The sequence below is a fragment of the Caretta caretta genome, chromosome 1 (assembly GCF_965140235.1).
Source record: "Caretta caretta isolate rCarCar2 chromosome 1, rCarCar1.hap1, whole genome shotgun sequence".
Classification (NCBI taxonomy): Eukaryota; Metazoa; Chordata; order Testudines; family Cheloniidae; genus Caretta; species Caretta caretta.
The window spans coordinates 273,861,201-273,933,289 of NC_134206.1; the positions used below are offsets into that span (position 1 = coordinate 273,861,201).

Here is a 72,089-nt window from a genome sequence, read left to right on the forward strand (position 1 = left end):
TTTTGAGGTCATTGTTTTATGTTACTTCCACAGTAGTAATCGTGCCCGCTTTTGTATGGCAATATGATACAGATAAATGTCTGAGACTTAACTCTCCTCTGACAATCAGGAAGACCTGAACGTATTTGGTGTGCGGGGACCGGAATAGCTCAGAGGTTTTGGTAAGGTTATGGAACCTTCAACTCTAGGTTGCCAGTTCAAATCTTGTTGATAATGACTGGAAGTTGCTTGATGGCCCATTAAGTGAAATGAGTGGGTGGTGTTAGACCAACTCCTACTGAACAGGTGTCCACGTAGTTAAACCATCACCTGGAATCCCTGTTGTTGTGCCAAAGGTTGGATGAATGGGCATAGAAAATGAGCTATGGTCTTGCCCCTATGGTTGGTCTGTCATGGCTAGGTTGATGCATATTGATGAGGCAGACTGCACCATTATTGCACATGCTATGCTTATTCGGTGGATCAATTAAGGATTTATGTTCTCAGGGCTGTTGATTTAGAACATTTTAAGGCAAAGCCATACACTGAAGTAGTTGTTATACCTTATTAATTATCTGACGTGGTGGTATGTCCCAGATGAGAGGGACACTTCCAAAAAAGTATTTACAAGAGTTGAACATTTACATGGATAAGAACAACCACCCGAGTTACAATACAATAGTAGGGTATTTAAAAAACAGAGTTTTGGAAGGGATAGAACCTCTTGTGCTTCTGGGAATAAGCCAACCTCTGGGTAATGTGAGTAAGAAGGAAAATTTCCCCTCTGGGCAGGTAATTCCATAACTGTCTGTTGAAGGGTCTGCATCTGAGGCTTGCCTACCTGGACCAATGGTTTGGAATTTCCATACTAAATCAATGCTACAGTCCAAGTGCACCACTTCATCTCCTCTTTTAACATTTCCATAGACACTTGCTGGCTGTAGGCAACTCATTACGTGACGAGTAGCTCTGGGAGAGAGACCGTTTAATCAGGATTAAATATCAACAGCTCACCTCCACCATGACAATAGGAATGTCTTGCAACAAGTCATGAGGTGGCCATCAACAGTGAATCAGTGACCAGCATCTGGCTGGTCTTTTCCTCTCTCCCACTCCCAGCATCAGCAAAGGGGTCCACACACAATGGTCCCTCTTGCACTAAGTAAATTGTGAAAATAGGAGCAGTCATGTTTGCAGCATCAGACCAGTTTACAGTTCTCTTTTGTACAAGGTTACAGTTGGATGTTTCTAAAGCATGCTATTTATAGCTGATATATAAAACTTCCAGTTGAAGCTACTTTTACTTTTCTCTAACACAGCAGACAGGACTTCTGATGCTAGCAGTTTTTGTATGGCAATGCTTAGCTGATTCATGTGCTGTAAAGGTGAAATTTGTCAGTGGTGCAAAGCAACTTCTGTCCTTTAAGGTCAAGCAGTCAGTAATGCAAAGAGAGAATATGTACATTACATAGGAAGCACATTGGACCAAATTCTTTTCTCATTTATACTAATGTAAATCTGGACTAATACCACTGAAGTTGGTGGTGGTATGCTGGATTTACACTTGCTTAAGGGAGAGCAGAATCTGATCCATTATCATAAATACTACAATATATCCCTGCATAATAGTACTGATCTAATTTCTTTAGATAATATATTAATAATATATAATATATCTTTTAGAATATTAGGGTTGGAAGAGACCTCAGGAGATCATCTAGTCCAATCCCCCGCTCAAAGCAGGACCGACACCAACAAAATCATCCCAGCCAGGGCTTTGTCAAGCCAGGCCTTGAAAACCTCTAAGGATGGAGATTCCACCACCTCCCTACGTAACCCATTCCAGTGCTTCACCACCGTCCTAGTGAAATAGTGTTTCCTAATAAAATATATTTTCTTTCTTACTAATATGACAGTCATGAATATGAGAAGATGGCAAACTCTCTCTCAACCTCTCTGCTGAAAATTAGGTGAGAGAAAGGAAGTGGTAGCTTTGTTTTTGTTAAACCATGTGAAAAGTAAGTCGTGGTCATAATTGTTCAGAGAAAACATGAGTCAAATGCAAGACTAATTCCACCAATTTATGAGAGATTTTTCTTTCCTTGGCTCCTCCTGATGATATGCTAGGCAAATTTTGGACAGGAAAAGGGAACAGGCAGAATTGTTTTTCTTTTTTATCCCCTGGCCCTGCAAAAATATGCTGCAAAGCTTCCAATGTTCTATTTGCAATGTTTGTCATTTTCAGGAACTTGCAGGGATTGTAAAAGTTTACCTCAGGAACATTTTCTCTCCCTTAATATTTTTTCTTGTTTTTTCTGCTTGGTAAAGAATGAGTGCTGAGGGACTTCCCGTGCTCTGAGGACAGGGGATGTGCAACTTCCAAGTTCAAAAGGGAGACACACCATGTCCCTGATCATATAAGTGCTTATAGAAACAGTTCCAACATTGTCTCATTTACTGGCCTTCATCCAAGCTGATGTTGCAGGTGATTGACTATCAATAGCAACAAACTCACTTGATGCCCAAGTCACTCTGCAGCTGACATCAATTGGGCATCTTTGGCTTGAAATGAAACACACTGTACCATGCTCAATACAAATTAACAGACGCCTATTATGTCATCCAATAATTGTTTTCCAGATTAGCAGGGGGAGACCCATAAAATGAAACCATCACAGTTCAACGAAACTGTATTCTCTCTCCAATCAGGAATAGAGAAAATAAGTCTCTTTATGGTAAGAGTGTGTAATTTAAAAACTTGCAATGTTTGCAACATTTCACCATTAATTATTCAGTAATTTCATAAGATCTCCTCTCAGCAGCTTAGTTGAACCACTAGTTATATTGAATAGTCAAAAAGCATGTTAATAAAGCAGGTCAATTAGAGCCTAGAAGCAAAATTCCACTCTAAGGTAATGGGGAACTGCATTGAATTCAAACCCCAATTACTCTCCATCTGATGGAGTTGGTACATCAGATTACAGGCCACAGAAAGTTACTTTAAACTCAGCATTTCCAACATTTCCAGCACTGACCCATTGTAAATCATGAATAATACATTCTGGGCTAGATCATACCAGTTATGTACAACTTTGAGTCATGGGAAATGCAGAATTGCACTGCCTCAGGAGCAGCTCAGGGACTTCAGTGAGCTGCCTTCCCTTCCTGGTGGGTGTGTGACACTGGGGGCAGGGAGGCTGCACCATCCTTTAGAATGGTGTAATGTGCTCCCATTGCTGCAGCCAACCTGGTTTACAGAATGATTCAGAGTGGAGGTTCAAACCAGGGCCTCACCCCCTCCCTGGCCCTTTTTGAGGTAATATGAATGAACAGAGGGAGCAGTCCTTGGTCCTCGCACTGCGCTCACAAGGGATTGGCGGGGATTGGCTCCTTGTGATTATCCACCCAACATACACAACTTTAAGGGACAGGGACACCCTGGCTTTGCATTTTAACATACCTGTTTCTAATTCTAAGCCAATCATTATCCCACTCTGTACAGCTTGCCATGAACAGGGACACAGTAGATTTCAAATTAGAACTTAAAACTCATGCCCCTGTGTGCTGGGCATGGACATCGACTATCTCATGGCACCTTTTATAAGGTGTGCCCTGGTATCCTTGTCTGGATTTTCACTTCAAAGTTCTACAACAGGTTGTGTCCCAGTTCGATGTCACCCTCCACCCCAGAGATGGCTGGAGAGCAGTGGCTCTAAATGTACTAGGAGGACTTGTGGCACCTTAGACACTAACAAATTTATTTGAGCATAAGCTTTCGTGGGCTAATGCTCAAATAAATTTGTTAGTTTCTAAGGTGCCACGAGTACTCCTTGTTCTTTCTGCTGATACAGACTAACACGGCTACCACTCTGAAACCTGTCTAAATGTACTGTTATATAGTTTGTGATTTGGGATCATTACGCATGAAAGATGTCATATAAATATATAGTAAAATACTGTTGTCCTTATTAATTATCATTGCTCCCCTTTTTTTTTTTTTTGGTCTACTTTTACAGTTTTTAAAGCAGGACATTTAATATGTATACATGCTTCCCATTAGATTAATATTAACATTTTTATATACCAATGGCTTTTCTTAAAAATAATAGAATCGCTTATTGACCAAAATGAGGAAGCAACTACATATTGTTGAATACATGGATTATTCCTGAAATAAAGTCCTGTGCTAGGTATCACCTTTTAAAAAAAAATTAAAAAAAGATTTTATAGAATTGCTTAATTACTTTATTTCTCGGCAATGAGATATATTTAATAACCAAGGGCCACTTTGTGCGTTTAGTTTTTAAGAACTCCCTATTGAATTAAGCACATGGGCAAATTTGTGTGTAATTTTGAACTTAAAAGTTGAAATGTTTCATTATAGAGTTCATGTTCTGATAAAGTGACTCCGAGAAAGTGATCAGAGAAGGGGCAAAGAGGAAAAATCAGACAAAAATAAGGGTGAAAATGTTCAAATGTTGACACATTGAAAAATAAACAAGATTGTGAATAGAGGAAGCAGAGAGGAAAGAAATTGTAATATGAAATAAACATAACATTTACAATAAAAGATAGACAACTGACGCTTGCCAGCATAGCTGTTGGAGAATTCACCTTGTTCTAACATCTAAAAACAGACTACACTTTAGTTAGAGATTTCCTTCCCCACCCCAGTTGATCCAAAAAATCTGGGTTTAGATTACAGGGGAAAGAAATCACAACCTCAAACTTGTTTTGCAAACCTGGTGAAGGCAGAAATTATTACTCAAGGTTTCCAAAATGTTGATCTTCATGAAAAAAGAAAAGGAGGACTTGTGGCACCTTAGAGACTAACCAATTTATTTGAGCATGAGCTTTCGTGAGCTACAGCTCACTTCATCTGATCTTCATGAAGTTCATCTGTCCCAAATAACAGCAGTTCAGCAAAGCAACATTCTTTCCACTAATAGATTTTGCCACTGACAAAAACTCCTTCTGTGTGACTTTGGCTAAGGGCTCTCCCTTTTTCAGGTCCTCATGAAAGTGTCAGATGCTGCTGCAGATATTATCTCTGATGGATGCATGTTTCCTCACTTTTCGAACCTAGTCTCATGCAGGACTGGGTGGCTCAAAGTATTGGCAATGACCTTTGGCAATGACCTATAGAGCCTTTTGTCTCTAGAACATTGGTGTGAATCCAGGTAAGTCAATAGTAACTATAAGTCACTCCCATTTGAGGGCAGTTTGGAGACCTATGAGTGGCCATCTCCATTCAGTTCTCATAATACAGAGGTGCATATTGCAAAATCATTATCACAAATGTTCCTAACTATATCAACAAAAAGGCAAGGATTGAATCAATTAAGAGTTTGAACTACCTTACCATAATCCTTCCAGGTTCAGACTGAGGCACACTGGTCCATTTGAGGAGCTTGCACTGTCTGCCATTTCCTGTGATACGCTTACTCTATGAAGAGGAGTTTGTGGTCTTCAAAAGCCATCAATCCAACACATCTGGCAAGAAATTAATTCCACTGGAAATGTGTTTGTTTGTTTTTTTTAATCTATCATCCAGGTTGTACAGTAGGATCTCATTTTTGTTTTAATTTTCTGTTTTTTAAAAGAATTTATTGCATACTCGATCACCCTGGCAAGTGTGCGCATCAGACAAAAAAAATCAAACATCACTATAAAGTTCAGTCAATAGTGTTTAATATAAAAGCCATGAACAGTGTATTTACTATGTAATAGAATGCTTATTTTCCCTAGTCTCCTGTGGATAGTGTAGCCCATCCCATTTTTGTAGACTATACCATTTTTGCAATGAAGAAAATATATTTTAAAATACATGCTGCTGGCATCTGATTTTTGTGGCTGTTTTTCTTGGGGAATTTTTATTTAGTTTAAACACCATTTAAAAAAGTTGGACACTAAGGAGCACATCTGAGGATACAATAATACTTGGCTATTCAGACAGATGTGGTAAATCACATGTTACAGATCACTAAGTCAATGGTGCAAACATGCTACAATATAGGACTGGTTGCCAATTACATTTCTGAGATACTGACAAATACCGATAAATGAAGGATGGATTAAAACCAGGTCTGAGCAGACATCTTAAGCATGAACTTTGACTCTTGCCAAATGGCAGGCTAGACAGTGCTTTATTGCCTCTGCTGAGATGGAATTAGATACACTGCAGCATACGGGAACATCTAGCAACATCATCAGCCTACAGACCAGTAGAAGGGTTTTTTTGCAGTTGGTCTCTAGACTCCTAAAATGTTTCGGTGCTCAAACAAGCCTAAATTGTTTTCTAGTTTCTCTCTCAAGTATTTTAAAGGTGCTTATCATTCTGGTATCTAAGCAACAAGCTTCAAAGAAAAACATGGGTATTTAAACTATGAGCAACCTGATATGTCTGATCCAGTAAATTATACATCATTTTAGTGATGTGTCAAGGCCATGATTGCTTGACTAATGTTAAAAAGACATTGTTTTACTAAAACATCCACAGACATGATGAGAAACAGTAACATTTTATTTTAAAAGTGGCTTTTGATTCTTTTTTAAAATGGTATTGTTTAATTCCTGTTCACTGTGTTTTACTTAATAAAAAGCAAAACCAATCAAACTATGGTACTGCTGCCAGCACAGAGGCAAGAGGACAGGTAGACCAGCACACTATGGACTGTGTGGTACATTCAAACAGATGCAGAGGCTGAGACATGTTTCCAATTGTAAAAAAAATTGTTTCACTTGTTCTGCTTTTCTAACCAGTTCACTCCAAGATTCTTGGCTGCTCACCAGCATAGAGTGGCCATGTTATCATAGGAAGATACTGCTCTCACAGTGGTAAACAAAACAAAAAAAGAAAAGGACATTTTTATGATTTATTTAAAAATAATGTGGTGACAGCTAATGTATGGACGATGGAACACTGCATATCACAGGAGGGCGACTGACCATGGTAATCCCACAGCTCTCCAGCATTCCCAGACTCAGGGATACTAACACTCTCCCAGAGTTACTAAAAGAATGGAGTCCCAAATCGCCATAGGAAAAGGGTTTGATCCCACCACCTGACACAGAGAAGGGATTTGAATTTGGGTCTCCCGCATTCTGGGTGAGTGCCTTAACCACTCGGCTAAAAATTATGAAAGGGGCACCACCTCCTCCTCTGGCAGTTTTGTGTGGAGTTAGGCATGCTCTGAGCATGGCTCCCAGGCTGGGCCCCACAGGCTGAATTGGTGGGAGAAAGCCTAGTTTGGCAATCCTTGTGGGGCTTAAGTACAAGAGGTGCCCGGTCCCTAGCCAGAAATGGCTGTGCACATGCTCATTGGCAGAAACGTAGGCACCTAGGTGACTTTAAGGGTGGAAATGTAGGAGCCTTGGGACTTTAATCTTCTACAGTGTTAGGTGGCAGCCAGGCAGGGATTTTGAGGATCTCAATGGCACCTCAATGTTGGACTTACATCTAGAGTGGCAGTGAGGCAGTTAAGCAGTTAGGCAGTTAGTAAGGTGGCTCTGGCCCTAAGTGACTTGCCCAAAGTCAGGCAGGAAGTCTAGTCTGTGCTAATCATGATAGTATCTGAGCACCCTCCAACAGAGCATGAAGCAACATGACTGCACATCTGTCACATGTTCTATTAGCCTCTCGCCAGGGAGAGAATGAGGTGCATTGGAGTATGTGGTTTTAGTAGGTGGCTTTTGTTTTAACATACATATTGCTGTGTATTTATATTTGACAAATAGGCCTTGCACTTGGAGCAGAAAGCAGTGAGGTTTGTGAAGATCCTTCATTCCTGGAGGAGTTTATCCCACAGTTTTGAAGCGCCCCTGGAGAAAGTGCAGGGACTTCAGCAGAGCAGGGAATTGAACCCAGGTCTCCAGAATCTCAGGCTAGAAGCTGAACAGTGGACCCCATCCTTCCTTTGTCTGTTCATAGAATAAAGATAACAGATTTTCCAGGGTGAACCTGTATTTGGTACTCCCACATCCCCCAAAAAATAAGCAACTGGGAATATAAGGCTAGCCCTGCTCCAGAACCAGGATTTTTGGTTTCTCACATCTGATTTATTTTTTCTCCAGGCTCTGACAAAATGAACCTTCGTAGCAGTTATTTTTCTGTCATTCGGAATTTAAAGACAAAGCCTCTGGCTATCCTAAAGGCTACAGCACAGCTATAGAAAGCACTCCTTCAGCAATTCCTGAAAGCTTTCAGTTATGTGTAGCAAAGATCAATTTTTGCTATGACGTTTTGGGGCAAAATGCCAGCAGTTTCCTCCCCAAACTGGAATTGGCAAAAAAAAGGTGCAGGTTTTTCCAGCTTTGTTCTGAGTTTAGATGTTTGTGCAACTCTATTTTCCATGCATACAACATGACTAGCAGGGGAATGGGAGAAAATGCCTTGTGCATGATGGTACCCAACTGGTTGCAGATGAGTAATGTTGGCAAATTTGAACTGCCAATTGTTACTTAATGTAACAAAATAAGGCACTGTAAGGTACTGGCTTAGATCACAATTTGCTGTAAAGACTCAAACAATGAAACACATTAAGGGCTAGATTTTCAGCTAGTATAAACTGGGTTATGCTGATTTACATCAGCTGACGAGCTGGCCCTAAAGGAATTCTGAACAATAATGCTTTGTCTTGTTTTTGTTTGGACCAGGTATCTTTCCATTTGCAAATCTATTGCCACTGTACTGGATATAGAAATCAACATAGCACTATGATGTAGGAGCATTTGAGGTCGAGAAGGACCTACTAACTAATCCTATCTTAAGTCACAAACAAGGGATTTTTGTGATGTTTGCCTTAGGCCATACACTTATACTACCACTTATGTTGGCAAAACTTACGTCGCTCATGGGTGTGAAAAAAACACTTCTCCCACCGACATAGCTACCGCTGCTCGTTGAGGTGATTTGATTATGTCGATGGGAGAGCTCTGTCCCATCAGCATAGAGCAGCTACACGAGTGATCTTACACTCCACTTACGCTCCATCGGTACAGCTGTGCCATTGGAAGCTCTCTAGTGTAGACATGGTCTTAATCACTAATGAACATGTGTCAATATCACAAAACCTTCATGTTTAGGTGCAACTGGCAGTTTCTCCTCTCAAGAGTCTACAAACTAGAAAATCAGGAGTTCAGATTCACATTTCTTTGCCAAAGCTTTGTACAGTGGATTTTCTCATGTGGACTTTTTTACAACTGAATTCCATAGATTGCAGTAGCTACCAGTTTCCTTCTAGAGTTAATTTGCAGTGATGACTTTGATCTATAAAATCTTCCTTACTTCAGGTCCTGACTTCCTTGGAGAATTAATCTCTCTCTAAGGCAACCTGACCACTGAGATTTGCTGGGATAGTTCTGATAACAGGCAAGCACTAGAGGTTCCTCAACTCTGGAACTTGCTTCCCATTTTGGCCTGACAAAGCCCCAGTATATTTAATATCAAGTCCATGGTGTGCAGGCTTGAAGGAATAGCTGGGCAAATATCTGATTTGCAATTATGCTAGGGGCTGGTCTTGGGAGTTACGTTCAGATTTTACTTTTGTGAAATTGTTATCTTATAATTATTTCTTTAAGTCACTTAACATGTGCCCAGACAATTACAATGGGTAATTAATGTAAAATATATATACTAATTGTGTGTAATTGGGGAAAGCGTGCAGTAACTTTCAATTTATGTGAGATGATGCTTTACGTGAAAACCATAGTCTCTTGCTATATGCTCTAGTACCAATAAAAGTCAAGTCTGTAGCTGTAAATATGCTGCTCATATTCATACTCCATTGTTGTTAGGGATACTGTATGGTTTGTGGCTCGATGCTCATCTTCAGTAATTTTGGTTTTCATTTGATTTTCTCAAGATTTAGCTGTTTTCTGCTCTCCACGAAAGGGCCCTCTGATTCCATACATAATAGCTCACTGTTTGTAGTTTCATGTTCTGAAGGATGAAGTGATTCACAAATAAGCACAAAAACTGGGTTTGGAAAATCAGAAGTTGTTCCTTGAAAGACAAACAAAAAAGCAAGAAAAAAATCTGAAGTCTTTTTGTTTTGGTGGCACACAGAATGCTGTAATAATACTATGATCAGAAGGAAAAGTGGCTTTTACAAGACTGGATGGAAATTAATTTCCATCAGTTTAACAATGCTGAATAGCTAATAATGGTGAACAGCTGAGAGTGACTCAGCATTGCATCAATTGTGCCCATGCTCTCAGGATGTGTTTGTTTTCAACGTGAAACCAGATTGCAACTTTCTTCTGATTGCCAATGACTAAGACACATGTAAGATGTTAGGGCTTGAGTCATTGTTCCTGTTTTTTCCTCAAACAGATAGCAAAAGAAATAACTCAGTGGGGAAAAATTAAGTCTCACTTAAATATTAAATGTTATCAAGTGCTTAAAGCAGTGGTGGGCAACCTGTGGCCCACAGGCTGCATGTGGCCCATCAGGGTAATCTGATTGCGGGCTGCAAGACATTTTGCTGATGTTGACTGTCCGCAAGCATGGCCCCCCACAGTTCCCAGTGGCTGCAGTTCACCGTTCCCAGCCAATGGGAGCTGTGGGAAGCAGCAGCCAGCATGTCCCTGTGGCCCGCTGCTTCCCGCAGATCCCATTGGCCGGGAACTGTGAACCGTGGCCACTGGGAGCTGCGGGGAGCTATGCCTGTGGACGGTCAACATTGGCAAAATCTCTCACTACCCGCAATCAGATTACCCTGTTGGGCCGCAGCTTGCCCACCACTGGCTTAAAAAACCATAACTCTGTCTCAGCCTGCTGGGTGGAGGAATTTAGCCCTTATCTCAGTCCAAATTTTGAAATTAAACAAATCGTCTTTAAAATGCCTAGTAGTTTAAGAAGTCCTGTATCCCTTTCACTGTCCTTAATCTCCAGCAGGTCTTCTGTCTCTGCTGACATCCATCTTGGAAACTCATTAACAGGCATGAAAGCCTCTGCTGGGCCAGCTGCTGTCTGTAAATTTGCAAGGCTTGGAGCTTCCTTAGGGTACGGTGACCATGAGTCCTTGAAAATTGTTGATTTCCCACTTTTCAGCCCCTGTTGCTTGTGCAAATGATGGTGTTTTGTCAATCCTTGAGCTGGACAGCAGCTGGCAGAGTAAAGTCAATAAAAAGATTACCATAGACTCAAGTGGAAGTTGGCTCAGGCCCAAACCCAGGTGCACAGCCCCGGCTCATGAGAACAGTTATGATTCTCTGGGTCTTAGGTTATGGACTATAACTGTATTTGTCATAAAATGTATCCACACGAGAATTTTTTCCTAAGAAATTTTGATTGGGATTTGACCCCATAAATTCCCACATCCCAGTAGCCTGGCATCATAGGGAAGGAAATATATTTTAAGTCACTTCTGAATCCCCATATGGCACAGGCTTGAGTCAGAGAACAGCACGGGCCTGAAAAACTCAAGATATCTGCAAAGGTAGGATCCCTGTCAGGCCAGAAGAGGTTGCCTGGTATGTCCAATACGTTGGGGTGGGGGGTTCTTCCATATTTACTAAAACATAGGACTCAAACTAGAAACTTAAAAAAAAAGTTTCCTGGATAAAAGTACAAATGAAGACTTGGGAAGTAATATGTACTTTCTAGGTTACCTCTGACAGCAGGCCAGTTTCCTTTCAGCGATGTCCACATCGTTCTGGCTGTAACAGGTCTTCCCTCACTGGCAACAGGGTTTTGTTCCTATGTCCCATCAGTGCCTGTGTTGGACTTTTTTGGCCATAGATGTATTGGTGGAATTTCTTCACTCCAGATATCATAGTCACAAGCTCTCTTTCTATTTAGGGCTACCCCTGTTCAATCCTGGATAGGATTTGATGGTGTACGCAACTGGATGCTTCTGCAAAGGAGATACATCCAGTCCTTTCCCTGATGGATCACACTGGAGTGTCTATGGCTCTCTTGGCTGGTACTGCTTCAGGACAGGCTCATCTATTTATCATTGGTTTCAGCATGTCAACTGCTTGTTGTTGGGGGCCTGCCCAGTCCCATTCAACATCCTGCCTTGTGAGCTGAGTTAAGAGTTCCACTACTGCAGCCAGCTGTGGACAGAATTTGGACAGAAAATGTATCATTCCAATGGAGTGTGTACCCCATCACATCCACTGGAGCTGGCTTCTCTCTGCGTCCCTTGATCTTGCTGGGATCTGCTTTCAGCCCCTCTGCTGTGAGTAAATGTATGTTACCTCCTGCTGTTTGAGTCAGATTTTTTCTGGGTTGAGTTTTATGTTCTTGTCCTTGCATTGCTGTAGGAACATTTGCAGTTTTCTGTCATGGTCTCATTCACCTTCTTTATCCATGTTCCCTTCCCCTACAATTAGGATACCATCAGCAATTACTGTCACCCCAGGCAGCCCTTGAGCGAGCCTTCTTTGGAACATCTCTGGTGCTGGGCTTATGCCCATCAGCATGTGCAGCCATCTATAGTGACCAAATGGCATTGCAAAAGTTGTCAGCATGCTAGACTCTTTATCCAGGCTTAAGTGCAAAAATCACATCACGGACCGGAAAGATCCTGGCTTTGGAAAGTTCTCTCAAGATGTCATCAATTGTCGTCAGTGGATAGTGGCATCTTTTCAATGCCCAGGTCAGTGGCTTTGGGTCTATGCAGATGAGTAATTTGCCTGATGACTACAATACCACCACCATGCTGCTTAGCCAGGCTGTATTGGCCTCTACAGGTGCTATGATACCCCTGCTCTGAAGACTTTTGAACTTCTTAAGTATTGGATTATGTAGTGCCAGTGGAATTTTCCTTCAGGGCAAGCCTATGTTCCACAGGCACGGTTTTCCTTTTGAAGAACTTTTCCCCTTTGAAATCATCCCCCAGAGTTGTCTTCTTTGTCCATGGGGCTCCCATGGTCAGTTAACATCAGGTTATATTTTCCTACAGTCTGTATTATGGTCTGATTGTACATGATTAGAATCCACCTGCTTTTTGCAATTTTTTTTTTTCTAATCCAATTCACCTCCAAGGAATCACATTGCAGGAGGCCCTGCTCTCCAGCTAAAATCACACAGGGCATTTCTCCATTAACATTGTTACATGCACAGAGGTTATTGTCCTTTGTTTCTTTCCTGTCCCAATAACATGAACCAGTTATGCTTTCTGACTCAAGGAGAGAGTCATGATTTCATCGCCACTCTTTGGTGCATCATTCCCCTCTTGTACAAGTCTGATGGAATCTTTCTGGGACCTTCCTCTGCTCTTGCACACACTGCTAAAGTGGTTCAACTTGCCACATTCCTTGCAATGTTGTCCTAGCACGGGGCACTTTTCCTTTTTCACTCATGCACCCATATAAACAGAAAACTTATTTTCTTAAAGGTGCCTACGACTGAGTCCTAAGTGCCAGAATCACTCATCTGTTCTTTTGTGGATCTTATGCCTGTGCCATTCATAGCATGAAGAACATTTCGGAACAAATTCTGTTCTCACTTACTTTGTATAAATCCAGGAAAGACCCTGGAATGGTCTCTGTAACTGGGTGGCTTGCCTGGAGGCTAGAGAGCCTGGGCCTAAACCAGCCCTGGTTAGAATGTGAGCTCCACCTGAGCAGAACCAGGTGATTCCAACATAAAAGGCAGCAGAGAGTGAGTGATTGAGAGAATAGCTGAGATTGCTGTAGGTGTGCAGTAAATTGGCTGAAACTCAGGAACTGGTAGAAGAACTGCAGAGAGTATGAGTGGACCCTGAGATTAAGGGAGCTGTGACAGAGGACTTGCAATGAGCAGGAGGCTCCTGTTAGAGACCCTGAATGACAGATGGGTTTGTCCTTGGGAGCCAGAGGGCAGAGAAAGGTTTAGCTTAACCCTAGGAGTAATGAGCCTTGCTCCTACTGGAGACCTTGACTAGGAGAAGGGTATGGCAGCCTGGAAACCAGAGGGTTGAAGAAGGCTGAGCTCCAGCCAGGTAAAGCTTTGAGAAAGTTTGTATTGGGGACTCAGCTCTGGGAAGAAAGGCTAGGGGCCTCCCTGCGTTGAGGGAAGAAGTGACTGAACTGGCATTTTTTTGAGCATGAGCTTTCGTGAGCTACAGCTCACTTCATCGGATACATACCGTGGAAACTGCAGCAGACTTTATATACACACAGAGAATATGAAACAATACCTCCTCCCACCCCACTGTCCTGCTGGTAATAGCTTATCTAAAGTGATCATCAGGTGGGCCATTTCCAGCACAAATCCAGGTTTTCTCACCCTCCACCCCCCCACACAAATTCACTCTCCTGCTGGTGCTAGCCCATCCAAAGTGACACCTCTTTACATAATCAAGTCGGGCTATTTCCTGCACAAATCCAGGTTTTCTCACATCCCCCCACCCCCATACACACACAAACTCACTCTCCTGCTGGTAATAGCTCATCTAAACTGACCACTCTCCAAGTTTAAATCCAAGTTAAACCAGAACATCTGGGGGGGGGGGTAGGAAAAAACAAGAGGAAACAGGCTAACTGGCATTGGGGCTTGTAGGTAAGGATTCAGTCCTTACCTGAAGGGGGAGAAATTGGTAGTATGGCACTGCAGAGTGATATCTGACCACAAGGGGGTGCTTGGAGGCAGTCAGTGGCCTGTGTGCTACAGTCTCCATCACAGTTAATGGAGTTTCTCTGGATTTACATCAGATGAGAGCAGAATTTGATTCTTCTCCTATAAAAATTATCAAAATGAGATCAGTGAGCCACATAACATGCAAAGCTGTGGTACCCCAGATGATTTCCAAATGTCATTTAATTAATCTGTGAAAAGATCACAAAGAAAAGCAGAGGCACACACCATCCATATTAATTTAACTTGTGAAGTTCTTGTTTGAAGATTCAAGCTTTAAAAAAAGTTGGCACGGAGTATTTTTTTTTATCCAAATAAAATGAGTGAAGAACCCTAAAATATACATATATGCTGTACCATATGCCATATCCACCCAATGAGCACCAAACAACCGTCAAAGCAAATATGTGAACCACAAAATGATTAGTAATATGCATCATGGATCCAAGGCAGCCTTAAAGTAGTGCAAATATTGCTCTGAGCAATAGAGAGGGGTCAACCAGTTCACCCTACATAAGCATACTGTTGTTTTCCCAAGTGCTGCAAAATCAATAGCACAAGTAGCCTGCAGGGAAACTTGGGAAGTCACATGCTAGTCTTTATGATTCCCAGCCCAGGCAAAAGCATTACTCATGGTTCTGTTTCCCAATGTGACATTCCCACTCTGCATTGCAAGAGTTGCACATTGCATGGATAAGTCTAAACTGGTACGGGTTGCCAGCAATCACGGAAGTGGGCACCGATGGCTGAAGCTGGCTGCAGGCATCTGATGGGGGTGGGGGGGAAACTTGCAGGCAAGGGGGCCTGGGCAGTGGCAAATTGCATCCATACACAGTGGACAATCCATGCATACAAATAGTGGGCAGATGTTTGAGAAGAACTTGTTGGATCTATACAGCTCGAGATAAATGAACCTAGATCAACAGCATAAGGTTAATGCCAGGAATGAAATCAGCCATGCTGCTGTAAAGGGTAAAATGTTCATTTGGAGCAAACACTTCTAAATGAAATGGCCTACGCACACAATGCATATAATATGTGCCTGTTTGGTACCCACTAGTCCTCCAAAGACTCTCTACTGCTTGTGTATGATTGCCCACCATCACTCATCCTTATCTGCCTGCATTGCAATGAAAATGTTATCAAATTCCCATGTTCCAAAATAGTATCACAACAGTTATAGCAGCAAACAGATGTCCCACAATATTAATGCGGACACTCAAAGATCACTGATGGATTATTCAGTCCAGGTGGGGCCTACCGTCCACCAAGACACATGACTATGTAAGGTCACTGCAGTCACTGGAGAAGCACCAGTAGAAAAAGCACAATAGCCACTCACTGCAAGCTGACAGGAAGGTATCCAAAAAAGCAGAGCAAGAAATGGTGCCAAGGGGCTTCCCCAAGGCAAAGCTGCTGCTAAAAGAAATGGAGAAAGCAACGTGAAGCAGTCTCACCCAAAGCAATGTCCTGTGGAATGAAGGTGTGTCCCACTTATTCCTCTTTCCTAGCCCTGACTATTTCCAGAGCTCCTTGCTAGCATCTCCCAAAGGACCAAAACTGCGATATGTCCTACTAGTTTTCCTTCCTTATTTGTGTCCCTTGGTTCTTACACTGACATTGTATCCTTCATTGCTAGTTTTCTCCTTTTCTCTGTCTGAGATACTTTGTTCACCTATTCTCATGGTGTTGCGCACACACACTTCGCATAATGTAAAGCAGTCAGTGGCTGCTGTATTTTAAGTATTGTTTGTGCCTTTTGTGTACACACACTCCATCATAGCATTCGGGTGAATGTCGCCTGACTATAACTGCTTCTGCACTGATGCATGACCAAACCATAGAGCTGATGTGCAAATCATTTTTATACCTGGGAAACGTAATATTTCTCCATTCTCCTCAAATTAAAATAAAAAGGACCATTTTGGTTCAAGCTTTTAAAATAAAATGAAATTTGGACCAGACCTGAAAAGTTTCTAAGTGGCACCTTAGAGACTAACCAATTTATTTTTATATCTTTCCACAGTATGCATCCGATGAAGTGAGCTGTAGCTCACGAAAGCTTATGCTCAAATAAATTGGTTAGTTTCTAAGGTGCCACAAGTCCTCCTTTTCTTTTTGTGAATACAGATTAACACGGCTGTTACTCTGAAACATGTAAAATGATCTAACTATAATTCCCACTATAGCACAAATCACTTCATCCTGCATAGAAATGCAACTCCTCTGTGGTGAAACCTGGCAGCTGTTTAACAGTGCACAGAAACATTACACAACAGTTTTAGAGAGGGAAGTGAAGAAAACTACTGTAACTAGTTGGATCTGCAAGGGATATTTATGTAGGCAGGAAGTAGTTTCCCACACTTACTTTAAAAAAAAATCAGAATGATGTAATTGGGTTTTTTCTCTTTTGTTCAAGTAAAATGACAATTACTACTCTATCATTTTTTCCTTTTCAAAAGAATTGAAGTTCACATATGGCTGACACCTTCTTTTTCTTCATATTTAAAAAGAATTGTTAATTTAGCTAAATGCTTTTAAAGCATCATTTAGAATCTTTCTGAACAGCAGGTCAGAACTGTGTGTTTTGGATCCCAGAATATTTTTGCCTTGGTTCCCTAGTACTCTGAGAACAAGTCAGGAAGTGAAATGTATTATATGATTCATTTCTTTTTGTGCAAGTAATTTTAAAGGGTTTAATAAGATAAAGCTGTGGATCATTTTCCCCTTCACGCGTTTTCTTTAGCCTTGACAATCCTGTATTTTTTTCAGTATGCCAGCTGATGATACTTCTTGTTATAGTGAGTCACACTGAGGCTGTGTCAGTCACATCCTGTGACACTGAGTGATGTCACACACCAATGTGTCTGTGCAGAAAATATTTTAACCCCTTGTTTGCAACATCTTGGTCCTATTTTTAAAGGCAAGTTTTGTTTTTGAAACAGTACTATGTACGATGTACTTAAAGGTGATATGCAACTGTAGAATGAGGAGGTGTTAATGCCTTTTAAATTCTTTTTGATATGCAAAGAAGGCCAACAATTCCTCTAGTGAAACAAGGGAGAACTAGACTCGATATTCCTAACTGTATGAAAATAAACAAACGAAAGCCCCATCCCCAAAAAATATAAAAATAAATTGTTCAGGCTTTTCTTTATACAGCATAAAAAAAAATAGACACAAACCCAATTTTTTTAATATCCTTTACTATTCATCTTTAAGGACCTACAACTGCCCACTTGCAAGATCTGTGTGATAGACCTTTCAGCCCAAAGTGACCCTACAAAAGAAAGTCCTTTTTATGAAGAAGATCTAGCTATCCTCCTACAGCCAGAATTAGTCAGCCTACTGTTTATGGCTCCAATCCTTCAAAGAGCTCTAAGTTAAGTAGAGCCCTGCACAAGTATAGAACCCTTATTGAAAGACCTTACCTCAGTTGTAATGCAACACGTTAACAGCATTGGGGGAAAAGAAAGTCTAGTTTTCAAAGTAATTAATATAATGGAGAAGGGGGGACATAATATAGCCACATTTTTTCTCTAAGTTACTACCTATACATTTTAGAATTTGATTTTCTATAGTGCCCATCACTATAGTATATTTTACTGTGGTTATTACTGTTAATCATTGTTAGGAAACACAGTATTGAAAAGATGTATCTTTCTGTACATGAAGAAGGTGAGCTGTATTTTATGCTCAGTTCTAATTATAATAGTATATTAAAGCACAGCAAAAATTCTTGCTTTATTTGATGGTGCTCCACAGATAAGGCATTTTTAAATTCTTCCTCAGCCTGAACAGAGCAGCTGATGGTAAGATCCATTTCTGAGATGGGCATGGAATCTCCAGTTTTGGAATTTTTTGTGTGTGCAACTATGACAGATGTGCAGACTTCCCTCAGGAATGTTTTTAAAGTGACAGTCATAACTCTGCCAAGTGAATTTACCCACTAACAGAGAAGAAAAACGCCTCTGCCCCATGCTTGAGCTCTGCCTATTCAAGTTCACTTCAAGTACATTACGTATCTTATGTTGATGGTGTCTCATGTGCCATGGCCAGGATCCTGTAAGTGGGTCTGTGTAGAACACCCCTGAACCCATCTAGAGGACTTCTACCAGCTTGACACTGCAGGAACAGATCCCAAATTTCTACCAACACAAACAGGAGATGCACAGTGAGAGTTCTGCACACTGAGATAATAAAGTGAACATTTCTTACCTTCATTATTTGTACTGTGATCGTGCCTAGAGATCACAACCTAATTGTGCTAGGCACTGCAAGTATATGTATACTGGGGTTTTCAAAGGAGGCTAAAGGAGTTAAGGGATGTGCCTTAGGCTCATTTGTAAATCCCAGTCCTAATGAAAAGACACACCATGTCCCAATCAGCTTACAGTCTATGGTTGTGCTTTTGCATCACAAGTCATAATGCACTAAAAAATAAGGATCAATTCACCTATGAATGGGCTGGATCCTTATCTGGTGTAAATCAGCATCTCTCCATTTTAGAGCCACTTCATCATGTGGTGTCATGAAGTAAAATACAATGTCATAGCACTGCACTGGGATGTGTGAGTTGTTAATACATGAGACCATTGCTTCTCCATGATGCCTGCTAATGACTAACTGGGCCTTTCTTTTTTGCTCCTGGCTGCTGTCAGGATGGCTGTCTTCCTTGTCTGTCTCTAATTCCTTTCACTATCCTCCTTCACCGCCTCCCAGCTGATGGCTGAACAGAGAAGCCCTATCCTCTTCTTCCTGTCTGCTTAAGGGAAGGAGGTAAGAAGGTGTCAGAGGAGTTTCCTCTTTACCACTCTTCCACCCCTGCAACTCCTATTGCTTCCTGCAGGGTAGGAGGTCTCCTCTTCTCTGTTCTTCCCTGTCTCTTGCTACCTAGCAGGGAGGAGGCATATCTTTTCTCTCGTTCCACCACTGATCGGGAATGACCATTTGGTCAGAAAGAAGGAAGGCAGTGCTTGCCCCAAACTCTCAGTCCAACAGCTGGCAGAAGCATAGTTTCCAAGCAGTCAGGGGGAAAACCTACCCTGGCATGAATTACAGTAGTCACAATATAATTCCACAAAAGATTTCCAGCTTAAATCCTAAATATCCAATTTGTTGTTGCCCACAAATGAAATTCTTTTGTCTGACTCCCTGATCAGCAGGTCAGAAAGCTTAAAGCACTCTGTCTGGTGTGGTTTTGCTGTCCCTAGATCACTACTGTTATTTTCTTTGCAGCTAGTACACTTCAGGAAACATTTATTTTGACATCTATGAAGACTATAAACTTATGTTTCTTAACAGATGCACAACATCTTTATCCATCCCAGCACTTAGTTCTATTGTTTAGAAGATGTGTTCTCAAAAGGGTGCTCTGAAAAGGGATCCCCAGAATATATGTTTGAACATGGTCTTGGCTGTACCATACCTCCCACATTTGTTCTTCTGGGAACACTCCCAACTGCTGTAATTGTGTTGGCAAAACTCCCATGGCTTTAATGGGCAGAATCAGGGCCTATATATGGATCAAACTCAATCCTACTTTGAGAGATCTGACAAGATCACAACCCCAGATAGTGTGGGCAAATGCCTAATAATGATTCTTAGAATGATCCCTGATATGCAGGGAAAGGAGCAAGTGACCAACCAGGAAATACAAATTGCTTTTATTAGTGCATTTTCACCATTGTCTTTTGTGCAGTTTTCTTCATATTCATCCAACTATAAATTCAAACCTGGGGGAAATGTTAGACATCATTTATTTAATTAAGATCTGTGAAAAGATCAGGACAGTTCAACAAAATAATTTATTGTGATGCTAATTCTTAGTTCAGGTTTGTTCACATCCCCACATTGCCATATACATGTGAGTTAAAATGGACTATTCATGGGTACATTAGTATGCAAGCTTAGAATGTGCTTTCTGTGAGCATTCTTTCAGGTTAACCTCCAGCTACTGATACGGTCATGGAAAGTGAATGCAAAAAGATGGGAGGACAGATGATGTCAATTCATTTTTAAATTGGAGCAAATATCTGGATCTTTTATTTTATTTTAATTTTCACCCAGCAATTTTCACTGATCTAACTCTGAGTTCTTGAATTGGAACCAGCAAAACGCATCATATTTTATATCCTTTTAGGTTTATGTGCACAGAAGGATGTTGCATCTACAGAAGTTTCAGTACATAAACTCAATTGGTGATCAGTGTGTAAATGGAAGGAGCACGTCCCTTCTGGAAGTGCTTATAAGTAGTGATGATTTGTATGTCATGTTTGCACCTGTACTCCTAAAATTAATTCATTTTCAACAATGATTCCATTTTATATTACGGTATTTGAAAGATCTTTGCAAAAAAGTGTCTCTAATTCGCACAGATTTCATTGGACATCTTTTGCAGAAACATCAGTAGTTGACAACACAAATTATAAAAGGCCAATAATGTCTTTCCTTTCCAGACCATTGGAAAAAAACATCACATTCCTGGCCTTGGGGAACAGAGTTCAAGGAAATCTTAATGTCTCTAGAAAGGGGAAAAAACAAAACGACCCTGGAATTCAACAATATTGCTAGATAAAGGATGAAGTGACTCATAGGCTAATGCTACAAAAACATAAACAGCTCTGTATAAGATACAAGTAAGTGTTAAACTAAACTGACTGTATCTTAGACACTTCTTTCCAGAAATAGATTTCCCCTTCCCTAGGATAAGGAGTCTGCTTTCCTCTCTTATTTAGTAATGATAATGATTGACTTTACTCTGAGCCCTTGTGGTTATTAATTATGAGAAGACCAAAAAAAACCCCTCTGGCATCTGATTAAAAGAAAAAAGCTTAAAGCAAATAACTCCGAGATCAATTCATTGTTAAAATACTGACACTTAGTAGGTGTGTAAACTTGTGTCCCAGTTACCTAGGAGGCAAGCCATTTTCTTATATTTGAATCCATTACACAGAGACGTGTACACAGTATATTAGAGCTGTTCAAAAGTGAAAATATGTAAATAAAAGTTTCCTCATTTTCTTTCACTGTCTGTTTCAGGTGATTATGGGGCCCCTGAAATTTGACAGAACAAGCCACACCCCTTCAGATTGATGTATATTGTGATGGGGCAAGGCCAGATGGCTATGGAAAAGTAGTGGGAGATAGATATATTAGCTCCAGGCTAAACAAATCCCTGGTACCAGGATAAGTGAAATGGCAGCTGCTCCAGCTCAATTAAGACACCTGGGGCCAATTAAGAACTTTCCAGAAGGCAGGGAGAAGGCTAGGTTGATTGGGACACCTGAAGACAATCAGGAGCTGGCTGAAAATAGTTAAAAGCCTCCCAGTTAGTCAGGTGGGTGTGCATGTCAGGAGCTGTGGGAGGAAGTTGTGCTGTTGGAGAGGCTGAGTAGTACACACCATATGAGGCACAGGGAAGGAGGCTCTGAGGTAAGGGTGAAGTGGAGCTTGAGGAAGTGAGGGCTGCTGTGGGGGAAGTAGCCCAGGGAATTGTACATGTTATGTTTCTAAAAGGTCAGCTACCATAGCTGATACTATTAGGGCCCCTGGGCTGGAGCCTGAAGTAGAGGGTGGGCCTGGGCTCCCCCCGCCGCTTTGCCTCCTGATTAATCACTGAGACTGGGAGACAACAGAGACTGTGCAAGGAAGGATAACTTCTCCTCACCTCCCTCACTGGCTTATGATGAAAATGGTTCAGTAGACTGTGACCCTTGTGTCTAGAGAGAGAAGGGTTACGTGGAGGGTCACAGTGAGCCTCTGAGGCTAGCGAAATCCGCCAGGAAATGCGGGACCCACGGAGGCAAGGACAGAGCTTTGTCACAATATGGAGGCACCAGGTGATGTCTGGGTGCCTGGTGTCCCCTGTTGTATCAACCTTGTGCCTCAGAGACTGCAGAGAGGGCACTGCTCCTCAAGTGAAAATGGACTATTCAACCATAGCACCCAACTGGCCATTGTGCATTTTGGGTGCTGTGGTTGAATCCTCTTTACCACTTTTTCAAGGAAGTAGGTGCACAAGGCAGTGTGGGCTTTGCACTATTTTGGTAACTTTGATCTGGTTGAGTAGTGGTAGCTGGGGAGGGTTTGCTATGAGCAGGCATCATATGGTATCTTTTTTTTAAGTCATAATTTGAAAGCTTATTAAAAGTAAAGGGGGCGGGGAAGGATGCATGTGTTTTTCATATAGAGCTGAGCAAATAATTGATTTTGGGTCAGTGGCCAAACAGAAAAATACTCAACTGATTTTTTTTCTCACCGAAATGAACATCTGGAAGGAAAAAAAAAATGTTTGGGAGGAACAAAATGTTTTGACATCTCTGAATTTTGTTTCGGTTTGTTTGGTTGAAACTATTTGCCATATTCAACCCAAAGTTGCAAATCAGGTACATCTGCACTGCACAGCTCTTCCAGCAACGCGTAGTGTATGTATGTACATAGCCCCTATAATGTGGGTATAAATAGCAGTGTAGATCATAAGGCACAGCAGGTGAATAAAGACACACCTGAAGGGTGTGGGTATGTAGAAGTACATTCCATACATGGCTTTCCACTCACCCAAGCTGTTGGTCTCCATCTGTGCTGCTATTTTTAGCAGTGTAGTATCCTGCTGCCTCCCTGCTACTGAAGTCCTTCCCTGCTGCAGGAAAAGACTCTGGCACAGGAGAGGCAATCCCACTCCCTTCTCTCAGCAGAGCCTCTCCTCACTGCAGTGAAAAGCTCTGGCAACAGAGAGATGCTGAGGCCTTTCCCTGATGCGTCCTCTCTATCAGAGCCTTTCACTCGTATAGGATGCAGCCTGCTTTTCACTGTGGCATGCAGCTACATTTAGACTACACACTGCAGCTGGTCATAGCTATTGTTTTGGTGTCCTGAAAAATGTTCTTTTGCCATGAACTTACTGTTTGCCAAAAATGTTTCATGCAGCTCTAGTTTCATATAGATACCATGTATGTATTTTTAAATGTTACATATTTGTATGGACTGCAGTATGGGGGTTTCTGATCCATCCAGTATATATAACATTAAACTCATAAATCATTAAACTCATAAGATTCCAGATATCTGGTCCACTCTACTCCCTGGGAGACACTCATGTGGCAAACAGAGCAAAGACTCCCCATAACTCCCCTACAACTAAATCTCCCTATCTGGGGGAGCCCCCAACAGGCATAGACATAACATAGTTAGCCTCCGTCTAGCCTCCAATGCAGGGGATAAGGGTGGTGAGGGGTATACTGGAGTAGGGGAGCAATTGCCAGAGCATGATGAGCTCCAGCTATTCCCACTTTATAGGTGGCCCTCTAGGGACTATAGCTATCTGGCATAAGCTAGAGGAGTCCCCAGGCTGCTCTAGCCTGTGTTGGGATCAGGGAAGAGAATCAAGGAGCTATCGTAAGCTCTCTGACAGCCCCACAACCAGCTTTGCTGAGCAGAAACTGAGCACAACAAAGAATCTGGCCTATATATTACCCAAATGTATGTAACACACTTTTATTTAATGTTGTTGAAAATGAGACAATTTTTAGTATTGTCATTATGCATCAGATATTTTACACGGTTTTGAGTTAATTACAAAGCCCTTCGTTCTTTCTCTTGTGTTCAGTGTTTGTTAGAGTTCAGTAATTAGTCTTTAAACAAACAATTGCTCTTTAATTAACTTTTAAGTATCAATAAATTTGAATGAAAAATTTGAGCCTCTCTGTTATCAGCCTCACCTCAGCTTTTAGGGTTCCCTGCATTGCATCAAGCGCTGGTTGGCAGCATTTTTCTCAGAGCTGACACTCTTTCTTCAACATCTTGATAATGCTGCTTTGTTAGCAGCAGGCTAATATCTTACACACCAGCCTCAGAGCTCCAGAAGCACCAAAAATAAAAAAGGAAATAAAATCAAACAGCGTTGTGAAATATTTATCCATGCTACAGATTCACCCTTTGCAAAACACGCAGTCTTCAAATAACCTCCAAGAGGGATATTATATTTTAATTATATGCAAAGATCCTCTACTCTTATTAATTCACCCATCCATTCGAAATATCCTGGGATAAGCTGAGCAAAAACAGTTCCCCGTAGCTAGCTACAAATCCCAGCCAAACAAGTGAGTGTAAATTGTTTATTTTCCTTTTGTATTTTGCTGCCATTTATAACAGCAGAGCAAGATAATTAGTAACCTATAGGCATGCCTAATATTTATCATAACCAACTCCTAAGACATATTTTTGAGATATGTGGTATCTGGCTGTGGTCTGTTTGTTTCAAATCAGATTAGTACAACCTAATTTTGTATTCCTATTGTGCATAGTTACTTCGGTGGGAAGGGATAAACGTGGGGCAGGCAGACAAGACTCAGAGCTTCAGTCTGCTTCAAGAGCATGTCTCATTTATGTCCTTTGTCCACTATGTCATGTGAGCGTACTGCACACAAATATTGGCTCTGGCTGTTAATTAATGTGTAAATGTGCATTAAGTTTTGGGGTTGCAGCCCTGATCCGCCTGTCCCAGGCAAATCTGTGTAACTGCAAATAAATGAGTATTTATCATTTCCTGAGCTCCGTTCTGGCAGTGAGCCAGCAGAGATTGTATGCTGAAATTAGAATAGATGGGAAGGTAGGACTTGGTTCCAAATTGATCTGATGACAATAGCAAATCTGAAAGCAGCTCCACATTTTTAAAGGTTCGCTGTGCCTTTTTAGAAAGGAGGGAAAGAAAAATATTCAGGAAAACAACGGGAAGTAACTCGAAGTCTGGCGAGTATTCTCATTTGCTTTGATTCTGTTACAGCATTGTTTTAATGTCATCAGCATAAGAGCTAGAGCCCATTAACGTCACATGCTGAAAGGCATAAAGCGGAAATGAGGAAAATGCCTGTGCCACTCATCTAGTTATAACTTAGAGATTTTCCTTTGTGTATGTGCATGCAGTTTAAAGATCAAAGGGGTTTTATCCAACCACGTCAAATTGTGTCGATCCCCTCAAAGACCAAAAATATATATTACTACTAATGAGAGTAATCCAGTTTTATAATACGATTAATAGGTCTTTAGCCGTGGTTTTTCTGTTGGGTTTTATCTACCCTTGGAAGCACTGGGGGAACACACAGCACTGCTATGGCTCATTTTTTGCTTGTGAAATAAAATACCTCTTGTACCTATCAAGATTTTTTTTAAAAAAAACCTCTTTGTTTGCAGCCTGATGTAAAATTATTTGTGATGTGACAGGTCAAAAAAACAATAAAAATTTCATACATCAGCATTAATTTCATTAGCTGATGAATTCTTACACTTTGGGTGCTTGTCAGGAGGATAGATGAGACAGAGTTCACCAAGTGTTTGAGCAGTCAGGGTGTATCCCTTTAAAAAAAGCTGATACAATGGAAAACAGAACTTCTGAAATGACACGTTGTTAAATAATTATAGCAGGAATTGACCTTGTGTCACATTTGTTTTGATGACTCAATATACAAGATCAAATAAAGCTAGCTGAAATAATTCTCATCTGAATGGGTGCCAGAACTGTAAGCATATTCAGTGACCCCATTTAGTTTTTTTTTAAATGCTATCTTTGCATTATCTGAGACTGTCTACCCAGGGTCATGTTTGTAAGAGACACAAAGATAAGGAGGTGGCTGGTATTATGAATGTTAACAACACAAAGGTGTATCTCAAAGGTGACTGTCCATAAAAGTCTTGTATTTCACGCATAGTGCATCTCTGACCTGCTCTATTTATCCAGGGCTGCTCCTGAAATGGAGCACCGGTTATGCCAAACCGTGTGAGGTGTAAGCTATGCCAGGTGAGGTGTGAGCTATGCCAGGTGGGAGTTGGCTTTGTGATGTGGACAAATATCTGCTGAAATCAGCAAATTCACTACACTTAAGGTCTGATACAGCCCCCTTAATCCATAGATAACTAAGGGTGGCAGAATGAGGGCCTTGTGAGGCTACATGTACTGGTTTGTTGTTTGTTTGTTTTTGTTTTTAATCTGTGGCAGGAAGCCACACGGGAGCGGGGCTAGAAAAGTTTATAGACAGAAGCTGTATATTCAAGCAGAAAAAGAAAATTTAGGGATAACTCTGTTTTCCTTATTTTAATACAGTTCCTTGTTCAGTGTTAGGGGAAAAAAACAGCTCTTTCTGTGATTCTTGATTGTTGTCACAGAGCACGGAAGATTTAATAGTCTCGGGAACAGAGAGCTAAATTTGGCCTTTCCTCTGAAAAAAAATACACAATGTGAGGATCCCCCAACATGGTTTCATGCAAAGCATCTGCTCAAGGTTTGAGTTCAGGGAATCCATGGGGAAAGGTTCTCCTAGAGAGATGGAGGTAGGAGTCATCCTGCATGCATGGCTGCCTCTCAGGGATGCTCTCCCTGCTAACCATACCTCCTGTCAGCATGGCTCCTGCAGGAGGTATGCTGCCATTGGTATGGGCTGCCTCATAACTGCTTTGTTGCAGGATTGGAGAGGGTCAACGGGGCAGTAACAAAGATCTGTGCTGTATGAACTGCTGGATGGATGCCCACATGAAATCCAGCTGGCCTGAAGAGCAGAGAGCTGTGGAGCACAGACATGATCTCTGTCCCCACCTGCCCCCAAGCCAGCCTACAAATCTCCACAGGGCTCTGACTCCCCTGATCCCAAGCAGGATGGCACCCACGGGGTTCCAGAGAGGAGAGAGAAGTGGTGCTGCAGAGGCACCACGGCCTTCCGTGGGCAGCGGGCGTTCTAGAGGCATCACTGGGTGGCAAGTTATCCGAGTGCCGTACAAAAGAGACGTTTAAGGCTGATTCCAGCGGAGCTGAGGTAGAATCTAATTACCTGGCATCAGACGCCATATAAAGCTTTGTAGTGCTAGAGTCGGTATATTTTAAAATAGAGATTTGCAGATAGTGAACTAGCTATACATTACTTACTACCCAGTTGACTATTATAACAGCGGCGTCTCGCTGATACACCATTTGCTGCATACGGCAAGTGGAGCTCCTTTTATTCCACTGTTCTATGACCTGAGGCTAAATTGGCTTATTGTGTAACACAACACAAAGAGAACTGGAGAGGAAAAGAAGCCTTTAAATAGTAAAATCTTTCTTCATGAACCAGTGAGTTCTCTTTGCAGCCAACTGGCTGATTTGCATACACAGACAGCACAGTAACTCATCATGCCACCATAAAAGCCGTTCCTTAAAGGGACCTTGTCAAGGTTAGTAGCCCCCAAATTGATCAACTTACTTATACCTATTATTTATTGCACCCAGAGAGGATGTGGTGTGCATAATATCATACTCATGATGATGGAAGATAAGGGACTGAAAATGAAACACCCCTATTTCCCTCCAGTGTTTGTGAATAAGGCAAAAAGATTAACTAACTCTCATTTAATCTGGATGTATGTTCTTTCTCCTCTGTATTATCATTACATTGATTTTGCACCTAATTTCTGCCTTTGTCAGAGTTACCGGCCTAATAGATCAGGGTGGGGGGGAATGAATAGATGTGATATATCTTGATTTTAGTAAAGCTTTTGACACAATCCCACACGTTCTCAAACTAGGGAAATGTGGTCTAGATGAACTTATTATAAAGTGTGTGCATAACTGGTTGAAAGACCATACACAGAGTAGTTATCAGTGGTTTGCTGTCCAACTGGGAGGGTGTATCTAGTGGGGTCCCACCAGGGTAAGTCCTGGGTCCAGTACTAGTCAGTATTTTCATCAATGACTTTGATAATGGAGTGGAGCCTGTGCTTGATAAATTTGCAGATGACACCAAGCTGGGAGGAATTGCAACCACTTTGAAGGACTGAATTAGAATTCAGAATGACCTTGACAAATTGGAGTATTAGTCTGAAATGAACAACAAGTGAAGTACTTTGCACTTATCTTTAGGAAGAAAAAGTCAAGTTCACAGCTACAAAATGGGGAATAACTGGCTAGGTGGTAGCACTGCTGAAAAGAATCTGGAGTTATACTGGATCACAAATTAAATGTGATTCAGCTATGAAAAAGGCTAATCATTCTGGAGTATTGTATGTAAGACGAGATAATTGTCCTACTCTATTTGGCACTGATGAAGCCTCAGCTGGAGGACTGTGTTTAATTCTGGGCACCACACTAGGAAAAATGTGTACAAATTGGAGGGAGTTCAGAGAAGAGCATCAAAAATAATAAGTTTAGAAAACCTATGAGGAAAGGTTAACAAAACAGGGTATATGTAGTTTTGAGAAAAAGAAGATGGAGGGTAGACCTGACGAGTCTTCAAATATGTTAAGGGCTTTTATAAAGAGAACTGTGATCAGTTGTTCCCCATGTCCACTGAAGGGAGGACAAGAAGTAGTGGGCTTAATCTGCAGCAAGGGAGATTTAGGTTAGCTATGAGGACAAACTTTCTAACTATAAGGGTAGTTAAACTGTGGAATAGATTTCCAAGGGAGTTACTGGAATCCCCATCACTGAAGGTTTTAAAGAACAGGATGGACAAACATCTGTCAGGGATGGTCTATGTTTACTTGGTCCTGCCTGAGCACAGGGGGCTAGACTGTGACTTCTCGTGGTCCCATCCAGCCTTATTTTTCTATTACTCTGATTGCCTTTTCTCTAAAGCAAGAAGAAAATCTATTTCCTGCACTTCTCTTCTCTGCCAGGACACATTGACTCATCTAGGAAGTATTTGTAAGTAATACAAACACATAAATTGATTTTCTGAAATCAGGTTTGTAACACATGAAAAAATGATGTCTTTATGTGATATACACAAGATCAAATTCTGCTCTTATTTACAGCAGTGAATCCAAAGTAACTCCTTTGAAATAGCTCAGTTACTCTCTGTACATGCCAGCATCACAGCAGAATTGTTCCATGGTACGTGTGGCTAGGTTATAAATATAGATTAGTTCTGAGTCAAAGACCTGGAGAGACCACCAGATCATCTAGGCTGACCTCCTTTGTATCACAGACCTCCCGCAATGGCAGGGATTTGGTTAGCATGAGAGACACCCAGATAATCCAGACAAGTAAACTGCACCCCCATGCTACACACGAAACCCCCTTATAGTCACTGCCAGTCTGACCTGGGGGAAAATTCCTTCCCAATCCCAAATATGATGATCAGTTAGACTCTGAGCTATTGCCTGAGGAGGCACAAAAAAGCCACTGAGAGTTTGGCCCTGGAAATTATATAAAGAACAAAGAAACAAGAAGAATGATCATGTGGTTAAGACATTGGACTGGGAGCTGGATTCAACTCCTGGCATTGCCACAGACTTCCTGTGTGACCCTGGGCAAAGTCATTTTGCCTCTGTGCCTCAGTTTGGGGATGATAACAATAATAGTACTTCCTTTCTGTTTTTTCCCTTATACTTTGAAGAATTGACAGCCTAACTGGCTTCCTGTGTGCCTAGCACAATGGGGCTCCAGTTTCCGCCAGGTGCTACTGTAACACGTTAGGATATAGATATTCAGGCCTGCCTGTAAAGGTCTATACTCTAAGAATTTAGGTGTATTCTTATCACTTGGCTAGTTATAAAGGTATAAAAGAAAGAATCAAAATCACTGTCTGCTGGTGTAAGGTCCTTCTCTTACTGTGACAGTCTGAGGCCCTGTTCTTAGGCTAAGGCCTTTGGCTAAGCAGCAGAGGCAGCCATAAGCCAGGAAGCGAATGGTCACATCCTCACATTCCAACCTGGTCACATTGAAATAAGGTGCTATTGGGCTGTTAGGAATACAATCCTGTCCTGATAATGCCTATCGCCTCCAGAGAAAGGGAAGTGCCTAGAAAAAGTAAAAGGAAACTTAGTTTGATAGCATCCTGTCTGGCAAGAACTCACTTATCAATAGCTGGGATGTGAAATCCTCACTTCTGTGTTGTTCTATCATTGTAGTCCCCATTTCCCTGTTGTTTGTCTGTATAATCTCTGTCTGGTTCTGTGATTGTTTCTGTCTGCTGTATAATTAATTTTGCTGCGTGTAAACTAATTAAGGTGGTGGGATATAAGTGGTTAAATAATCATGTTACAATATGTAAGGATTGGTTAGTTTAATTTCAGTAAAATGATTGCATCCGATGAAGTGAGCAGTAGCTCACGAAAGCTTATGCTCAGATAAATTTGTTAGTCTCTAAGGTGCCACAAGTACTCCTTTTCTTTTTGCGAAGACAGACTAACACAGCTGCTACTCTGAAACCAGTAAAATGATTGGTTAAGGTATAGCTAAGCAGAACTCAAGTTTTACTATGTAGTCTGCAGTCAATCAGGAAGTGGGGGGGGAGGGGCAGGAATGGGGGGGGAAATTGGAATCATGTTTTGCTAAAGGGGGAAATGGGAACAGGGAATGGGGATGGGGAAATTGGAATCATGTTTAGCTAAAGGGGGAAATGGGAACAGGAACACAGGTAAGCCTCTGGTGTCAGAGCTGGGAGGAAGGAAACTGGAATCATGCTTGCTGGAAGTTCACCCCAATAAACATTGAATTGTCTGCACCTTCGGACTTTGGGTATTGTTGCTCTCTGTTCATGCGAGAAGGACCAGGGAAGTAAGTGGGTGAAGGAATAAGCCCCCTAACAACACACATAAGTGTATTTTGCATGGTTTGAACAAGAGGAAGTCTGAGTTGCTACTCTATGGCAAGACAGTGCTGTGTATGTCTGTCGCTGATAAAAACTGTTGCAGTTTGTTTCTTACACTTGTCATGTTGTGATGCATGCAAAAACTAGGAGCATGGAGAGGTACATATGGACAGGCAGGGCAGAAAAGGTGGGGGAGTAGCACTGTATGTAAGGGAGCAGTATGACTGCTCAGAGCTCCGGTACGATACTGCAGAAAAACCTGAGTGTCTCTGGATTAAGTTGAGAAGTGTGAGCAACAGGAGTGATGTAGTGGTGGGAGTCTGCTATAGACCACCGGACCAGGGGGATGAGGTGGATGAGGCTTTCTTCCGGCAGCTCGCAGAAGCTACTAGATCGCATGCCCTGGTTCTCATGGGTGACTTTAATTTTCCTGATATCTGCTGGAAGAGCAGTACAGCGGTGCATAGACAATCCAGGAAGTTTTTGGAAAGCGTAGGGGACAATTTCCTGGTGCAAGTGCTAGAGGAGCCAACTAGGGGGGAGCTTTTCTTGACCTGCTGCTCACAAACCGGGAAGAATTAGTAGGGGAAGCAAAAGTGGATGGGAATCTGGGAGGCAGTGACCATGAGTTGGTTGAGTTCAGGATCCTGACACAGGGAAGAAAGGTAAGCAGCAGGATACGGACCCTGGACTTCAGGAAAGCAGACTTCGACTCCCTCAGGGAACGGATGGGTAGGATCCCCTGGGGGACTAACATGAAGGGGAAAGGAGTCCAGGAGAGCTGGCTGTATTTCAAGGAATCCCTGTTGAGGTTACAGGGACAAACCATCCCGATGTGTCGAAAGAATAGTAAATATGGCAGGCGACCAGCTTGGCTTAACGGTGAAATCCTAGCGGATCTTAAGCATAAAAAAGAAGCTTACAAGAAGTGGAAGGTTGGACATATGACCAGGGAAGAGTATAAAAATATTGCTCGGGCATGTAGGAATGAAATTAGGAGGGCCAAATCGCACCTGGAGCTGCAGCTAGCGAGAGATGTTAAGAGTAACAAGAAGGGTTTCTTCAGGTATGTTGGCAACAAGAAGAAAGCCAAGGAAAGTGTGGGCCCCTTAATGAATGAGGGAGGCAACCTAGTGACAGAGGATGTGGAAAAAGCTAATGTACTCAATGATTTTTTTGCCTCTGTCTTCACGAACAAGGTCAGTTCCCAGACTGCTGTGCTGGGCATCACAACACGGGGAATAGATGGCCAGCCCTCTGTGGAGAAAGAGGTGGTTAGGGACTATTTAGAAAAACTGGACGTGCACAAGTCCATGGGGCCAGATGAGTTGCATCCGAGAGTGCTAAAGGAACTGGCGGCTGTGATTGCAGAGCCATTGGCCATTATCTTTGAAAACTCGTGGCGAACGGGGGAAGTCCCGGATGACTGGAAAAAGGCTAATGTAGTGCCAATCTTTAAAAAAGGGAAGAAGGAGGATCCTGGGAACTACAGGCCAGTCAGCCTCACTTCAGTCCCCGGAAAAATCATGGAGCAGGTCCTCAAAGAATCAATCCTGAAGCACTTACATGAGAGGAAAGTGATCAGGAACAGTCAGCATGGATTCACCAAGGGAAGGTCATGCCTGACTAATCTAATCACCTTCTATGATGAGATTACTGGTTCTGTGGATGAAGGGAAAGCAGTGGATGTATTGTATCTTGACTTTAGCAAAGCTTTTGACACGGTCTCCCACAGTATTCTTGTCAGCAAGTTAAGGAAGTAATGGCTGGATGAATGCACCATAAGGTGGGTAGAAAGTTGGCTAGATTGTCGGGCTCAATGGGTAGTGATCAATGGCTCCATGTCTAGTTGGCAGCCGGTGTCAAGTGGAGTGCCCCAGGGGTCGGTCCTGGGGCTGGTTTTGTTCAATATCTTCATAAATGATCTGGAGGATGGTGTGGATTGCACTCTCAGCAAATTTGCGGATGATACTAAACTGGGAGGAGTGGTAGACACGCTGGAGGGTAGGGATAGGATACAGAGGGACCTAGACAAATTGGAGGATTGGGCCAAAAGAAATCTGATGAGGTTCAATAAGGATAAGTGCAGGGTCCTGCACTTAGGACGGAAGAACTCAATGCACAGCTACAGACTAGGGACCGAATGGCTAGGCAGTAGTTCTGCGGAAAAGGACCTAGGGGTGACAGTGGACGAGAAGCTGGATATGAGCCAGCAGTGTGCCCTTGTTGCCAAGAAGGCCAATGGCATTTTGGGATGTATAAGTAGGGGCATAGCGAGCAGATCGAGGGACGTGATCGTCCCCCTCTATTCGACATTGGTGAAGCCTCATCTGGAGTACTGTGTCCAGTTTTGGGCCCCACACTACAAGAAGGATGTGGATAAATTGGAGAGAGTCCAGCGAAGGGCAACAAAAATGATTAGGGGTCTGGAACACATGACTTATGAGGAGAGGCTGAGGGAGCTGGGATTGTTTAGCCTGCAGAAGAGAAGAATGAGGGGGGATTTGATAGCTGCTTTCAACTACCTGAGAGGTAGTTCCAGAGAGGATGGTTCTAGACTATTCTCAGTGGTGGAAGAGGACAGGACAAGGAGTAATGGTCTCAAGTTGCAGTGGGGGAGGTTTAGGTTGGATATTAGGAAAAACTTTTTCACTAGGAGGGTGGTGAAACACTGGAATGCGTTGCCTAGGGAGGTGGTGGAATCTCTTTCCTTAGAAGTTTTTTAGGTCAGGCTTGACAAAGCCCTGGCTGGGATGATTTAATTGGGTATGGGTCCTGCTTTTGAGCAGGGGGTTGGACTAGATGACCTCCTGAGGTCCCTTCCAACCCTGATATTCTATGATTCTATATGGTTACAATAGAAGCCTTTCTTACAGTGAAACCTGAAACAGACACAGACAGGCCTTGTATACTCCAGAGTTAGGTCAATATAAGGCAGCTTACCTCAACCTAACTCTGTAAGTGTCTACACTACAATGGTGCCCCCACCGATATAAGTCGCTCACTACTTCAACTTAATAACTCCACCTCCATGAGAGGTGAAGCACTTAGGTCGATGTAGTTAGGGCAACACAGCATCTCCATAGACACATTACTTACATCACCTGTTGGCTGTCAGCCCAGCAGTGCATGGCTCACCAGTGCATGGCTTAGTCTGTCAGCCCCATGGTGAGGGCTCCAGCTGTGAACCCCTTGCCTGTCTGACAGCTCGGGCTGTCAGTCCCAGGGGTGGGGGCAGGCTCCAGGCGTCAGTGCCTCACAATGGCTCAGTTCAGTCGGTGCAAGCGTTCCTGGCGAGGATGCGCATCGCCAACAGAAGGAGCATAGTGTGCGTGTGAGCTACTGCTTTAATTAGTGCGGTGACTGTATGTTGACTTGACTTAAGTCGACTTAATTTTGTAGTGTAGACAAGGCCACAGTGAGCACTACTTCCAGGTATAGTGAAACCTACAATATAAAGCTGTTAAGGGCCTTAGGGAGTCTTTTCATTGACTTCAGTGGGGCTGGACCTTAGTGCCCTCTGCCCAATACTTTTCTATTGTTCATTAAAGATAAAAAGAGAAGATGAGGGCATCTCTTACCTGACATTATCTGAAATGAACCATGTGGCCCTGCATTAGCCATTGTGCTGTATCTGAGCATGTGCAGGATCTTCAAGAAGCTAGTTCCAGATCTTGAGACAAGCAGTCACTGAATTCTTTGGGGCTTGACTTCATTAATGAAGCTATGAATAGTCCAGTTACATATTTTCAGAAGTTTCATTGATTTTTCTTTGCTTGTTTTTCTGCTACTGAAATAGGTGCACAAATTACAGCCCGGCACCCTCTAAATACATTAGGAAGCTACCAGGTCACCAGCTACCCCAACAACAACTAAAAGGAAGGGGAAGCCTGGAGCTTGGTATACAGGGAGACCCTATAAGGAAGAAATAATTTCCTGGCCCAGCCCCACCTGAGATTTGTATGATTGCTCAGTTTTGATTAAGTAGGCAAACACACAACTGTGTGGTGTGTCTATGGGTTTTTCATGGTTTTAAGCACCCCCTTAGCAAAGAGGTTTCTGAAGGTCTCTGCATAGCTACATTTATGGTCAGATTTCAGATGGCATACAACAAAATACAAACCTAATGGAAGATACCAGGGGAAACCACACATAAAAGATGTAAGACATTTGAACTCTGCAAATAATTCTTAGCAAATGATTTCTTTAATGCTTATTGCCTCTCTTTTGGTTCTCAATTTGTCCATGAGCAGATTGCAATCTTCATTCATTATTCAAAGTTATTCAGCGAATATCTTTTTTAAAAATGTATTAATCCTTGGTCTGTGGTAGTTTGACTACACACAACAATCTTTGAAAGTTGAGCTGTATTCAGTAGCTTGGTGAGACAAATGGGTCATGTAGTTAGTTTTCTTGAGCTTGTTCCTGTCTATTTAGGATGATCTTATGCCACACTAATCCCCATGGTACCTGAGGAGTGGATGATATAATTCTTAGGAGCACATTTCTGGAGCAAATACTCACATTCAATGTCTGTTTAAAATGAGCCGATTCTGTGAACTTTCCTGAATATTAGTTTGAAACAAACACAGAAGATATGCAAATGTGTTTTAAAGAATTTGTTTTTAAAATTTAGATGAGTAGTCACAGACAATTTTTAGAGCATTGGCCCAGCTCTGTCAAACAATATCTGCCTGATAGGGCACCTACAAAGAGATCTATAACCTTACCTTCATTTATAAGGGCTAAACTTGGGGAAACACAATGACCTTATCAGATCTTGGAGAGGAGGCTTCCTGATATCTGTATCCATTTCTGTTAGGGCCAGTATACCTGTGACATTCACCTGGGAGAAATGTGTCCCTTGCAGAGGGCTTCCCTCAGGAATAGCTCATATCTCCTTTGATCTGAGGTAACATGATGGCAAAAGAGATGAAATCCGTAGTGTTGTGCAAAGGTATGTATCAGCTTTTTATTAAAAAGCTTCCTTCCTTTGAAGTTTTAAGGAAACTACAATTTCCTTTTTCCTGCTGCAAGATGCATATTACCTAATAGTTAAACTGAATCCCTTGTAACAATTCATTTTCCAAGCCTCACCAAGATTTAGGTCCATTTCAAACAGCATCTCTAATCTGCACACCATTCCTCAAAGGAATATCTCAGGTGATGAGGCAAACCTTTCAACTAACTTTTCTTTATATGGCTAAATGAGCCAACGTAACACAATGCCACATTAACACTCGCATAAAAATATCACATCGGTCATTAATATGTGCAATGAAGAGCACAGTTCTTGGTTTACAGGCTAGTAAAGAACATAACATTAAAATCACAAGTACAGAAACTGTATGTTGGGTGAGCTCTTGTTTACTATTTTATACCAGATTATCATTCTACAACAGTCCTGGCTGCCCTGAGTAGCTAACCATTTGACATGTTATAAACAAGGAGTTTCAAGGGCAATGGACTTCAGTAGCTTTATATAAAAGTGTGATTTCATTGTTATGCTGTCCCAAGGCTTTGTGGCTAATTGGCACACTTTCTAAGGACTAGTGTGTGTACCCCTGCTCATGTTGGTGAGCATTTATTCAAGTAGTCTCATTAAGTTCAGTGGGGCTATTCATGCAAAATTAATGAGGTTTACAAAATCTAGCCCTAGGTGCACAGATGAAATTGTACAATAGGTGAGACAAGATGTTGCTACAACTTTCAAAGGGCCAGGGTGGGGAAGCAGTAAATGAGAGCTGCAAGTTAGAGATGTACCATCACGATTCATCACCTACAAGTGCTTATAAATTGTTTATTCTTCCCTCTCATACTGTAGGTTTTCATGTTCCAACATCTACCACACTTGGCTGCTCTACAGACTTATCTGCCTTGCAGGGGTTCTGTGAGGCTTAATTAATGCTAACATCTCTCTTTGAAGGTGTAAAGCACTATATCCAAGCAGAGTGGTGTTGTTGTTTATATTAATTCCAATCCTTAGGCAACCTCCAGCAGATCATTAGAGAGCTGACATGGAGTGTAATAATTGATGTGCAAAGGATGGAGTTAGCTTTTTTCTGTGGACTCAAAAGATTGAGACAAAGCACAGGAGAGTGCACTAGAGAAATAAAAATCTATTTTATTGTATGCTTTTCATCCACATATATCTTTTACTTCCTCATCACAGTAGACTCCCTAGCCCATCCTCCATGTATTCTTACAACAACTCACTTCCGTAACAATACATTGCTGCTCTGGGCTGGGACATTACATTTTCACTGTTGCTGCAGAGGTGCTTGTAATTCACTAATAAAACAGTTAATTAAAATTAAACAAATGGATCACTTTTCCTTTTTCACACCAAACTATTATGATGGTTGGCAGTTTTAGTTGATATTGCTAAATCATTGTTGTTTTGATCACCGAGGGTAGCATCTAGCTATGTGTACGCCACCCATTGTTGTAGTATTTCTGCTTTAATTGGATGAGGTGTGATTATTCTCAGATCAAGAGATTGCCTGATAATAAATAACATAAGGAAAATAATAATTTGTACTTATGAAGCATCTTTCATCTAGTGTGACTGCAAAGTGCTTTACAGTTTTATTATTATTGTCCCCATATCACATGGAAACTTGAGACAGAAACATTAAGATTCCACCACAGCAGCTAGAGGATTAGTGGCAGAATTAAGAATATACCCATTCACAGCCCCCTGCTTTGACCACTAGATGATGATGCTTCTCTGAGGTACATGAAATGTCATTCAGTGACATACTTTTCCAGGCAGTAAGTAGCACAGGGTTAGACAAACCCTTTAAACCAATTAGAATTGAGAAACTACAATAAACGGCATTTAACATATCTTTAGACTGATATACAGAAATACAGTCAGCATATTAAGTCATTTCCTTTTAAGAGCAGAAACGTTTACGTCCGTGAGAAAGAGATGAAAAGCTCATCACAGTCTCACAGTGAGTAAACCCGTCTTAAGACACCAGAGAACCAGGGTCAATGTACTGAGGCAAGAAGCATTAGGATGAGCAGAAGAAAAAGCCTGTTAATAGGCAAGTGTATAAACATGATCATAAGGGAAATTTACAATTTTCCCTAGCAAATTTCAAACAAACTAGTCACGTTGCATTAGGCTTTTAGTGATATTTTCCTCTATTACCAAGGAGCTCTGTGCTTGAAGCACTCAGTACTGGTAAGAGACACATTGCTCTATTTGCAAAGCATACTAACCCTAAAGACTGTGCAATCGATTTCTGTCATAGATTAAGTGACCTCTGAGCCTTTTGCTTCTAAAGGGGGAGAATGTTGCGGGTAGAGAAATGTTCATCACTTGGTTAAGCTAAACCTTTGTTTGCTATGTTCACATGAATAACTTATAGCACCATGGCATCATGAACAGCAGCGGTGACACTGTTGACATGACAGCACTGTAGACTGAATCCTGATCTGCCCTACAAGAATAAGATGGAATATTTGCTCGTTTCACATTTCACCAAGCTGGGCTGTTCAACTATTTATAAGATGAATAGAAATTTCCACTACTTCAGCTGACACACCTGCCTTTGCCTAGCAACTGATCAAACAGAACTAGCTAAGAGAGAAGGAGCATCTGAGAGAGACAGCTCTGTGCTGGGGAACTGCTACTGAGGGAGTTGCCATTGTTTTTCATTCAGATTCTGCTCTCCTGGTGTTATGATGACACACGCTACTTCAGTGGTAGTTATTTATATACTGGGGCCAGGAAACAAGCCCAGAGGGTTTAAATATGTCTGTTCCCTTTGAGCCAGCTGGGCAGTGGCCTGAATAACGTCAATGCAGAGCCCCACAGCCCCATGAGGAGCACTGGGCAATCCCTTAGCTTCCTAGCGCTCACTTAAGACTGCACCAGGTGCAGGCTGCACTATATTAGCATGATGGAATGTGAATTATCCAGTGCACCGTGTCTATTCCACAGGCAGGTTAGGAGGGGGACCTGGTGGGGGAGGTTATGACCCTTGCTTCAATCCCAACTCCCTTTGGAATTTCTTGTCCCCAGAGGTTGCAGTGCAGAGATATTAATTCTGACTGGCTCTTACCAGGGCAATGAATGCCATAGGCTTCTTGTCTCCAACCCCATGTACATGGGAATGGACCAACCCCTGTCAGGCCCTTTTACCTTTCAGGGAGAAAGTGTAAAGGGACACCCTGGGTGCAAAGCATTACTCAGCTGAATGTGCTTGACAGGAGTTGTATTTCCTACAGCATAGCACAATCGCAGCTGACAGTTACCCCAGTCATTTTGAATCCGCATTGGTTTTGCATATTTGTGAATACCTGTCGGTTGGCACTTGCCAACCACTAGGCACAAAAGATTTGGCAATAAGGCATTTGCATGTGTTTGTACAGCATGTTCTGTTCCTGCACTCTCCACAAGAAAGATCCCCAGAAGGAGCTTCATAGAAGGACTGCATAAATAGATAGCTAAAATATTTGAAAGTTAGGATGATCAGGGAAGAGTACCAGCAAAAATGCAGCTTTCAGACATTCAAGGCAGAATGGCCTGGCAAAAGCTGGATGCTGGAAGACCTACGTTATTTTTTTTCTGGGATTACAATAGCAGCCAGCAGCCCCAGTAAGGAACAATGCCCCATTGTGCTGGGAACTGCACAAATACAGAGGAAGAGACAGTCCCGACCCCAGAGTTTAAAATTGCATTTAAGACAAGACACAACAAATACTTGTAACAGTGATGGGAATGCAAAGTTACTTACCTGTACAGTAGCAGAAGTTCAAGATATATTGGTCAGATGCACATTCCACTAATGGGGCGCAAATGCACCACACACAAGTTCCGTGTCTTGCATGTGTCCTGAGAGGTTCTGTGCTCTGCGATGAAGGCATATGAGGGTGGAGCGCACCAACTGCCCAATCAGTTTCCTTTCAACCACAGAATTCTGGAAGTAAAGGCTCTAAGGTAGAAGTGATGGAAGGTAAGTCATGAAATGTACACATGGGCAACACATCTCAAAGAACTCCAGTTACTATACAGCAGGAGTTCCCAAACTGGGGGTCAGGACCCCTCAGGGGGTCATGAGGTTATTACATGGGAGAGGGGGGTCGTGAGCTGTCAGCCTCCACCCCAAACCCTGCTTTGCCTCCAGCATTTATAATGGTGTTAAATATATTTAAAAGTGTTTTGAATTTATAAGAAGGGTCGCACTCAGAGGCTTGCTAGGTGAAAGGGGTCACCACTACAAAAGTTTGAGAACCACTGCTATACAGTCAGTAACTCTGTTTTCCTTCAAGTGATTTTCCCTGTGCATGTTCCACTAACTGACTCCCGATCAGTACAATGGTGGTGTGTGGCTGTGGCTATATATGGAGGGCCTTGTCTTGGTAAGCTAGTGGTCCCTGTCTTGGTAACCAACTCTCTCCTGAGCAGACCAATGTCATCAGTATGGGCACATACACATTGACTGCTATGGACCCAATGGCCAAGATTCATGATCTGGTTGGTAGGTGTCCCAGTATGTCTTGAGAAGAGACTCTAGAACATGTCTGTGAGACTAAAGAAGGTAGAGGAGACATCGTGGAAGAATATATATGGGAATACTCCAAGACATGACTATTGTCCAATACGACTGAGGAAGCTGACGAGAAAGAACATTGTCACTCCATATGTGGTACAGTAAACTTAGGCTTAATTGGTGAGGTCCTGAAGGTACTCAGTGCCATAATCAAAGAAAGTTCCAGCACCACTAGAGAAATGGAAGTGGAGAGCAGTGGTGATTCTGACTCCTGCAGGACCACAAGATCCATCGACACTTTAAACATCAAATGCTCTGGTGTTGAGGGGAGAATGGCCAAGAAAATGCTGTGGCATCCCTGGGTAACAGTGCTGGCTCAAATGCTGAGAATGTGGGCAGTTCCGTGGTCTGCAGTGCCCAAGGCTGTGGTGCCAGAATAGCCTAATCAATGGTGCCAGTGTTGAAGAGTGGAAGGTTGAAGGGGCCAACCTCCTAACTAAAGTGGAAGCTTGTCTTGGTGCTACTCTCAATGGCTCTTCTGCCTGTCACTTCAGTGCTGAGCCTTCAGCACCACGGTGAGGGTGAATTTTGGTGGGAACTGCATGGGGCTGCGAAGGCTCGAAGGAAAAGCAGCACGGGGATGGAGGTCTGCCTTTTGAGGAGATCTTCATTTGAGATCTACCTGTGGAGCTCCCCACACCTGGTATCTTCTCTAATAATGGTCTTTTGTTGGGTTTGGCCAATCTTGGAGCCAGGGCTAAAGGTGAAGCCCTGTGAGTCAGTGAGCTAGTGATGTATGGGGGACCCATGATCTGGAGTTTTCATTCCAGCCTCATGGATTTGCCCATGATATATATCTGCAGTTGAGCCTCCCTGTCTTTGCAGGCCCTGGGGAAAAGGGCTCTGCACATTTTACCAGTCTGTGCAATGCCTGAAGCAATACAGGCATTTTAGGAGCATGTTGTTCACAGAGATGGTACCCTCACATGAGGGGCGGTATTTGAATCCAGGAGACTTGGCAACATCCTGGTACCAAAAGTCTAATCATGGTAAATCTAGAAGAAAACTTAAGAAATTGCTAATGGGCAACTGTAAACAGCCTAATTATACTAGAACTAACTATACAATACAAAACCAGAGAAAACAGGGGCTGTTGCAGCTAAGGACAGTGAGCCTCTACAACCAGTAAGCCACTCCGTCTCAGAAGGCAGTGAGAGGAACTGAGTGGCAGTTGGTGCACCCTGTCCTTTCATGTCTTCAACATGGAGCACAAGGACTTGCCAGGTGCACATGCACTGCATGGCCACTGCTGGTCAAAGTCTCTGAACTCTAAGTCATGGGACATACGCTCTCATTAGTGAGCTGTGAATATAGGCAATCACTTGAAGGAGTGCATGTGATTATGTAGCTTAGCTATGTGCAAAAATGGCAGGCTGAGTAAATACATAATTAAGTGTAAATCAATAATCAACCATTCCTAGCTGCCACCTTCTTATAAGGAACATTTCTGCAAGCAATAAGGTTGGTGATCCAATAAGTGCCACTCTTTCCTCTGAATCAGAATTGATCCATTACCTGAGCATGGTGGCCAGGGGCATTGAGCCACTCAAGGCTCTGTCCTTTGGATGAGATGTGAAACTGAGGTCTGGCCTACTTCTTCTCATTGAATACCCTGTTTGTGCTTTTAACAAAAGTAGGAATATGGCTGGTTGAAATGCTTCTCCTAGCTAAACTCCAGCTTGGAAAACTATATTCTACCTACCTACATTCCCTCCAGCTGGCTAAAATATTTTTTCACTTCCTGTTCTAGAGAAGTGTACATGTACATCTTGTGTATTGTTAAACAGTTGTCACAACTCATTCCCCACAGGACATTCCCCATCATCACTGGATGAAGTGATTCATGTATAGTCTGTGTATCAGTATGTAAAGTATTTTAGGATGAAAGACTATAAATAAATGCTATGTATTCTTATTGTTCTCAATCTAATAAACAATATAGCAGTTCAACTAAACATGTGGTAAGATGATTTTTGATTAAAAGGTTTCAATGCTGAGCAGGGAAAAAGAAGTGATAGCTGCCAAATGACCTATAAAAATATATTTATTTAGGAAAGTGAGTTAGTTTATCCGACTAATACAAGTCAGAGATGAGCGGAAAGCAGGGTAAAATATTCCATGGATTCAGTGAAACTGACCTGAGTTCAGATAATAAATTTTTTAAAAATCTGAACATGATTCAAGTTTGAAGAGATATCAAAACCAAAAGGTATTTCCAGGGAGCTCGATTTGGTTTCAAAACGTTCAACAGCCTTCACAAAGAAGTAGTCTCTGACCAGAATATTCAAACTGCCTCTCTCGCCCTGCGACTGACACACATTCTTTAATGCAGAGTTGACATCAGATGTGAGTGGGGGTAGGGGACGTGGCTCCCAGTGGGTGAAAGCTGAATCGAAGAGTCATCCTTTCGCATTTCAGTAAACTCAGCAGAGAATGACTGTGATTCAAAGGCTCCCCACCACCTCCACCACTCCACAAGCCCTAGAGCTACTGTTCAGCTTTGTAGCAAGCTGTTTGCTGGAACGCTGAATGCTTCATTTAATAAAAAAATTAATCCTGCCACCATCCACCTTGCTTTAACACCCGCCCACTTGGAAAATCTGAAAGCAGCATATCTCCTCGGAGGCTGCTAATGCTATTAATTCTCTTAACAATCTATGAGAAATGCAAAGGCTAGGTTTTGGCAGGCTGCTGGGCCAGAGCACATTTTATTTCCCTTTCCATAGATCAAATGTCAGTGTCTGTCTCCCATGGTTAAAAATAGAAAAGCCTGATTCAGTGCTCTGTTACCCCAGTTTTACACCAGTGAAACATCACTGCCTTTCATCTGCATAAAACTGGAGTAACACATGGTGATGAATCAGCCCCCTTGTCCCAGAATCCACTTTGTGACTATGGGGGGGAGACAGTCACCTTTAAACTCATCATCTGGTAGCTACAGGGTCCCAACACAAACACCTTGCTGAGAATTTTTAATTATCACCATAAAGTGTTCACCACTGATTTATTTACCCAGCCACGGTTCATTTACTTTTTTTGTTGTTGTTGTTAAAGGTGGTTTTAAGGTGCTGGGATTTCCCCACAAAACATATTAAGTGGTGTCAGCTGAAGAGTGTGACAGACTCCTAGATCTTGGAGAATTTTACATTGCCACATTTCTATAATATCCGCCAAGACATGGTAGGGAGAAACGGGGCAGGGCTGATTCTCGGTTACACTAAAGGTCCGATGAAGTGAGCTGTAGCTCACGAAAGCTGATGCTCAAATAAATTTGTTAGTCTTTAAGGTGCCACAAGTCCTCCTGTTCTTTTTACTAAAGGTCCTGTTACTGCACTCCAGCACCAAAAAGAGCCTTTAATCGGGGGGCAAAAATAGGCCCCTGAGAGTAGTGCAGGGGGACTTCCCAGCCACTCAAGAGCTGGTTTAAAGACTCTACACTAGCTGCTTCCCAGCCCCCACAGCACAGAGGCCCTGTTGGAGCTGGGAGTGGGAGGGAGGAGGCAGGCAAGCATTAGGGAGGGAGTGTGGTTGGAGTACACTGTATTCAGCTCCCCAGGGCCCACAAGGGGCATTGGAAGCAGAGCATAAATTAGAGCAGCTGTGAGGCTGCTCTGAACTTATACTGGGGAACCAGGCAGGCCCCTGAATGGTCCCCGAATAGGGGGAGCACAAAAGCGGCTTAAATATCACCTTTGCCTTGCTCGCTCTGCTCCCTGAAACTTGGCAAGTGATAGAAGCCCATAAGAGGAAACTTAACAAACTCCATCTGAGAGGCTTGCAGAGAATACTTGGTGACCACCGGTGGGAAAAAGTAACTAATGGTGATGTTACAAAGGACTGGCTAACAGACTTTAGAGACAATGATTTGAGAGAGAGGGCTGAAGTGGCTTGGGCATGTTGTATGGGTGTCAAAAAACCATATTCCTACACAAGCCCTTGACCGGATACCATTTGGTGAAAGAGAGAAGGACAACAGATGACATATAAGAAAATCATTGAGAGAGATGTCACTGCCATGGAAACAGACTTGTCATGGAACAAGAAACATGGCATTAAACAGATGGAGGTAGAAACATTGCATCACAAGACCCAAGAGCATCTAATCTAGTCTCCCCAACCCATTCCTGCCCCAAGTTCAGGAGAACAGGAACTGCAAGTGTGTGCGGATCCACTATTTTAAGTGCACTATTAGCACTTAGAAACAGGATACTTCACCCACTCACCATCTGAGGAGAGAAAAATATGTTAAAAGGGCTTGAATGTGACAGCTCCTGTAGTCCTTAAAGTCTGGGTGTCTTCAGTCCTAGAAAACAGTCTGACACTTACATTTAACGTGAAAAGACAAATTGTGTCCTGGGCTATAGGTGTGCAATATGTAGGGCTGTAGGTGTAATCAGTGGACATTGTGCAGGAGGATCTAGGAGCACAGCAGAATTTGGCCAGGAAAGCTGTGTTTCCAACAGGAGACTCTACAATATTTGCAAATGTACAATGCAAACTAAAAACAAAATAAGTAGATGAAATACAGTAGTGTGGAAACGGACGAATCTTCCCAAAAGGCTTAATTAATTCAAAAGGTAACCAAGACAAAAGCTCCTCTTGGGATGTAATATTCTATTTCAATCCACACACTATGGTCGAGACAAGATCTAAGGAGGTCATGGGCAGTGTAATAGGAAAGATCTTATTTTCAACCTCAGCCTCTGCTGGGAGTGAAACTCACTCTTGTTTGAAGGAATGTAAAAAAATAGGTTAGGGGTCTGTTTGCACTGAGGAGGTTTCTGTCTCACCTGATTTCCAGTGCTACAGAGCCTCTTAGTGCTATCCCAGCATTGAGCCCTCTGTCTAGTCAAGGTGAATTAGCTGTAGCTGTTTAAAAGCAACATTTTAAAAGCAGCATCAACATTTAGTTAATACAGCTTCTGCGAAGAGCTTTGTCATAGAGGGCCTGGTTCTTATATACACTTTATAAAGTGAATTTAAATAGCAGTATAAAGGGGCCTTAGTGTAAATGAGAATCAGGCCCTACAGTTTCAGATTCTAGGGTCTGAGGCCAATCTTCAAAGGTACTTAGGCATCCAACTTCCATTGAAATTGTTGGGAGTTCGGTGCCTAAATACCTTTGAGGATCTGGACTTGAGTTTCCTTTCCCTTAGCACCAGTATAAATTGGAAGTTCTTCCTTTGAAATGAATGGAGTTACTCTGGTGTAAGTGAGAGGAAAATCAGGCTAATGGTGTTTAGAAACAAACCCCTTGTAATAAGGGGTTTAAAAGGCTTCCAGAAAATCCAATGTGAGCTGAAATTTGGCATGTGGAATATCAGCTCAGAGTAGTTAATTAATTGGAAAATTGGCCTCAGTAGCCTGTTTTATGGTTTGGGTGACCTGGGGCTGAGGCTCGCTCAAGAAGTGCTAGACTGAGCACCCCTTTTGCATGTTGGTAAGCACTGACCCACGCAACTAGATCCCAGTAAAGCCAATGGGGGGACGCGGGTGAGACAGTGCTCATCACAGTAAGGGCTGCACAATCTAGCCCTAAGTATATAAAACAAATTAAAGCCAGCAATTAGGGCTGATAATGCCAAGATGAATTTTCTTTCAGAAACACAGGGCCTGCTCCTGCTTCCAATGGAAGCAGAACTGGACTCCCACAAAGAACATCCTGGCTGGAGTGAGAGGGGAGAGATCTTTGAAAGGCAAGTTGTAGAGGGCTTGAAATGCTGGCACATCAGCACTCCACATATTATTTAAATAGTTGCTAATGGGCAAAACACACACACAGGCAGAAATCAGTAAGCTACAAAAACAACCACTGAAGATAAGTTCCAGCATTCCCCAAGCCCCTATTTATTTCAGTAGACTGTGCTGGAATTTCTAATGCCTCCCCAAGCACCTAGCAGGAGTCTGTCTGGAGAACTACAGGGCTCACTACACCCAAGCTTCCAAATTAAAAAGGCCCTAATACTTTAATAATCATCATCAGACTTATTCTCGGCCTATTACACAGGAGAGGAAGGCTTTACGCTTTCATTGTGGGATGTGGTTTTCTTTCAGGGATTAAAGAAATAAACCCATTCAAATGACAGGTAATTTTTTCCAAACAGCCATTTTCCATCTTTCATGAGGAGCCACAGGTGGTCCTCCTGTTCAACTCAACCTCACACTATGTCTCCTATTAATATTTGCTGTTTGTTCTGCCACCGTGTATTTATCTGTAGTCCTCTCCAAGGAAAAAGGATGTCAACGGTTTGGGCACAAAGGTAGCTTAGCTCTCCATGCAAGAGCAAAATTGGAGATGGAAATGAGCTCCGTTAAAGTACTGCAGTTCTATTTCCCTAATGAAGCAGAACTCTTGCACTGAGCTAGTCTTAAAGCACTGTAATCAAGTACAGTTCTTACAGTGCCTGAGTTATATAGAGCCCCATGTACAGCAAGGTAATTATCAGCTGCCATGGCTTAGAAGTGCTACTTTCCCTTCTACTTTTTGCTCAGCTTGTTGGAAGGAAAATTACTAAGCCTAGCTTTGTAAGAAATATTTGTAGAAAAGGGCAATGGAGGTATTCAACCTACCAATGGATATCCAGAAGGAGAGGTATCCTTAGGGATTCTGGAGCTCTCTTTATTATACTACCTGTTTCAAAAGACTAGCTAAGCAAAGCTCAAATTCCATTTCTTAATGGTTGGCATGATGACAGTGTAGAAATTGCTTCATAACAACATCCGGTGATAAATGAATTACAATATTGAAGAGTTTCATGTGCAACAAGAATGATTTCTCTATGATGGAAAGGCAAGTGCAACTGAGAGTAACATGATATTGACAGAGAAGAGCGGTGGTGGGGTGGAGAGGAGAGGGGAAGTGGAATAAATGCCCAATACTTCGAGTGAAATCCTGACCCCACTGAAGTCAATTGGAGTTTTGCCATTAACTTTAGCGGAGCTAGGATTTCATACTTTGCCGGTGGGAAGTAGGTACTTGTCCAGAGTTTATGTTTCTCCTGCGTACATTTTGTATCTTTTTTAAGTCAGTAAAGCCATTTTTTAAAAGTATATTAGCTAGGTGAACTCCAATAAGCTACTTAAACAGCACAAGCTGAACATTGTGTGCAAATAACAAACATGTCTAATGTGCTCCCTTTCTCACAGCAGCAGTTGAGATCATGAGCTCAGGACCCTTGTACAGAAGTAATATTATACAGATACACTGGTTAATGGTTCTAGTGACAGTGTACCTTGCACTGATAATAAAGGTTTGTTTTCTAATTTTATTCCATCTAAATGTGTGAAACATGCCAAAGGGAAGCATTCCTTTGGAAACTTCCATGCGAGCACAGAGTCCTTGGGGAAAAAGACTCTGATGCGCCCTGACAATCAATGGTCATTATTTATATCCCTGTTCATGAACCACACATCTTACAGCCCTGCTTCAGACAACACAGAAAAGAATAAGAAAATATGGGCCAAACAAAGCAGAGGGAACTGCACTGAGCAAATTGTTCCAGAATAATGAGATACAGATGACCTAAAAATGTACCAAAAACTTGATTGAAAAGAATTTGACTTTTATTTGATTGCATAAGCAGATGTAACAGAAGGAAGATCAATAGGCAAACTGTTCTCAAGATGCGACCTGTAAAAACAGAAATGTTTGTTCCAGATCCCATGGATGTGAGCTCCGGCAGTGGATACACAGAGAGACTCCTTACTTTACATGGCTAGAGAAAGTGGACAATAAAGTGATGCAGGTTGTAGACCATTTAAGATCTTTTAAGTCTGTAGGACAGGATTTCAGAGTCAGTCCACTGATTTAAAGGGAGCCAGTCACCAAGGAACCAGATGTTTGGCGGTTAAGAAAAAACTAAAAAATATCTAATAGCAGCCCTCTGCACAAGACAAACTAGCCGCAAAAACTGCTCCAGGCACAGTTAATCCTAGTGCAACCAGGAGGATTCCATCCACACATCTGCACAAGCCATGGCTACAAGATCGTTGAACTCATACCTTGGGAAAAGTGGCAAAAAGTACATAACTACTGATGTAGGGCTCAGGGAACCGGTAGATATGGAGTCTTTCACCTCTACATCAGGGATGTCCAACATCAAACCAGATAATGCTAGCCGGGAAATGGCAATCTGTCTGCAGGCCAAAACTGACATGTGCACATACGCACACATAGAGGCCCTTGAATATATGGGAAGGAATTGAAAATAAATTGAAATGAAGCAACTCACAAGATAGTCTTCTTAGTGACTTACTGAGAACACTCTATGCCCTGGTCTACACTAGGACTTTAGGTCGAATTTAGCAGCGTTAAATCGATGTAAACCTGCACCCGTCCACACGATGAAGCCTTTCATTTCGACTTAAAGGGCTCTTAAAATCGATTTCCTTACTCCACCCCTGACAAGTGGATTAGCGCTTAAATCGGCCTTACCGGGTCGAATTTGGGGTACTGTGGACACAATTCAACGGTATTGGCCTCCGGGAGCTATCCCAGAGTGCTCCATTGTGACTGCTCTGGACAGCACTCTCAACTCAGATGCACTGGCCAGGTAGACAGGAAAAGAACCGCGAACTTTTGAATCTCATTTCCTGTTCGGCCAGTGTGGCAAGCTGCAGGTGACCATGCAGAGCTCATCAGCAGAGGTGACCATGATGGAGTCCCAGAATCGCAAAAGAGCTCCAGCATGGACTGAACGGGAGGTACGGGAACTGATCGCTGTATGGGGAGAGGAATCCGTGTTATCAGAACTCCGTTCCAGTTTTCGAAATGCCAAAACCTTTGTCAAAATCTCCAAGGGCATGAAGGACAGAGGCCATAACAGGGACCCGAAGCAGTGCCGCATGAAACTTAAGGAGCTGAGGCAAACCTACCAGAAAACCAGAGAGGCAAATGGCCGCTCCAGGTCAGAGCCCCAAACATGCCACTTCTATGATGAGCTGCATGCCATTTTAGGGGGTTCAGCCACCACTACTCCAGCCATGTTGTTTGACTCCTTCAATGGAGATGGAGGCAACACGGAAGCAGGTTTTGGGGACAAAGAAGATGATGATGAGGAGGAGGAGGAGGTTGTAGATAGCTCACAGCAAGCAAGCAGAGAAACTGGTTTTCCCGACAACCAGGAACTGTTTCTCACCCTGGACCTGGAGCCAGTACCCCCCGAACCCACCCAAGGCTGCCTCCTGGACCCGGAAGATGGAGAAGGGACCTCCGGTGAGTGTACCTTTTAAAATACTATACATGGTTTAAAAGCAAGCATGTGAAAGGATTAATTTGCCCTGGCATTCATGGCTCTCCTGGATGTACTCTCAAAGCCTTTGCAAAAGGTTTCTGGGGAGGGCAGCCTTATTGCGTCCTCCATGGTAGGATACTTTACCACTCCAGGTCAGTAACACATACTCGGGAATCATTGTACAACAAAGCATTGCAGTGTATGTTTGCTGGCGTTCAAACAACATCCGTTCTTTATCTCTCTGTGTTATCCTCAGGAGAGTGAGATATCATTTATGGTCACCTGGTTGAAATAGGGTGCTTTTCTTCAGGGGACACTCAGAGGTGCCCGTTCCTGCTGGACTGTTTACCTGTGGCTGAACAGAAATGTTCCCCGCTGTTAGCCACGGGGAGAGGGGAGGGTTGAGGGGGTAGCCACGCGGTGGGGGGAGGCAAAATGCGACCTTGTAATGAAAGCACATGTGCTATGTATGTAATGTTAACAGCAAGGTTTACCCTGAAAGAGTGTAGCCACTGTTTTATAAAATGTGTCTTTTTTAATACCGCTGTCCCTTTTTTTTTTTCTCCACCAGCTGCATGTGTTTCAATGATCACAGGATCTTCTCCTTCCCAGAGGCTAGTGAAGCTTAGAAAGAAAAAAAAAACGCACTCGTGATGAAATGTTCTCTGAGCTCATGCTGTCCTCCCACACTGACAGAGCACAGACAAATGCGTGGAGGCAAATAATGTCAGAGTGCAGAAAAGCACAAAATGACCGGGAGGAGAGGTGGCGGGCTGAAGAGAGTAAGTGGCGGGCTGAAGAGAGTAAGTGGTGGGCTGAAGACAGGGCTTAAGCTCAAATGTGGCAGCAGTGTGATGAGAGGAGGCAGGATTCAATGCTGAGGCTGCTGGAGGATCAAACCAGTATGCTCCAGTGTATGGCTGAGCTGCAGTAAAGGCAGCTGGAGCACAGACTGCCACTACAGCCCCTGTGTAACCAACCGCCCTCCTCCCCAAGTTCCATAGCCTCCACACCCAGATACCCAAGAACGCGGTGGGGGGGCCTCCGGCCAACCAGCCACTCCACCACAGAGGATTGCCCAAAAAACAGAAAGCTGGCATTCAATAAATTTTAAAGTTGTAAACTTTTAAAGTGCTGTGTGGCATTTTCCTTCCCTCCTCCACCACCCCTCCTGGGCTACCTTGGCAGTTATCCCCCTATTTGTATGATGAATTAATAAAGAATTCATGAATGTGATGCAACAATGACTTTATTGCCTCTGCAAGTGGTGATTGAAGGGAGGAGGGGAGGATGGTTAGCTTACAGGGAAGTGGAGTGAACCAAGGGGCGGGGGGTTTCATCAAGGAGAAACAAACAGAACTTTCACACCGTAGCATGGCCAGTCATGAAACTGGTTTTCAAAGCTTCTCTGATGCGTACCGTGCCCTCCAGTGCTCTTCTAACCACCCTGGTGTCTGGCTGCGCGTAACCAGCAGCCAGGCGATTTGCCTCAACCTCCCACCCCACCATAAACGTCTCCCCCTTACTCTCACAGATATTGTGGAGCGCACAGCAAGCAGTAATAACAGTGGGAATATTGGTTTCGCTGAGGTCTAACTGAGTCAGAAACTGCACCAGCGCGCTTTTAAACGTCCAAATGCACATTCTACCACCATTCTGCACTTGCTCAGCCTGTAGTTGAACAGCTCCTGACTACTGTCCAGGCTGCCTGTGTATGGCTTCATGAGCCATGGCATTAAGGGTTAGGCTGAGTCCCCAAGGATAACTATAGGCATTTCAACATCCCCAACAGTTATTTTCTGGTCTGGGAATAAAGTCCCTTCCTGCAGCTTTTGAAACAGACCAGAGTTCCTGAAGATGCGAGCGTCATGTACCTTTCCCAGCCATCCCACGTTGATGTTGGTGAAACATCCCTTGTGATCCACCAGAGCTTGCAGCACTATTGAAAAGTACCCCTTGCGGTTTATGTACTCGGCGGCTTGGTGTTCCGGTGCTAAGATAGGGATATGGGTTCCGTCTATGGCCCCACTACAGTTAGGGAATCCCATTGCAGCAAAGCCATCCACTATGACCTGCACATTTCCCAGGGTCACTATCCTTGATATCAGCAGATCTTTGATTGCGTGGGCTACTTGCATCACAGCAGCCCCCACAGTAGATTTGCCCACTCCAAATTGATTCCCAACTGACTGGTAGCTGTCTGGCGTTGCAAGCTTCCACAGGGTTATCGCCACTCGCTTCTCAACTGTGAGGGCTGCTCTCATCTTGGTATTCATGCGCTTCAGGGCAGGGGAAAGCAAGTCACAAAGTTCCATGAAAGTGCCCTTATGCATGCGAAAGTTTCGCAGCCACTGGGAATTGTCCCAGACCTGCAACACTATGCGGTCCCACCAGTCTGTGCTTGTTTCCTGAGCCCAGAATCGGCATTCCACAGCATGAACCTGCCCCATTAGCACCATGATGCAAGCATTGGCAGGGCCCATGCTTTCAGAGAAACCTGTGTCCATGTCCCGATCACTCACGTGACCGCGCTGACTTCGCCTCCTCGCCCGGTATCGCTCTGCCAGGTTCTGGTGCTGCATATGCTGCTGGATAATGCGTGTGGTGTTTAATGTGCTCCTAATCTGGCTGATGAATCTTGCCCATATGCTCAGGGTTTAGCTGATCGCCATATTTGGGGTCGGGAAGGAATTTTCCTCCAGGGCAGATTGGAAGGCCCTGGAGGTTTTTCGCCTTCCTCTGTAGCATGGGGCACGGGTCACTTGCTGGAGGATTCTCTGCTCCTTGAGGTCTTCAAACTACAATTTGAGGACTTCAATAGCACAGATATAGATGTGAGGTCTTTTTTAGGAGTGGTGGGTGAAATTCTGTGGCCTGCATTGTGCAGGAGGTCAGACTAGATGATCATAATGGTCCCTTCTGGCCTAAATATCTATGAATCTATGAATCTATAATTGCCAAAGCGAGCTGAGCGGCTTCCATGCTTGCCTTGGTATGGCGTCCGCACAGAAAAAAGGCGTGGAACGATTGTCTGCCATTGCTGTGACGGAGGGAGGGGTGACTGACGACATAGCTTACAGGGTTGGCTTACAGGGAATTAAAATCAACAAAGGGGGTGGCTTTACATCAATGAGTATTTCAGGCAGGACTTCACGGAGGGTTCCAATAAGAAATGGTGCACCTAAGTAATTGTTCTTATTGGAACAAGCAGGTTGGTCTGGCCTCTGATTGATACATGGCTAGATTTACCTCGCTGCACCTTCTCTGTGAATGACTGCAGTGTGACCTAGAGGAATGAGTCCCCTAGACGGGGGAGGGGGGGAAGCAAATGAGTACAAAACAAATCTGGTCTATTTCTTGTTTTGATCCACTCCATCTATCTTTTACATCTTTGGCTGGCAGCAGACAGTGCAGAAGGACTGCAAGCCATCCACATCTCATGGCTGCTCGGCAGAAGATGGTACAATAGGACTGCTAGCAATCCGTATCGCCTGCCTACTCACCATAAGATGGTTCAATAGGACTGACTGCAGGACTAAAGAGAATGACCTGGTCAAGTCACTTCTAATGTAATCCCTGCACCCATGTCTGCCCAGGCGCTCCTGGCCGATGTGGCCAGGAGCACCTCGGACATGACGATGATGGCTACCAGTCCTATTGTACCATCTGCTGCCACAAGGCAAGGGGTTGATGCTGCTGTGTAGCAATGCAGGACCATGTCTGCCAGCACCCAGGAGACATACGGTGACGGTTACCTGAGCGGGCTCCATGCTTGCCGTGGTATGGTGTCGGCAAAGTTAACTCAAGAAAAAAGGCGCGAAATGATTGTCTGCTGCTGCTTTCACGGAGGGAGGGAGGGAAAGGGGCCTGACGATATGTACCCAGAACCACCCGCGACAATGTTTTAGCCCCATCAGGCATTGGGATCTCAATGCAGAATTCCAATGGGCAGCGGAGACTGCGGGAATTGTGGGATAGATACGCACAGTGCAACGCTCCGGAAGTCGACGCTTGCCTCAGTACTGTGGAAGCACTCCGCCGAGTTAATGCACTTAATGCACTTAGAGCATTTTCTGTGGGGACACACACATACTCGAATATTTAAAACCAATTTCTATAAATTTGACCTAATTTCGTAGTGTAGACATACCCTAATGTTCTGCTTGGCAAGAGCAGCAATGTCAACATTGAGCTCTGTTGTGGCAAACCACAGTATTTGAGAGAGATTCATCCAACTGTGAAAACAATACTTGGATCTGATGTGCCTCCACGGTCAACAAGGTGTTCTCACAAACATACTATCTAAATTATTGCTTCAGATCCTGCCCAGCCCAGGTCAGGAGGGGCCATTAGTTGTAAAAAAAACACGGTGTTCTGCTCCATATTAACCTTGATATATAGATGGAAATCACTTACTGGTCTGAAGGGATATGCAAACCCCATACTAGGCAAGAAAGGGTTAATGTGCTGCTGCAAGCTCAGTCAGCCCCACCCTGCTGCGCATGCAACAGGAGGGGTTAAAAGGAAAGAAACCAGCTCAGCTGAGAGCGAAAAGTATTGCTGGGATTCATGGGGGAGCAGATAAGAAAGTGGTGAGGATGCTTTACAGAGCGTTAATGAGATCAGTCGTAGATTGTGGGTGTCAAACCTTTAGTGCTGTATCCAGATCGCAGAAGTTAGAGTCAATTCAAGTTCAAGCACTATGAATTGAACGAGGTGCATTATTTTTTGACATCGCTGTGGGTAATACAGGCCGCTACTGGAGAAACGCCTGTCAAGTTAATAATGAAAATGTGAGATCTGATGTTTTGGGCTAACGTCAAGGGAAATTGCAGCGATAAAAATACTGTACAAATATATGAGGAGTTTTGGGAATTAAGTGGATGAAATGTATCCAGATACAATAAGAAGAGATTAAAATCTATAGTTATGGGGCAGTACATTATACCTGGAAAATAGTCTCTCTGGATGTGGATTTAGAATTATATAATGAAGGGAAAGAAACAGGTGTCCTATATGACAGATAAAATTTATGAGTACATGTATGGTAAATGGAGTCACCACTGCTGAATATATACTGATGGAACTCAAGATGAAAACATGGGACGGGTGGGAGCAGCCTTTTGCATTCTTGAGATTGGAGTTAATAAAATTAAAAGAATGTCTAATTTTATAGCTGTTATGACAGCTGAATTGGTGGGAATAATATCAGTAAACTGGATAAAGGATGCATGGCCTACCTCAGCTGTTATCTTTTCAGATTCATTATAAAACATATACTGGCTATTAAAAGGGGTACCTCAGAAGCAGGAGTGATCTAATCAATGAAATATTGTTTTTGACAGCAGAGTTAGTATGCTCCGCTATGAACACGGTACTAGGATGGATTCCAGCTCATGCTGAGATACCTGGCAATGAAATGGTGGCTAAGAAAGCAAAACAAATCTTTAAAAATGGAGAAATTGAGATACGGATTCCTTTGAGTAAGCAGGAATTTAAAAGTTTAGTTTAAAAAGGATTTTAAAAGGAACGGCTCAGCATTGTGGACCAAGGAGAAACGAAAAAGAATATTCTATGAAGTATGCCCCAGAATAGAGGATAATGAACTACTTCAAAGTTGTGAAAGGATCAGGGAAGTGCTCATATTTAGATCGTTATCTGGTCACTGTGGTTTGAATCATAATTTATATTTAATGAATAGACACAAAGATGGGTGATGGCACACATGTACGGTTAAAGAAACAATTTATCCCCTGATACAGGAATGCAGGGATTGTTCACAGGAAAGACAGGCTCTTTATGAAGAATTCAGATGCTCTCCGGTGACAGAAAATACTATGAGGGGTTGAGTGAGAGTATTGGGAAAGTAGAACATTACAAAAGTTCTATTACATTTTTTAAGGCAACAGAGGTAACAAAGTGTCGGCATGAATGTACTAGGAATATACTAGGTGGTGTTATAAAACTCAGCAGATAATTCTGCTTCACCATAAAGTATAAGAAGAATTGGGGAGCTAGGGCTAGTAGCTCTACGTTCTACGCCAACAGACATTCTATGCCAACAGGAGAAAGCTCTCCCATCAGCATAATAAATCCACCTCCGCGAGAGGCAGCAGCTATGTTGGCAGGAGAAACTGTCCAAACAGGTGCTTGGTTGGTGTAACTTACGTCAGTCATGGGTGTGGCTTATTCACACCCCTGAGCAGGGCCGTCCCTACCTATATGCAAAGTGCACAGATTTCCTGGTGTCCTGCTCAGCTGCATGCTGCTCCAGCCCCTGCCCCACCTCTTCCCCATGGCCCCCACTCTGCTCTGCCCCAGCCCCACCTCTTCCCACCCCTGCTCCGCCCCCACTCCCCATAAGACTGCAGCAGGGCCAGGCCTGCACTCACTGGCAGCAGGAAGTGCAGCGACCCAGACCCAGCCACACTGCCGGTGAGTGCTAGGGGGAAGTTCCCCACAGCCTCCCAAGCCAATACCCCCCCCCCACACACACAGAGGCCTGGGTCTTGTCATAAATATAAAGGGATGGGTAAACACCTCTAAATCCCTCCTGGCCAGAGGAAAAACCCTTTCACTGGTAAAGGGTTAAGAAACTAGGATAACCTTGCTGGCACCTGACCAAAATGACCCATGAGGAGACAAGATACTTTCAAAGCTGGAGCTGGGGGGAGAAACAAAGGTTCTCTCTGTCTGTGTGAGGCTTTTGCCGGGACCGGAGTAGGAATATAGGTCAGAACTCCTGTAAAGAGTTAATAAGCAATCTAGTTAGATATGCGTTAGATTCAGTTTTGTTTAAATGGCTGATACAATAACTTGTGCTGAATGGAATGTAGATTCCTGTTTTTGTGTTTTTTTGTAACTTAAGGTTTTGCCTACAGAGATTTTCTATGTTTTGAATCTGATTACCCTGTAAGGTATTTACCATCCTGATTTTACAGAGGTGATTCTTTTACTTTTTCTTCAATTAAAATTCTTCTTTTAAGAACCTGGTTGCTTTTTCATTGTTCTTAAGATCCAAGGGTTTTGGTCTGTGTTCACCTATGCAAATTGGTGAGGATTTTTATCAAGCCTTCCCCAGGAAAGGGGTGTAGGGCTTGGAGTTATTTTGGGGGGAAAGACGTTTCCAAGTGGGCTCTTTCCCTGTTATTTTTGTTAGATGCTTGGTGGTGGCAGCAATAAGGTCCAGGGACAAAAGATAAAATAGTCTGTACCTTGGGGAAGTTTTAATCTAAGCTGGTAAAAATAAGCTTAGGGGGGTTCTTCATGCAGGTCCCCACATCTGTACCCTAGAGTTCAGAGTGGGGAAGGAACCTTGACAGGCCCCCACACCCCCTACCCCACCGGGGGGCTGTGTAGGGCCCCAGAATAGCTAGGGATGGCCCTGCCCCTGAGCAGTGTAAGTTATACTGAAGTAAGTGGTAGTGTAGACCTGGCCCTAGAGTAAGCCCTCAGCTCTCCCTCAATGAGAGAAGCCTGGCTAGTGTCAGGAACTGAGCAGAGGCTGTGGCCTGCCAGGGTGTCCTTGAGAGAAGGTAGGCCTGATGCACGGCTGTCCTTAGCCATAGGCAGAATAGGCAGCCGCGTAGGGCACCACTCTGTCTAGGGCACCACTCTGCCGGGAGTCCAGACAGATGGGAAGCAGTGGAGCATGTAAGAGCAGGGATGCTGTGTCCTAGAGAGAGCCGAATGCAGCACAGTCTGAGGGAGGGGATTGGCTGCTGGGGTCTCTGGGAAGGGGAGGGGTTATGGGTGGGGGAAGGAACTCACCTGTGAGTGTGACTCTCTCCCCCGGCGTGAGGTGAGGCAGGCTCGGCAGCTGCAGTATCCTTTGTTGCCCCCCATAACGTCCATTCTTCTCCCCCCCACCACGGAGCACCCTCCCTTCCCCCCACGGAGCACCCCTTTCTCCTGCCTCTCCTCCGGCAGGGCTGTGTTGGGTGAGGGGAAGGGGTGGGCTGACTGGCTGCAGTGCTGAGGAATGAAAGTGAAAGTAACTCACTTCCTCGGCAGCCAGCCAGGATTGGAATAGTCACACAGAGCTGGCTGGGCCAGATAGCATGAGTGAAAAATCAGGACTAGGGGTTGGGGATAGAGTGACCAGGTGTCCCACTTTTAGAGGGACAGTCCCAATTTTGGGATCTTTTTCTTATATAGGCTCCTATTACCCCCCATCCCCTGTCCTGGTTTTTCACACTTGCTGTCTGGTCACCCTCGGTGGGGGGTTATTGGTGACTATATAAGACAAAGCCCCAAATATCAGGACTGGCCCTATAAAATCAGGACATCTGGTCACCCTAGCTGGGGAGCGCGTCTCTCCCCTGGGCTGGCAGTGATCCATCTTATCCGGGGGGGGGGGGGAGCTGCGCAGGGCAGGATAAGCTGCTGTGGCTCCATGGGTGCCCCGTCCCTGAGATCAGATGCTGTGCTAACTTCACCATGGTCCATTGGGCTGGCGGTGGTGCCCATTGGCGTGTGATCGGACCTGAGGGTTTGCTGCTGCTGTTGCTACTCTGCCCCCCAAGAGGTGGATTTTGGGGTCCTGCAGTTTTCCACCTATCTCCTCCTCTACTGCAGCTGTTGGACCAGCAGGCTGGGGTGTGAGTGAGCCAAGCATGAAAGCAGTACTGTGTTGCCATTTAGATTGTCATTTAACAGCTTTGTTTGCCAAAAATGTTTGCTAACAATCCTGAATCCAGTTTCAATATATTTTTTTAAAAAAATCAATATCTTAGCCGAAAACAGAAAATTAAGTTGTTGACAATTATTTGTGACAAGTTTGGTTTGGGGCAGGGAGTGGGCCAGTTTTCATCAGAGAAACAAAAAATGCTGACTGGCTTTCCTATAGCCCTGTTACTGCTAAATAGAGCCCTCCAACAACTGTAATATGCTTATCTCCTTACTAGTGTTTTGAGTGACCATATGTTGTTCTAAGATTCTCTTGCTTTTTTTCCCAGTGAGTCAGTATAGCTTTTGCCAGCCCAGAGGTTGGGCAGCCAATGTCTTATGTTTTCACAATGTTTTGTCCAACTTTCATAAAGTAGATACATGGTTAATATGAGTTAAAAAGGCCAGGGACGCTTCCTTGTGAAGAATCTGTGCAGCAGATCATGCTCAAACTGTGAACATGTCAGTTGTTGATGGAACTTTAGAGGCAGTGATTTATCATGTATTTCCGGCCATGCCCAAAATGTGCTGCTATTTGCTAACATCTTTCCAAACAAAAATAAGGCACAATAGGACTCCTGTAACACTTCTGTGCTGCCTTAATCAAGAGGAGAGGATTCTGTGCTGACTTCATTTTGGTCACTTTGTGCTTTACCTAGGAATAAAACTAGGGTTATATTTTGCCACTGTTTGGAAACCCAGCTTATTAAACTGGATAATGCCATTGATCTATTTACAGTATAAGGTTGATAGAGAGTTGTAACTAACATTAAGACTGATGCCTACTATACATTTAAAACTAAAAAGTGACTTTGTAAAAATGACATGGGTTTCCAGCTCTACTGTTTGTCCGTCAGGGTGGATCGCCTTGTGAGGTGTCTTCACACTAGCTCAAGGTCACAGACTCACGACTTTCCTATATTAGTTATTTTAAATAATATTTCTGACAATCTGATAATTTAAACAGTTATTTCTTTAAAAAAACACCCTTATAAGTTATGTCGTATCAAAAACAACTTTCCGGGTCACAAAAAAGAAAATGGAAAGATGAAATAGGATTAGCTGTACAAGCACAGAAGGGTTCTATACTTAAGTTTGTACATCATGAAAACAACAAAGTTGATCAAGATCATCAAGTAACTGCAGCAGAAAATATTTATGCAGACGAAGCTCAAGAAATGCAACAACACAGAGAACAACCATTTGAAACAGATGCAGACACAAAACAAGAAATTACAACAGTTGAAACTGTACTAGCATGGGATATAGATGACATTGGCACATGGCCGCAATTTTTAAACAATGAATTCCATGCCATTATATTTGAGAAAGGCCCTGGGAGAATAAGAGGTCTTGAATATCCTAAAGACATTAGAGGTAGGAAATTCACAGAAAACAATTACTACAAAAGACTTTCTAATGGTGAAATTGTCAACAGACAGTGGCTTGTGTACTCTAAATGCAAGGATGCTGTATTTTGTTTCCCATGCAAGATTTTCAATAGTTGCAATTTTAAGATAGCAACCATGGGTATTAATGATTGGAAAAATCTTAGTCACATATTACTGCAACATGAAAAGGCACATCACATTGAAAGTATGCATAAACGGTGTGAGCTGAGTGTAAGGTTAAAAAATCAGACAACTCTTGATGCCCAGAATCAAAGATTGCTGAAGTCAGAGAAGCAGCATTGGTGTTGTGTTCTTGAACATCTATTATCTATTGTTGAATATCTATCAACAAACAATCTTGCTTTTAAAGGAAGCATTGAGAAATTATTCCAGACCAAAATGGCAATTTTTTGGGCCTTGTACAATTGCTGGGAAAATTTGACACAGTGATGAGTGAACATCTCCAAAGAGTAACTGGAAATGAAATACATGACCACTATTTGGGACCAAGAATTCAAAATGAACTGATCATGCTAATGAATGATAAAGTGAGAGACAAAATTGTTTCATTGGTTACTTTGGCAAAATATTTTGCCGTAATTCTAGATTGCACTCCAGACACAAATCATCAAGAACAGATGTTGTTAGTAGTGAGATTTGTCGACATCAGTGATTCAGCACAGATTACAGTTTAGGAATCATTTATCACATTTTTAGATGTGGAGGACACTACAGATTTTGGACTTCTTCAAGCTCTCATTGATGAACTAAAACGAATGGGATTGTCCATAATGAATATTAGAGGACAAGGCTATGATAATGGTGCCAATATGAGAGGATGCATTTCTGGCGTGTTAGCTAGATTGCTGGCAGAAAATCCACGAGCCTTTTTTGTTCCGTGTGCATGCCACAGCCTTAATTTGATTTTGTGTGATATGGCCAAGTCTTCTGTAGAAGCTATTTCTTTTTTTGGTTTGCTGTAACGCATTTACGTGCTGTTTTCAGCTTCCACTCAATGATGGCAAATATTCAAAGCACATGTCAATGGTATTACCATTAAGCCTCTATCTGAGACACGCTGGGAAAGCAGAGTAGAAAGTGCAAAAACGTTGAGATATCAATCTGAGGAAGTTTATGAAGCACTGGTTGCTATTTCGGAAGAAGCCAGAGATCCAAAAGCTAAAAGTGAAGCGCAGTCATTGTCCTCTGAAATATCCATCTTCAAGGTTCTAACACCTGTTGTAATCTGGTATGACATTCTTGTTAAAATCTCAAGTGTAAGCAAAATAATGCAGAATCCAATGATGCAGCTTGATTCAACACTTACCTTACTAAACAACACACAAGACTTTTTAGTGAAATACAGAGAAAATGGATTCAAAGAAGCACAGGTTACAGCAAGAGAGGTTGCACAGGCACTCGGTGTAGAACCAAAATTTCCATGTCCGAACGTGACACGAGTTTCAAGGAAATATGGCAAGCAGAATATGAAGGCGCAGTTGAGCCCATAGACGATCCAGAAAAGGAATTTGAGGTTGAGTTTTCTAATGTGGTGATGGATAAAGCAATATCTGCCATTGATGAAAGGTTTAATACCCTAAGAGCACACCATGCACAGTTTGGATTTTTGTATGACATAACTAAATTCAACAAAATAGGAAAACAAGAGCAGCAAATGACAAAGTGCAAGAACCTAGAGAGCCTCCTGAAGCACGGTGATAGTTTTGATTTAAATGGACTTGAACTGTATGAAGAATTGAGTACATTGTCATCAATGTTGCTACATGCAAAATCGGTGATGGACATTGTACAGTTTATTCATATCAGCAAACTTGTTGACATATATCCTAATGTGTACATTGCCACTCATATTCTACTGACAATTCCTGTAACAGTAGCATCAGGAGAATGGAGTTTCTCAAAACTAAAACTCATTAAAAACTATCTCCGTTCTACAATGAGTCAGGAACGATTGACTGGTCTTGCTGTTCTTGCAATCGAACAAGACATCACTTTGTCTTTGTCATACGATGACATTATTACTGATTTTGCAGCCAAAAAAGCCAGAAAGATCGTTTTTAATTAAAAACAAATCCTTGTTTCAATACCTCTTCATAGAAATTTCCAATAAAATGTTGACAAATTTTAAAAAATATACTATTTGCATCATTCTGTCAATAAATCAGAATTTTTTCTATAGCGCTACTTCTTTAGTGCTAGTCCATCAGCATTACAGTGTGCTTAGTTAAGTTAAACTGTTTTTAATAAAGTGCATGTGGCAAGTTTTCCAATACTGTAAGCTTATGTTTGTGTTGCTAAGAGCAAGTCAGGCACAGGGGCACCAGTTTAATAATCCCACCTAGGGCACCATAAATCCTAAGGACGGCCCTGACCTGATATGGGACTATTGTTTTGATGTGCTTTCGTTGACTTGTCTGTTGTTACTGAATAAGGTTCCAGCACGTGGAGCTTCGCCTCAGGAGGGTGACAGCCAAAGAAAAACCCTTTTGTCTTTTGCATTTGGCTGGGGCCCCACCAATAGCTTGGTGGGAGTCCAGGAGCAACCCTTTTGCTCCAGCTCCTAGTGCACAAGTTTTCCGATTGCAAGGCTGCCTTCCTCTGTGGTAGTAGCTAGCTAGCACACTTGATGCCAGTCTCCAGATATAGCTTTGAGACCTCCTCCCCCCATTTGATTTAATGTCAAGGCTAAATTTCAACTTTCCTTTTGAAAAGGAAAGTCGCAGCCTTCTTCACTAAGAGTATCATCTGGAAAGTGTATATCACACACTAGGCCTGGGAGTTCACCACCGAGACAATTCACAAAAATCGGGAAGAGGAGGCCTGATGTCCTGACCTCCTCAAATGCCCTGCCCTCCTCAAATGAGCGAGCAGTGAGAGCAGCCAGCGTTTGCAGCAGAGGAAGGAGGCAGAGGCAGAAATCTCATAAGAACAGTTGTTGTCTCAGCATTTCCACCACTTCTGTTTGCAAGTCAGATTCAAATTCCGACTGGAATCACTGGTAAGGTTCAGATAAAAACCAAAGTCCTGACTTTGTCAGTGAATGGCTCTAGATGTGAATGCTAACACCTCAATCCATCTGTCATACAAAGTGAGGCCCAAGAACCAGTAACATTAAAGGCACAGACACTTAAATTAGGATAATATCATCACAATTTGACCCATACTATCAAGGCGGGGAAGCCCAAAATCTTATGCCCTGTATCTTATTTATTCCTGCTTCTTGTTTAGCAAACTCCATCTAATTCTTCACATGACCATTTTCTTCAAAGGAAAGAACCTGTATTCTACTTCACATAATTACATATCAGTGGTCCAGCAATCCTACAATAAATGTGTGTATCTGTCAGGGAATGGTATGGCAAACATGCCATTTCTATTTCAACTTTCTAAGAGGCTTGACAATGAGATGACAATGAAGGGGAAACTGATTTTTAAACATGCTGAAAATTACTGGGGATGAACAAAAGTTTCAGTTACAAATCTTCCCTCCAAACTCAAATAGAGCCCAAACACTGAGCACTCCCTTAAACAAAGGAACAATTACAGTATCTACTAAATTTAAGAGGATAGTTGGTTTTGTAGCAAGTAGTACTTGGTTAACAGCAACTGAGAGATGTTCTTTAAATGAAAGCGAAATGCACTTAACATTTCTTGCTGATGAACCATTAATTCTGCTCACTCAGGAATCAAATTTCTTCTTCAGTTTTACATTTCCTCATAAGAAGCAAAGGAGAAACAGTATTTCAGCCAGTGTGTAGGTTATGACAGAGAAGCATGTGAATTTAAAGCTTTGTAGGTTAGGAGAACTAGTATTTTCCTATGATGAAACCACGTCTGCATAACTAGCCACTGACCTTTGTTCTTATCCTCAGCAAATGTACCGTCTTCATAACAAAAGTAAAGCTGAGAGATTTGAAAATGTCAAAATAAAAGACCAACAAAGAGCCCCCCCCCCCATCGATATAAATATTTACATTTGAAATATCCATTTGCTGAACTGGATATTTCAGCCACCAAGAATCATTTGAATCTCAATGGGTCCATGATGAAGACCTACTAGTACTCCTGCTTTGAAAAGCAGCAAAACCAGCATTTTTTACTTCTGATGTGTACATGGTAAACAGCGTTCCACCTTATAAAGTGGCTTACATTCCAACAATGCCATATCTCGGCTGTTCAGTTTTTATGATATCATCCAGACTTCACAGCTGTATACCTTACTAATAGTGAATGCAGACCCTTCAGAAGACAGCTGTTTTTATTATTAATAGGAATAAAACAGATGCGTGTTTTAAAACTATCCCGAATAATGTGTCATGTAGCAGAGAGGGGAGGGGATAGCTCAGTGGTTTGAGCATTGGCCTGCTAAACCCACGGTTGTGAGAGAATCCATCTGAATTCACAAACTTTTCAGATCTGGAACTGCAGTGGCCAAAATGCACACCATGGGTGTTTAAATATAGCCTTCTTCAGTTTATGGAGATTACAGATCAGTGTGCAATGCTTCACCAAGATCCAGAGAGCCAGCCTATACTGTGGTGTTGGATCCTCCACTGGCCCAATCTTCCCCTTCCGGTCCATAGGTAGGAGGGGATCCTCAGCCTATGGATTTGGAACTAGCCCCACAAAGGGACTTAGGCATTGTGATGCTAAGCGTGGCAGCACCTGACTTTTAGGTACCTTGCCACTACGAGGAACCCAGGGCCCCAATTTAGTCACTGGGCCACAGCCTGGGTGAGAATGACTCTGTATCCTAATGGTTAGAGCACTCACCTGGGCGGGAGGGAGACCCAAGCTCTAGTTCCCTCTGCTCCAATGCATGTTTAATTATTTATACAAAGTAGAACAGCTTCAACAGGAAAGATTCCTCCTTAAAAATAAGTGCACTTTCACTTCCTTCTGTGGATTTGACTCAGCTCCCTCTGCATATCATGATAAAAGATGTAGATATAAAGTTTGCCGGTCTTTAAAACTACGCTCCAGGTTTTTTTATTTCATTTTAGGTTTTTAATACTAGTTTAAAGCACTTCTATGAAAAGAAATTCTGTTGCCTTCTATGAATATCTTACAAATCAACAAACAGGTGTAAATGGAATCAAACCTAAGTTTAGTCTATAAATGGTAAATTAGCAATATGCTAATGAGGGCCTAACAGGAACAATTTGCACTATCTTTCTAAAGTTCTTTCCAACAGACTTTATCATTTAATACATCTTAGGAAACTTTTTGATAACAGAGTATGTCATAATGATCCTCAGAGACTTGTGGTTATACTGATGTGCCAGAACACTGAGTACATTAATGATGAAAGAATCATCCTGTCTTAAAGTACACAACTATTAATGCTTTGCAAGTGTGCATTGCCTGGAATTTAAATGGACTATAAATAATTGTTTCTTGTTATATTTATGTCAATAGTTGGATAAGTTGTGAAAGGCTTGTCCTTCTTTTAACATATTAAAGTCTGGAGTGATTTTTTTTTGTCATTGCTAAAAATGATCATTTATTTTCCTTACAACGTGGAAGCTAACTGCCTGACCAAGTTAGAGAAAATACACAAATTCATGATGAAAATGCAGAGGCCGCTATTAAGATAAAAAGATGATCCATAACATTTTTATCTTACTCTAGACACCCATAAATGAAGTTCAATGTAATATTTACCATTGTTTCAAAGTAGTTTTCTATTAAGTTGTTAATTGGATTGTAAATGCATAAAAATGTATGATTATATAGTGGAAAAACTTCTGTTTCCATTGACGTGCAATTTCAAAGGGCAAACATATGAAATTGCTTTTATTGGAGAAGATAAGCTATTTTTATTACTCACATACAGTATAAGGTATGTGAGCTGCTGAAGAACTGGCTACTAAGCAAATAAAAAGTGTACAAAGGGCAATGGGTCACTAACCAAAAACATTTATAAACTTAGTTCCCTCATGTAGCTATAATTAAATACTAAGGGCCAGATTTTCAGTCCTCTGCCTCCATTTGTTCATGGGCAAAATTGTGCATATGCAAACCTGCATGTGCAAACAGATATATTAACACTTGTGTGTGCTCTTGATGTAGTCTAACACCAATGGGGCCAATGAATTTGACAGTTCAAAGGCTAACAGTTGTGCATATACAAGTGACTCTTTGAGGAGTGTGTCAAGTGTTTGAATGTTTAGCAGCTGTTTGCAGTTCACCCCTGCAATGCCCAGACATACATTTGTGCATATCAGTTTTAATTAGATTTTGCAGTCCCACAAATGGAGGCCAGGCTGAAAATTGAGATCTTAATGACCATAGTAGTCAAAACCATGGTTTTATATACCCCATCTAAAAGACACCTCATTGTCCCCTAATACCATGGACAACATTGTTCCTGATTGATGCATGGTTTTGTAAGGGGAGAACTAGAGCACAAGGATCCTTCCCCCCCACCTCCTTCTGTTCTTCCTGTGCACTGGCAACAACCTCTCTGCACCCAGGGAACACAAGGACTGACAACTCCTAGCTCCCCCTGGAGCACAATCCAATCCAAAGTTGGCACAGAGAAGGGAGTTATGTCTCTCAGCCCCCACACTGACCCATGGAACTGGTGAGGCCTAAGAGTGGTATCCGCTGAACCATCTCAAAACATTGTGCAGTATGTATGCTCCTCTTGTGACATGAGATGCTCAGGTAGGAACTGGGACTCCAGAGGCATGTTAGAGTGGTCCGCCTCCACAGTGTACATAATGTGGGGCAGGGGTTAGATCTATGCCACAATCTGGCCCCAGTGCCAGGGGCTTGCTGGGGAAGAGAACCACCAATGCATCAGCTACTATTTCCTATAGCAGCTAAGTGTTCATTCCTTGCAATGCTTGCATCCAAGGACAGCCCCACCGTAACGCTGCTTAGCTTGAGAGATCTGATGATACATGAAAAGCATCTAGGTGCCATATTAAATATGCATTCCCTTTCCTACTAACATCAATCCATCAAGATTTTAATGTGGTGGTTTTCTTTTTATTCTGTGAGGCCCTTGGAATGTTGAGGCAGATAGGCACCACGGAAATGGATGCATTTATTGATTGTGGGTTTTGTTTTGTTTTGTTTTGAATATGAGAACTTATCATCAACAAGAGAGCTTCTGCTGAAAATGCTCATACTCATCTTTCCAGGAAATGAAACCTCTATCTCGTCCTCACCCTTCAAACGTATGAGGGGTTGGTTTGTTTGGGGGGTTTTTTTTGCATTTATACCACCAGCAAAAGATTATCAGATAATTATTTCTGAAGAGCAATTCCTTTTCATTCACTCGTTGGATCAAAGTTGCCCTGGGTAAGTCCACTGGGTTCACTAGGTTTACTCCAGAGATGAATCAGGCTCATTGTTTATTTCTGGGTTTAAACCCATTTTTATATGAAGGCTGAATGTGGCATTTAATTGGTGAGGATTTTTATCAAGCCTTCCCCAGTAAAGGGGTGTAGGGTTTGGGAGGATTTTGGGGGAAAGACGTTTCCAAGCGAGCTCTTTTCCTGTTATATATTTGTTAGACGCTTGGTGGTGGCAGCAATAAAGTCCAAGGGCAAAAGGTAAAATAGTTTGTACCTTGGGGAAGTTTTAACCTAAGCTGGTAAAAATAAGCTTAGGGGGTTTTTCATGCAGGTCCCCACATCTGTACCCTAGAGTTCAGAGTGGGGAAGGAACCTTGACTAACACGGCTGCTACTCTGAAACCATTTAATTACTGTTTTCTAAAAATCACTTTCCCATTTTTGCGCTCTTCTGATTAAAGACCAGTTTTAGTCAAGCCTCAGTCACCTGTGTGAGAAACAAGATCCTGCAGCCACTGTGTTAAGCAGTTTGTTTTGTTACTCATGCTGTAGTCAGCAATAGTCTAACTAGTGCTTGTCAACAACAATTATGATTTCCATGTTATTAGTCACTTTCCTGATCTTTTATGTCTCTTCTGCTTGGGAAGTATCATTTCCTGGCAGTGCCCGGGGACATGAGGACTTGTTCACAGCCAACCCCAGGAATTAACTCCACCTAAGGAGCAAACCCAGGACTTCTCTTTAAACTGACCATTCTAGTTATAAACGCAGAAGGCCACGTTTGTTCACAGTGAATCACATGTAACATCACCAAAACCAATGGACTAGTTGTGTGAGAAGATATTTTTCAATGTGAGTAAGTGTGGATAAATCAGGCCCAGAGTTTGCAGGATACTGTCCTGCCATTTCTGGTAAAATATCTCTGGAATACATAATGAAATTAATAATAATCATTAATATCATACATTTATATACAGCTGTTCATTCCAAAGGACCCCAGAACACTTTACAACCCACCAGTGAAATGCACTCCTGGTGCAGAAAGCCAGCAAAATTCCTATCTATGTTTAAAAGCCCAGTTTGGGGGATAAGTCAGAAGTCACCACAGAAGGTACGTTACCACCACATTCCCAGCATGCCATACGTTGGGTCTCCATACTGGCCCTGCGTAGACCAGTGCAGAGGAATGCAATTAGAATGGCTTGCAGATGGGCAAGGGCAGGGGAGGTACCAAGGGATCCATGTTTATACAGATCCAATCCAGCAATCTGAAAACCCCATGAAAGCATTGTAGCTGCTACTCAAACCCAGTGTCTTGGCCCTGGGTTAGCATGGATTTCACATGCCCAATCATCCTGCACTTCAATCACAGAGAACCTATACATAGGAAAGGCGGGAATCATGCAGCCACCTCTTTGGTGGGAAAATGGCAGCTAGATGGAGAGTCAGCCTACTGAACAACAGGTTGGGGTAATAGGAAGGGAAATGTAGGTCTAGAATGCTGGGCACAAATCTTTACTTTTGCAAAAAGTGCCATGGAATCTTAATATCCCGGCACGGCAGACAGGATCTCAGTTTGCAACATCTCATCTCGAGGACAAACAACAAATTGCCTGGAGTGAATATAAACAGAAGCTTCTAACTCAAAATGGTTTTGCAATCTTAACTGAAGTATTTGTTCCCAAGCAGAAAGTGGTCTGGGTCTCACTTAGGTTTTTTTTAATCAGGAAAGCAGGAGGTGGCAGTTGGGAAAGGGTGAATTTTATCATATATAAATTAAAAGTTAAGTTCCCTTTCTCAGATCCACCTACTCCCAGCTTGATCAAACCAATCATGTGAAACCTGGGCCACTTTTAGGTTTCATAGTACGAATGCAATATAACACCTTATCTGCCAATGATCCAGAAGCGAATACAAAGTGAATACACTGGTAATTTGCTAACACATCTTCTGGGTAAAGTTGCAAAACAACTATAGTTCAAAACCCCTGTTCTCATTTGCTCTTAAGAGTCTGAAAAATCCTTCATGGTTGCTGAAGTGTTCTGTGCTTCATCTTGGCTGGAAGGTAAACTTTTTGGAAGACTCAAGGAAAATCATTTCATAATGTTTGAGTTATTCAAGATTTTAAAACAATTCCTCATGGTGAACATTTACCGCCACTCTTTTCCCCTTCCAGGGACAGATTATTCCAAAATGGCTTCACTCTGAAACTGAAAATTCTCAGCATGGAAATAACATTCCTTCAGGCACATTGCATATGCATAGACAGCACATGCAGTTGTGTATACATGCATATTCAGTAGCATGCCCATTATCTGAACCACTGGGGCGACACCAAATATTTTGAGATAAGATGAAATTCACAGCTGTGCAGAAGAGAGTGTAAGTGGAATTTATGAACTACAGTGGCCTTGTCTGGCCCTTCTTCACAGAGGTGAATTGGGAAAAGTCAATACACAGGGAGTCAATAGATCAAAGCAACACACTATAGTTCATTAGAAAGGGAGGTTTGCAAGTTTTGGCTAATCAGGTTCCTATCAGACAGGAAATAGCCACCAGTACTTTATTTGATAAGCTTTTAATTTTTTTAATTAAGAAATAAACATCATCCTTTCGCCAGGGTGGAGGGAAGGGAGAAGTCATACTCCATTTTTCTACTTGAGAATCCTTCAGTGCATTTTCTGTGAGGAAATGACTAAAATAAGCTGCTGCATATGTCCTTAAAAACACTTTGACTGTATTCCTCTTTAATTATTAAGCTTCTTCAGAGGTTGTAAGCCAGTGAGAAAGAGATTAGAGGGGTTACTTAGTGCCTCTGTGCCCATGAAAATCCCTTAGCTACTGTAGCACTGCTTGGAGGGTCCTGAAAGCTTTAACATAATCCTCGCTGCCCAGACACCACCACCACTGTATTGACACATACAAATATCAAGCTGTAATCCAGAAGCACTTGTACAGGGAAGCAAGATCCATTTTAGAAATCACATTTACAAAATAACCTGGCAGTTAGTGCAGAATGACAAAACAACTCAAGGTTAGAACTGCATCCAGTACTCTTAAGGAAAAGAAAATCAGAGGACCTACATTGTAAATTATGATCTGTTGACATTTTCTATTGTCTCTTCCCATGTGCTAGCTTGGGGTAGGGACTGAGTTTTTGTTTTGTTTGTAAATGCCTTGCACAATGGGGTCCTGGTCCATTATTGGGGTTCCTAGATGCTATTATGTTACTAATAAATAAATAATCAGGTATAAACCTATTGCCTGTCTCCATTGATGAGATTTTCATGAGAGTAAATTAATTAGCTGATGAATTGGTGATCAGTTCTGTTGTAATGGCTGCTTCATTATTTCATCTTCGGGACTTTTATTAACAAAAAGTAATACTCCCAGCAGTAAACTCAAGGAGTAATTCTGAACTGCAGAAAGGCTTGAATGAAGCACTACTGTTAAACCAACAGCAGCTGTAAATTTCCAAAGTGAACAGGTTCCAATCATGATATTAAAGCAGAGAGACAACTGTCAACTATGCATTAAAGCAACATCTGCAAAACAGAACATAGCATCTTCTCCAAAGATCTGTTTAGTAGCAAATGCTTCCTGGGTTAACAGGAATTTAGATTTGTTTCGTACATTTGTCAGAAATCAGCTGTAAATATGAAAACAGGGACAGCAGGGTTAGTATACAATGAAAGGTGCTCTTGATGAGTTTTTTAAGGGGTACTTCACTTTTAGAAAAATCTAGTAATCAGTTGTCAACTTTATATACCTCTGAGGGTATCAGGTGAATTAAGAGGAAGGATGGTCTGCAGTTAAGGCACTGGGGAGATCTCAGTTCAATGGCTGGCTGCCCTCACAAACTGTGCATGTGACACAAGGAAGTTGCCATCTATGAAATAAATGTGATAATATTTCTTGTCTATTTAGATAGTAAGCTCCTTGTGGCAGAGACTGTTTCTTTTGTATACGTACAGCACCTTGTTCCCCTCTATTCGACATTGGTGAGGCCTCATCTGGAGTACTGTGTCCAGTTTTGGGCCCCACACTTCAAGAAGGATGTGGATAAATTGGAGAGAGTCCAGCGAAGGGCAACAAAAATGATTAGGGGTCTGGAACATATGAGTTATGAGGAGAGGCTGAGGGAGCTGGGATTGTTTAGCCTGCAGAAGAGAAGAATGAGGGGGGATTTGATAGCTGTTTTCAACTACCTGAAAGGGGGTTCCAAAGAGGATGGCTCTAGACTGTTCTCAATGGTATCAGATGACAGAACGAGGAGTAATGGTCTCAAGTTACAGTGGGGGAGGTTTAGATTGGATATTAGGAAAAACTTTTTCACTATGAGGGTGGTGAAACACTGGAATGCGTTACCTAGGGAGGTGGTAGAATCTCCTTCCTTAGAGGTTTTTAAGGTCAGGCTTGACAAAGCCCTGGCTGGGATGATTTAACTGGGAATTGGTCCTGCTTTGAGCAGGGGGTTGGACTAGATGACCTTCTGGGGTCCCTTCCAACCCTTATATTCTATGATTCTATGATTCTATGATTCCTTGCACAGTGAACCCCAATCTTGGTTCAGGCGTCTGAGAACTACTGTAACAATAAATGTGTATTTAAGTTCATAGAAGCAAAATTGATCAAACCTCTTTGTTTTTAAGTACTATTGTCACTACAGAAGTATTATTCTAAATACACAGAGGGCCCCAAGCCTCACAGAGTCTGAGACGTGTAACAGCTTTGCCTTCTACAAAGTGGCTGATGATGACTTATGTTTGCAGATGAGACATATTTGAAAATCACCTCCCTT

At 42.5% G+C, this 72,089-nt stretch overlaps 1 long non-coding RNA gene across 2 annotated transcripts; it reads right to left on the reverse strand.

Annotated features, from left to right (window-relative positions):
* Positions 1-5,653: 5,653 nt before the first annotated feature.
* On the reverse strand, positions 5,654-57,746 carry LOC125630111 (uncharacterized). Of its 2 annotated transcripts, none has more exons than XR_012666434.1 (4): positions 57,674-57,746; positions 39,855-40,037; positions 14,490-14,647; positions 5,654-9,982 (listed from the first exon to the last, which is right to left on the reverse strand). It is a non-coding gene; the product is annotated as an uncharacterized LOC125630111 (long non-coding RNA). The 2 variants fall into 2 exon arrangements; XR_012666433.1 differs by having other exon boundaries at positions 39,855-40,052; positions 57,674-57,725.
* Between the last annotated feature and the right edge of the window lie 14,343 nt (positions 57,747-72,089).